Raw genomic sequence first — 57,155 nt, forward strand, 5'->3', positions numbered from 1 at the left:
TTCAGTGCCACTGACTTGCTGTTGAGTCTTGGAGTGACTGTTATGGCTGTGTGGGGCAAAGACTGTTACAAGTCCGCAAGGAATGCGTGGCCCAGGCATTGCAGGAACATGCTTATGAAATGAAGGCACCCAGTTCCACTGCACTACTGGAACTTTCTCTAGAATGGCCTGATAGGGTGTCCCAGTGTGAAGAAAAGACTGGGACTGCAAAATTTCACTTGTAAGGGTGAGGCAAATTGGGCTTTACCTGAAGGGCTCGCAGCAGCTGGCTGCAGCGTTCGATACGGGCAATGTCAAAAAGGAGGTTGATGGCCCGGGAAGTGATTTCTGGCCGGTGTTCAGTGTAAGCCTCAATAGCGTTCAGGACTTGCTCTTCGTTCTTGTCTCCACTCACCTGGCATGGAGGAACAAAAAGAGTCAGGGAAGAAATGATGAAGGAGGAAAACCAACATGAGAAGGGAACTCTGAGGGTAGATCTGGAAGGTCAAAGGGTACAACTTCTTCCCTTTACCCTACTATTAGGTTTAGGCCCAGGATGTGAGAAAAGAGGTTGAGTCAGTTCTCACCCCAGAGGGACAAGAAATGACACCTTTGAGGCAGGAGGATGCTATTTACAAGTAAGACTCCTTTTCTTTCCTTAAATCCCTTTTCTTGTAGCCACAGACATCCTGATCCTTCAGCCAGGATGGTTTTTGCAGATCCTTCTCTAAGAGGCATGTTTTTTTAACACTTGTGGGGGAAAAAAAAAAAAAGTGGGGTACAGGTCTTGTTTTCTGGTAGTTTTCCTGCATTATCAAGTAGCTATTGAAAGGTCAGAGCTCAGTTGTCAGACCTGAGACTCTAAGAACTTCATTCTACTGGCAGCCTGTAATTTTCATGTTCTTTCAACTTCTACCAAGTACCTACTGACAATATTCTTGCAGCCTCATTACCTTGTAGGCTGGAATATGCATCAGGCGGCAGAGAGATGTTTCAAAAAGGCCCAAGAACTGGAGCGGTCGTTTCAGACTCCGGAAGGGAGCAATGCTGCTCTTTGCTGGCTCAATGCTGAGGGTGGGGAAAAAAAAAAAACACAAAACAAAAACCACAGAGATCACTCATGTTGGTACCGTGTTTCTTCAGGTATCTCCTGCCACAGAGACAGCTATCAGCTCTCCATTCACTCTGACTGTACTGCTCCATAACTAGAGAAACAGCTACACTTTAGTTGTACGCCAGTCAGCTTCTCCTAAACATTAACACTATGCGTCCCCAGAGATCCTGAGTGAAGAGCCAAATATGCTCAACAGAAAGAGCAGTAAGAATTCTCACAGACAGAATGCAGCTTTCCCAGGCAGAACTTGTTCACTAGCTAGGGTGAACATTTCCTCTTAGAAAAGGGCTGTGGATTTCACTGATGCAAAGTATTTGCAAACCGGACTGCATGTCATCTGGTAGACACACCAGTCTGCTTCTGTGATCATGCAAGAACACTGGTTTTGCTGCCATGTTCCTTATTAACCAAGAGACAGTATTTTTTCACCAGCTCTGGTGGAAAGGAACCACTACTGTCCCACTTATTTGCTTTTGTTCAGTAAGTTCTCAGTGAATAGGAGGGCAGAGTTCTTGGCTGATCTGGAAAAACGGACCTCTAGGTATGCCCCTACTGAGGTGCACCAGGATTTTCAAAGGTTGATCTGTCCAGTATCCAGATCAAATTGGAAAATATGTCTTTAGATTCCAAGTTCTTAAAACACTCAGCCCTCCTATGAACACTGATGTATTGTCTCAGTGTAGAAACGTTCTGTCTTGGAAGAGCCTGGATTTCAATGAGGGCAAGAATGTTTTGTGTAGAAAATGCATAAAGGGCTCTGGAATCCTTTCAGAAGGAATATAAACCACTGCAAGAGACCCTTGAAAGAATGTGTGTGGAAAAGAACAACTTAAATACTTCTTCAGATATATATGGGAGGCAGAGAGTATGAATTCTTTATTACTCTTTAAAGTCCTTACATGTGTCACATATAGGAATCACAGCTGATTCCCATACCAGTATTTAGGGTCAGGATAAACTAGCAACAGTTGTATCTTGCTTTTTAGTATTAATTAGACCTACAGAATTTTGAAACTTCGAAGAGGGAACTGTTCTTAATTCTTCTTTGACTGATCTATTCATCCAAGCAGACCTCAGTAATTGCTGTTTCCTTACCTTGTCTGGCCCATCTTCTCCTCCATGCTTGGGATAGTGCAGTTCTCCAGCATGGTGTGCCCTGAGATATCGAGCGAAGTGAGGTTTACCAAGTTTTCCACAAAGAGGCTTAGAACCCGTCGGGTGAGCTTGAATTTGTAATAACTGGAAAGATGGTCTCGGGAGATATCCAAGTGCCTGCAAATGACAGAGAGGAGCTCAAAGCCTGGAAAGCATTAGCTGGGGCTTCTGCCTCTCCCCCGAGGAAGACGACAAGCCAAGTGTGATTATTATTATTATTTATTTTTTATTATTTATTTATTATTATTATTATTTCCTTCACAAGATACAGGAATGTGGTTCTGTAGGAACTGGCACCAGGATCTGGCCCTGTGTCTAACTGAAGCACACAGATATCTGGTAGAGGTCTACTTAGAATGGACTACAATGAATCATTTGGCCACAGATCACAAAGGGAATTGCTCCAGGCTCAGGAACTGCTTTTCCCAAGCTCCATCACAGCAGCCACCTGAGCATTTCTGGCTGGTGATTAAGATGCACTAGAGGATCTTTGTATCCCCAGAAACGTATGTTGCCTCATCCCACAAATTAAGTTACACAAATTTTTGTCTGCTTCCCCAATCTTCTATTTCCCCCTGCCCAGGCTATTACGCTGCCCTGATTTCATTTATCTTCAGGTATTTAAATACTTAAGCTGTGGGGAAACCCTGATGCTAAGGGAGTGGTGGGACAAACTGAGCAGCCATCATGTGCAGGTGGGGTCCTTTACAGGAGAGGGGCTGCTCTTGCATGCCAAGCAGTAGCTAAGACCCTTGGGAGACTCTTTTCTAAACTGCCTAAGACAGAAGCCAACATCCCCTTCACAAAAGTGTCCTCTCCTTGTTTCAGACCAAGTTTTGCTGTAAATAACTGGGAGTTAAAGCACTTCAATTTAGAAAATGTTATGCAGGATGTCCCCTGAGACTCCTAGGTCTTGTGTTAACATGGTATCCCCTAGTGTCTGCATCAGTAGAGACGGTACTAAAGCCACTGCAAAGTATCCTTCGTGTCAATAGTAAGGCCCCTTGCTTTGGCTTGGAAAGTCCTGGATCCCTTTCCTGATACCACTGTGCAGTTTGAATAGCAATTGTCTCAACTCTGTTTCAGGAAGTCATTTCACTGTCAACACTGTTAGGTCAGGAGTGCCTATTTATTTACACTGCTTTTTGCCTTGGCTGCACCATCCGTGCACGGTGTTCTTCCACAGAGCACAGTGAGCTGTCTGAGCTCACAGATTTTTCCTAGTTTTATCTCAGAGCCAGGCTTAAGCTCTGGATGTTCCTGTTTGACAAGTGGTTTGGAGGACTGAGTTTTACAGTGTGATTTTCACTGTATTAGTTTATGTACATATCTGTAGTATTTTTTTTTTTTTGCCATCTCTCAGGTATTCAGCTGTTCTTTTTTGTTTGTCTGGGGGTGGTGGTTGTTGGTTTGGGTTGTTTTTTGCTTTTTCTGGTGTATGCAGGTTTTTTGAGGAGGTGTGTGTTGTTTTTTGTTTTTCCAAGAGGGAATTTCTGCTAAGTGGTGTCCTTTTGCAAGCAAAATGCAGGCCAGCTTTAGACATGTCAGACTGTATAGTGAGTCAGGGATGAGCCTGTTCATGGGAAAGTTTGTAACTTGAAGCCAGCAGTGGGTGGCTCTGCATTAGCAGGCAAGAGGACCATCCCTAAAAGACCTTTCCCTCTCAGTGGGAAAAGGATAAACAAGGAAGAACAGATTTGCTGACCTGAGCTTGCGAAGCTGTGCAATCACTTGAATGTGCTCCTCAGAAAGGTCCATGTTGTAAAGCACTAAGGAAACCAGACTGTCCTTCCACTGGGTCAGAAATCCCACATCGTTCAGCTGGATCCCAGAAAGATCAAGAGCTGCAAGGGAGGCCAAAGGCCGAAGCAACGTCTCCACATTTACTCCTTCGATCAAGCGACCCAGGTTCAGGAAGCGCAAGCGGCTAAAGCCTTCAAAAGTAAAGTCCTTGACCAAGACTTGGCGAGTGGGGTTCACCAAACAGTCATCTTCACAGCCTCCAGGGTTCTCCTCCTCATAGAAGATATTACAGCAGCCAAAGAGGCTAAGGGAGATAAGTGTGTGGCTGAAGCTCACCAAGGTTTGCAGACTCTTGGCTGTCAGCTTCTCACAGTTAGTCAAGTAGAGCTCAACAAGATCCTGGAAGATGGGAAATCAAAGTTAGAAGTATTTCACAGGTAGAGTGCCCACCCTGTTTGCTGCAACACCTCCCACTCGGAGAGCCCAAGACCACATATCACTGACCAGTGTCCCCATCCCATTCCCTACAGTGGCTCTGGGAGCTGAGAAGGGAGAAGCTGAGGTTCTCCCAAAGAAAATTAGGATAGTAAAGGATGGAGTCTTGGGAATCTCTGGGTGCCTGGGATTCTAGCTGGTGCCCATGCAGCAGTGCTGCTATGCGAAGTGGCAGCTGGAGGCTGTCAGTGAAATACCACCTGCTTCCTGATGGCCTCCAGGTCCTGGTCCTGCACAATCTGTTCCCGCAAGTGGATCCGAGCTAGCCTGGTGCTCCGGGGATCTGAGAAGAGGGTGAAGAAGCTTTCATGGGGTTCAAAGATGCTGTCTGTCTTCACCAACTCCACGTACCTGTATTGTGGCAATAGCATTAGCGCAGCACGACACAAAGACTCAGCTAGAGCTCTAGCATCTTCACTGGTTACGAGACAATGTGACTGAGTGTGTAAGCACACACAGACTCCCTCCCAATCATCCAGAACACCCTTTGAGGTATTGGGGTATGAGCTGGCGTATTACTACTTCTTGCACAGAACTAACAATCTTTACGAAAAGCTGGGGCAAAGATTTGTGCAAGGTCATGTGCGTGTGTAAGCAAACTGGATTCTGGCAAGCACAGACTCCAGGATTTTTTTTCCCCTAGATGTTTAAAGCTAGTAATTTGATTTTTCATTTTCAGAAAATTCAATTTCAGAAAATTCTCTGCTAAGACTTTGTGGGCAGGAGTTCAGCCAAAAGAGACCGTGATAGCCAAATTATAAATCCCTAGGAACAGGTTGCTTTGTAAAGCTATAGGAGCAATAGCCTTAAAATTTAACATCTGTTAGCACTTTGCACTCTTACTTCTCCGGTTTGAGGGAGTTGTAATGCTTCAGCAGTGGGAAATGGGAAGGCGCTTTTGTTGCTTATTGATGTTCTTGGAAAAATCGGTGACTGTTTCACTCTGGGTTTACCTATGTGGAAATGGTGATTTCCACAGAAACCAGAATGATATATAGCAGTACAATAATCCCTGGAGACACTTCCTTCCGAAGTTAATGCAAATCCTTATTTCTAATATGAGCATCAGTTGGCAAAAACCAGCCCTATGAATTCTTCCCCATTTTTTTCCCCTTTTATCCTTTCCTATCATGCTTTCTAGAGAACTATACTCCCGCTTCCCTGAGCTCCCAGCTCCTTCCCAAACCAGACAACAGCTTCTCCACAGGCCTGAAACATACTCATTGACAAGTTTGTCACAAATCTCGCTTGGCAAGAAGATGTCAGGATGGAGCCGGAGAGTTTCATTGTCCAGCAGGTAGCAGAGAGTCCCTTCCAAGTTGCGAAGGCAGTAATCTGTGCACAAGGTCATTAGTGACTCGGGGCTATCGGATGCCATCTTGAGGGAAGTTATGGGAAGGGGAAGAGCAGAAGGAAGCTTTTGATTCAGTAGATCCTTTCCTCAAATGAAGTTCCAGGATGAATTTACAGTGACATCAGGACAGCTATAAGCAGAGGGGAAAAAAGGATGCATTGAGAGAGGCACATTGGCAAGTGTCCTGCAAAGCTGTTGTACCAGCAGATGTCGATAGTTGTATTTACAGCTCATCACTTGCTGACCTCAAAAGAACCTGCAGCATTTTGGCCTCTCTGGTAGTATGCCCTTAATTCCTTGGTATCCCCACCCCCAGGGGACACTGTGGGAATGAGTTAACATGAAACATGTTTGGAAATGAGGCTACACAGCAAGAAAATGCTTCCTCGTTGCAGGGGTTATCTGGCTGACAAAGGCCCTCTGAAAGGGAAGCGGCAGAAACCACACTGCTTGGTTTCCTTCAGAGTGGGTTGGATAAACCACTAGAAAATTTACTGTCAGGACGATCCTTTGTATGGCCCTAGTGAGATCTGGTGGCCCCATATCTCATGCCTGTTTGCCACCATTCCAAGTGAAGTTTCATGTTCAAGCTGAACGTTTCTCTGTAGTGCCAAGCCAGAAGCTTCATACAAGTCCTTGAACTAGACTGCGAAGTCGATCAGAAGCCAGAGGGAAACATACAGACTGGTTTGGCTTCCCTTTGAGTGCAGTGTAAAGCAAGGTTTATGCACATGCTGGACATCTGTACATCCAGCTCCCTTGGACATGCTCACCCAAACCATTCCAAACCTGTTACAAAAAAGTATGAGTGACTAACCTGGAAAAAGGCAAGATACTTTTGCCCTTCTTTGTTTCTACTACAGGATAAAGAGGATGGGTGAGGCAGACCATTGGGGGAAGCTATTCCTGTCTATTTTCTTATTTGAAAAAATCTCATGGCTCTAGTATTGAGACTCACTGTCACTGAAAGAGGGCTGGCTGGAGCCTTGGAGGTGTTTAGCAGAAGTGGCTGAAGACCAACAATGCCATTTCAATTTCAAAATGTCCAATCACATTAAAAGCAACCCTAATGTGAACTCTTCTATGTATTTCCATGGACACACAAAAAAAAATCAGGTTGAAATGTTTATTTTCGATGTAAAACCTGTGTCTTATCAATAAGTATGTCCCTGCTGGCAGTGAGAACACCAGTGTTGTGGAGTCAGTTATTCTCTGCACCACAACAGAGCAGCCATTGCTGGGCAACTTGCTGCAAAATGTCCTTAACTATATTCTGTTTCTGCTCTTTATCCTGCAGCTGCATCAGGACACTTGTCTGTGTCTCCAGCTCTCTGCTTCTCTGAAGCCTCCAGCACTCCCTCTTTCATTCCTGCAGCATCAGTACAAGACGGAAGAGTTTAACTCCCTTTCCTCACACTATCCCCAAAGGCACCCAGGGTGGATCAGGCACCTTCCCTCCTCCCCTTTCACATGCTCTGTTCAGCCACTGCTTGGGTGATGAAAAGGATCAATTAAGGCTGTGGATGAGGTAACCTTTCAAATTCAGGCACCAAATGGTCTCTAGGGGTGACAGAAGTGCAGCTGTGACTGAGCCTGCCTGGCAGCCCAAGCTCCTGGCCTTCTGATCACTCCCTGTGCTGCAGAATAGACTTCCATGCAAACATGAAGGCAGCACAGGTTGGAAATCAAAGCTCTTTTCTTCATTCCTTCTATGTTTTATTAATTCTTTTTCTGAGGGTGTGCTTCAGCGCCCGGGACAGAGTTGGCCAAGGAATTAACTCAGCACAGAAAGGAGCCTCTCAAAAAGCAGGTAGAGATAAGCAGAACTGCTCCTTGCTCAGCGATGGAGGAATGGCCATGATGGATCACTCCTGCAGTATGCTCAGCCCAGGCCTCATCTCCCCGGGCCAAACCTTGTTCTCGTGTAAGTGGACCAAACCTTACTGGCAAAAGCTGTCACAGGTGATAAACTTGACTTGGGTTTTGGCTTTACTTGAATTTGATTGATAGTTTCTCCTTCCTATAAGCATCTTTGGGAACTATATCTGCAGGTAGTTGGCAGGATCATGTTCCAATCCCAAACTCCTTCTGACCCACTGTATTCTGACCTACAACTTTCAACAGCCTTTCCAGTGGGGATCTCAGACAGGTTCTCTGCTGGCTTTGGCTCAAGAGGCAAAAGGTCTCCAAGCAAAAGCAGATGCTGAGGAAAAGAAAAAAAACAAACCTAAAACTCCTCAATCACAAAAAATTGTACTTAACATCCTGATCAGAGACAGTTTAAAGGGTTTAACCTGCTCTTCTGGGTCACTGAGTCCTGAGCTGGGGTCATAATAACACAAAACTATGACCCCTCAAGGGTGCCACAATAGTTCAGAGATTTCTGAGATACATGTCATACAAACAACAAAACTTAGTAAAATGGTGGGTCTTCAATTTTGAAAAAGAAGGAAATCCACAATCTAGCCCTCTCCTTTGCAGTTAAGTCAGGAGAGAAGTCGAGGATGAAACGGGCCACCAAGCAGAGTATTGTCTCACTGGCTGTGAGGTCCCGGCTAAAGGGAACACAGGTGGGAGGAAGTTGTCCTCTGCGCTGCACTGTGTCTGCTTTGGAGACCAATCCGCTTCACCTCCAGAACGAGTCCCTCTCACAGACCTTGCCTGAAGCTTGCTTGAGAAAATCTTTCCAGAAAGGCAAGATCAACAGGAAGACCTGAACCAGTTGGGAAACGTGTTCTGCTATCCCTACCAGTTCCCCTGTGCCAGCAGACAGGAGGTCCCAGCAGCCAGTGTTCTTCCACTGTTTACTACCAATGGCCAGAGAACTCGAAAACAAATTCCCATTGATGATCTATTATCATGTGCAGCTGGAAACGGCCATTGCTTGGGACTTGTCCAAGCAGCTTACAGCACTGAAGGGCAAGGACTGCCTTCCTGTAGCTCTGACAATCCTCTATTCCCCCTCTGCTGAGACCAGCACAATGTACCTGGTTGGCCCTACCCCTGGAGAAATCAGCTGCCCTTTAACTTCTGAGCTCCTCATGATCCACCAACAAAATCCCATACAGAAGGTTAACACAGAAGAGTGTCGTTAAACCATCCTAGTAAAATAACACCAAAGAAAAGCATTCATCCTCATGATTTATTATGGATATCTGAGTGGCACCCAGAGCTGCTGCTGTGACCTTTTGTACAGGGCACGATACAAGCTAGCCTCTGCCTCCTCAGTTAGGTTCAAGACATGGCATGTGGGCAGGGGGAGATGGAAGTAAGAGTATCAATAGCTGCACTGATCAATATTGATTCTATTTATAAGCTCAGTGTGTTGATAAAAATAAATGAACTAGAGATGCTGACAAATCATTAACATTTGCCAAATCATTATCCTCAGGCACCTTTCCACAGGCAACAGATCAGCAAGTTGCCTGCCTAGCAGACTGTCACCAGTGCTTTCCAATGCTGGGCAACGAGCTGTCTAGTGCATGTGTGTTTTTGAAGGGTCAAAGACAGATATGTGAAACATGTTGAAAATTCAAGTGCAGGAATTGAAAAGTGACTAGAACTATAGCTGCCAATATTTTTTTCCCGATTTATTTCTCTAATAGATTTGCCTCCATCTTAATGCATAAAGGAATCTAGTCCCTTGGAGACACGGAAGCAGGCATATCAAAGCCTGTACACCCAACTACCTCCAGAAGCAGCCCTCTCTGTGGAGTAAAACCACCCTCCCGCCATCCACAGACCCAAAGGAAGCCACAGGACATACAGCTTCTCTCTCCCCCATCACCAGCCTTCCAGGTCCAGCCAGCCACTTTGGCAAATGCTGCTTATTTGTAGGCTACATCCATATTGTTATGGCTCAGGCTGCACTGGCACACAAGGCTTGGGACTGCTTTTGGCACTCCTGGGGCCTCCTGTGCCAATATTCTCTACCTTGGACTTCAGACCAATCCTCTCTCCCAGTCTCTCTCTCCAGGCAGCTGCCCAAAGCCAAGCCTGACTCACGGTGGCTTCAGGCCAACAACATAACGTTTACGCTGTTGCTACAAAAATGATTGGCAAAGCTGACTTTTCCAGCATTAGGGACTTGTCCAAGAAGAGGACAAACAATACGCACTGACATGAACTGATTACAATGGCTTTAGAATAACAAATTTAATGTAAATGCAGTTTGGCACAGGTTACATTTTGAAGTAAAACTGCACTGTCATTTTAGCTGGCATCTTGCAGCTGCAAAGCACTGTGTTTTTATTAATCGATGGGTCACTACAGCTCGTGCGGGGAAACACCATCCCTGCTTTACATCAGGGAAACTGAAGTAGGAGCAACTGAACTATTCTGCGGCCCAGCAAAGTCTGCAATTTCCAAACTTGTCGGCCTGCCGAGACCGACATTGCGAATGAAATTACTTGTGCTAGCCAGGAAACATGTTGATCTTTGTACCTGCCCGCGGTATAGAAGTTCCTTTGGATCACTGAATTATATCACGGCTTTTCTTTCCAAGAGGACATCCCCCGGAGCTCCCTGCGCACCGGGGATCTGCCACCGCCAGACTGCGATGGTCTCTGATAGCTCTGTGAGCCATTTCACCAGCCTGCAGGCAGGTCTTGTCACAAACCCAAACCCTCCCTCGCTCCCCCAACACGGGGCGCCGGCCCCGCTCCGTCAGGCGACTTTCCGTCCCCGAGGCGCTCAGAGGTCACCTCGCCCGGCAGCGCCCGGACGGGCTGCCGCGGCCCAGGGCCCTGTCTGGTGGGGCCTGGCTCCTCCCGGTAGTCCCGGGGAGGGGATGTGGGCTCCGCCGGGGCGCAGCAGTCGGCGCTGCCGGGGGAGGCAGTTCCGCGTGGGGCAGCGCTGCCTCCCCATCGCTCGGCGGGCAGGCCCGGTGCCCCCGGGCAGGGCGAGCCCCGCGGGTCGGATTGAGGAGGGGGACGCCGGCACTCACCTAGCGCCAGGCCCCCGTCCGGCGCAGCGGATGGGGGGCGGCGGGAGTCCCGGCTCGTTCCGCCGCCGCTCCCCGGGGCGGGCAGGGGGTCCGCGTCCTCCTCGCGCCCGCTCCCCCCGCCGCGGCCTCCGCTGTCAACAAACCCCGTCGTCACTTCCGCCAGCCGGGCTGCCTGCACCGGAAGCGCGCCACTTTCCCCCTCCGGAAACACCGGCCAGCCCGGAACGCTCGGGCCGCGCCCACCGATCCCCACTCCCGGGCACCCGCCGGAGCCGGAAGGTAGCGCGGGGCTCTGGGGGCCCTGCCGGCCCCGGGCCTCCCTCACACACCGTGACCTCACCATCTCCCACAGCAGTGACGTGACGTCACGGTCGCTGCGATAACATCGCTGTGCTGCTGCATGATGTCACGGCGCGGGGCTGAGTGCGAGGGTTTGTCCGGCGGCAGCGTCCTGGCTTCTCACGTCGCCCGGCCGGGCTCGGCCCCGCCGTACCCCCGTCCCTGCGTCTCCCCCCTCCGAGGGCCGCGGCCGCCGCCGCCACCACCCGGAGGTTCTGCGAGCGCCAACCCCGGGCCCCACATCTCCACACCCCTCACTGACGGACGCCATTCCCACAGGCCTCGCTCACGGCTGCCATTTGTACAGGCGGTGGGCACCAGACCTCACCTGGGAAATTGTGACCGCCTCACGGGGTTCCACTGGTGCTGTGAGTGCTAGTGCCGGGCGACCAGCGGAGCCCCCGCGCGGGGCTGGCTCCTGCCTGCGGGGTCTTTTCTGAAGTGGGCACCATTGGGAGCTGCAAGCACAGCTTGGGTGCCCAGAGAGGGGAGACCCTGGCGCGGTGCTCCAGCCCTGGCCGACCAGGCCCCGGGAGGGAGTTCTGTGCCGTGACAGGGCACAACCGGCCGCAGAACCACGGCCTGGCGGTGGAGCCAAGCCCGAACCCCCAAGCAGCTCTGCGCACCGGCAGCGCGGTGAGGCGACCGGCGGGCAGGAACGCGCCGGCGTCCTCAGGCGGCCGCGGGGGCGGAGCTCACCGCCGCAGGGTGGGCGGAGCCGGAGGCGTGGTCTAGACATCCCCGCCCTCCCGCCCACCCCCGGCGGGCAGGGTTTCCAGCCGGAGCGTTTATGCGGCGCGCGGGGAAGGGGCGCGGGGGCCGCCATGTCGCGGTTGCACCAGAGCAGGTTGGTGTTGGGCCCTTCCCCTCCCCTGATGGGACTGTGGGGATTGGGCTTTGTGGGGTCGGGGGGTGACGGTAACAAACGTTATAACGGCCGCGGCTCCGCTCCCCTCAGGATCGCGGACTTCCAGGAGGTGCTCGGCGAACCTACCGTGGCTCTGACCAAGCTCCGCGACCTCTGCTTCAGCGGTGAGTGGCCCGGGGAGGTGTGCGGACCGGCCCCGGCCTGGGGAGGAGGGCGCTGGGCACGGCCCCAGCCCCGAGGGAGCTCTCGCCAGTGGTCGCCCAGGGCTGGTGCTGTCCCTGTGGGGCTTGGGACTCCTGAAGGTGCAGGGACGGGGTGTCAGGCCCCAGGGTGTCCGACGGCTGAAGCCACCTCAGCTACCGCGAAGTAATCCCCTCCTGGAGCTGTTGTGACGCGGTGGGTGCTGGAAACCCGAGGCTGGCGGGTGCGTTTTCAAGCCCAAGCTCCATTAGGCCTCAGCAGTCCTCCCTTGCCCTTTGAGCACAGCCTCAAACTTCCAGGCAAACCCTTCCTTCCCTCTCTCTGAAACGCTTCTGCGATTCCTTGTTTCTGCTGTGCCTTGTCCATCACCTGCACGGTCCCCAACTTTCTGCTTCCAAAGCCTGCCGCAGGCACCCTCACCTGTGGGAGGCACCGGCTGGTTTGGCACCGTGTATAACCCCTGTAGCAACCCTATGAAAACTTCTTGCCCCCCGGGGAGGAAAAGTGCTACCTTGCTTGTTTGTTTGGTGACGTTGGCAAACCACGGTGAGGAGGCTGGGGCTAACGTAGTTATTTCTCTGCCTGATGTTCCACAGGAATTCCCTTTGATGGTGGGCTGCGCTGCCTGTGCTGGAAGGTGGGTTTTGCTTGTAGTGCTTTTGTTTCTTGTGACTGATGCTTTGAGTTGCTTAAGTGCATACTATTTTGGGGCACCTAAAACTGTAACAAAAAAAAAAATCCAGAGCTCAAAAGCCACTCAAAATTGAGAGTAATTTGTGGAGATCAGCACTGGCACAATTGCAATAGCATTTACTGACACAGGACAGCTATCACTTTGGATGATAAAAAGTGTCTGTCTGCTCATTGCATGAGAACAGCCCTCAGTATTAAGCTAGGAGTGTGTTTCAGTCGGGTTTGCTATTGATCAGTCCTACAAATAGGTCTGTGTTGAAAACCAGTCCTGGAAATATTCCTTACTCTCACTTAGCAAAGTAATAGGCTTTCTGGAGAAAGCTCCCAGTATTTTCACAGCACCAGTTCTAGCTGCTGCATTTGGTTGGCTCATCTTACAGCTATAATAGCTCATTGTCCAAATACTAGTTTGTGTGCATCTGTCTTCTGTACAGATACTTCTGAACTACCTCCCTTTAGAGAAAGCCTTATGGAACTCTTTGCTGAAGAAACAGAGGTGAGGACATTGGTACTTGTGCCTTTATTTCTAACGATATCTGCACAGAAAGAGCATAGTTCCTTAAATAATTAAGTACCTTCATAAAATGAATTGTTCTTATGTGGAATGCACTATTCTGTAGGCTGTCTCCTGGGTCTGGTGGATTGGCCTCTTCAGCTGAACACAACTGAAGAGAAAATCAAATGCCTTCTGGCTGAGCGGGGTGGTACAGAGAGATCTGTTTGAACTCGGTTGGGGTGCTTATGTTGACTTACCTTCTGCTTCATTGCCAATTCCTCTTTTCTTCCTCAAGGGATCTGTATTCCCAGTTCCTGAAAGAAATGATTATCCAGCCTGGGATTGCCAAAGCCAACCTGGGTGTTTCAAGGGAAGATGTGACCTTAGAAGATCATGTAAGTGCTTAGGCCTTTGTGTTCCGGAAAATTCCTGAGAGCTATGAACTGTTTTTCTGGAGTCTGGAGCCCTGGGCTGTTCTTCGACTGAGAGAACTTTTCCCTGCTAGCAAGAGGGCTGGTTCCTAGGTATCAGCCTGGTGCTTGTGTCTTGGTAGCCTTCAGTGTGAATTATTGACAAAGCACCAATAGTTCTGGAGAGAGCTGTGTTCATATCCCTTCCCTCCTCCTTTGGGGCTAGTTGCCCAGGCTACAGGTCTCCTAGGGAAAGGGAGAGGCTCACAAGAGGTACCTCTAGCAAGGAGACGCTCTCCTAGGAAGTCATGTCCACAGATGGAGTCAGAGCAGGCTATTCTGAACACAGGATATAAAAAGAGGCAGGAGAGTCAAGTTGGACTATGGCATGGAAGGCAGGACATTCACTAATTTCTAGTCTGCTGCTGACTTTTTTTTGACTATTTTCTGCATCCCTTGCTATTTCCTTCTCTGAAAATGCTGTGAAGAGTGTATGCGTTGGAGGAAGGAATGAAGTAACTGATCAAAAAGGGCTGTAAAATGATACAACTGCTTCCCTGACTTGTCTTGAACATTAACTTCACTGCTAGCACACGGGTCACCACCATGATCTCTGGAGGCCTTGGTGCTATAAAACTAGCATGTTTGTAACACTCCACGCATTGGCGGGTTACAGTGATCTTTGAACATCTTGGAACATTGCTTCTTGTGTTTGTGGGGTTTTTTTTCCTTTTCTTCTTTTGATTAGTTGTTAGCTTTGCATGGATCTTGATATGGAGAGAGGAAAGTGTGTGTGTGGAGAGGGAGTTCAGTTTGTCGTATTGGAAAACTTGTCAGATATAGAATGGTTTGTTCATAGTAATATGTATTTCCTTCTTCGTGGGCACAATGGCAGTATTTAATCTGCCTTCTCAGAGCTGAGATAGAGGGGGATATTTGTAACTAATAACCACAATGCCGAAGTACTGTATGAGTGGGTAACTCTCACCTAAGTACAAAGGCTGTCTCTGTTGTACAGGTTGGAGCTGCAATCAGGAATCTTGTTGACACAGGACAGGATACCTGATTTGGGAACAAAGTCATTAAGAGGCAGGTGAAAAGGGATTGGAAATGTTGGGTTCTTGCCTCTCTAAGTGAACCTGCGTGCTCACTTGTTTCACAAGCTCTGATCCGCTTCCTGCATACTGAAGAAACAACACTAAAAGTAGCTAGTGAGAGAAAAAAATTAATTTGATGTGCTAGGAGTGTGCTGCTACCAGATGAGAGGGACAACAGAAATGTTAAATCAGTGTATATTTACTGAGGATTTTGATACATGTGAAACATGCTTGTTCTGTTTCTGTTGTTTATTTCTTTAGCCTCTCAATCCAAATCCAGACAGTCGATGGAATACTTACTTCAAGGATAATGAAGTGCTTCTCCAGATAGACAAAGATGTCAGGTGTGTGAGGCATAATGACTCAGGTTTCTGAACCCAAGTGGTTTGGTTAACACTTTGTACTTTGTAAAGGAAGTTTAATATTAAACAGAGCCTCCCATTCAACATGGGGCATGTACTTCCTTCTTCTTATGCCTGATTTCCTTCTGTATCCATCCTAGGAGGCTGTACCCTGACATGGCATTCTTCCAGCGCCCAACGGACTACCCCTGCCTTTTAATCCTGGACCCCCAAAATGAGTTTGAGACGCTGCGCAAGCGGGTGGAGCAGACCACACTCAAGTCACAGACGGTGGCACGAAACCGCAGTGGGGTTACAAATGTGAGATTTAGGTGGGGACTGTCCATGGGGCATGAGCTGATTAGCATTATCATTAGCTGATCAAGGGGAAGGTGTATTTTAGGCTTTTTTTCTCTTTCTGCTTGTATGGTGGAATTGGGGAAATACTCCAGCAGATACTGTGCATTCTGGTGGCTAGACAGCTTTGTAGAACCAGGTGATGTGCCTGATGGTTGCTAGGGAATTACAAGTGTATTTAATTCTACGGGTTATTTTTTCCTGACTTCTGGTGAAAGTTGGAGTTGCAGGAAGATGTGAGTATTTTATGCTTGATGTATGCCTTTCTGTGAACAAAACACTGAAGGGTTAATTTGATGTTGAATTTACATAGTCTTCCAGAACGGGATCTCATAAGCCTGCAATTAGGAAAAGACCTGGGTATCTGCTGAAATGTGTGTTGTCTCTTTTCATGAGCATTATAGTACGAGTGCCACATGCTGTTGGGGAAGGTGACTTGCTACCACAACAGATCTATACTTTTCCTCATACTGTTAGTATAACAAAGACGTGGAACTGCTGTGGTTTTGTACTGCATGAGATCAGGTGATGCAATGAATGAAAGTTATTGTCTGATGCTGCACAGACTGCTTTGTTCTTCAGAGATAGCAAGCAATAGGACTTTAGTGCCTTTGTGCTTCCTGAGTTACTTGTCTTGATTTATGTGAACACCTGCCTGCTTGGTATAAGCTGCCCAAATCTTTTGGGGGACTATGTGTATTAAAAGCCAAGCTTGTCATGTGTACAGAATTGTCTGTGCCAGTTGGTTATCCTGAATCAGCCGTAGTCTTGCCTTGCTCTTCAGGTGAGCTCCCCTCTTAAAACAACACCTAATTCCCTGAGCGAGTATGAAGTTCTGCCCAATGGCTGTGAAGCTCACTGGGAAGTGGTGGAGCGAATCCTGTTCATCTACGCCAAGCTGAACCCCGGGATAGCGTACGTTCAGGGGATGAATGAAATCGTGGGGCCTCTTTACTACACCTTTGCTACAGATCCTAACAGTGAGTGGAAAGGTGAGAGACTTTTGGCTGCTCGGTAATGGCTGTTGTACTGCACGCTGTCTGCATAAAGAACTGTTTTGAGAATGAGACTCTCTTTAAACAACTCTGTTTTGACTGATCAGAGCCAAAAAGCAAATGCAGCAAGAGATGAGGAGTTTTGGGGACCACAGCAAATTGATAGAAACTGAATGGACTGTGAGTGGTGAGGACATAGGAAGTGAGGATTTTTGAGGGGTTTTTGATTGTTTTGCACAGATCTAAGTTGCACTTTGTGAAACTTAAAACCCCTTTAAGAAGCTCTTGTTTGCTTATACTATATATACCTGGTAAGAAAAGAATGGAATGGGAGTACTTTGCCTGTTGCTTCTACTTCATGGGAGCTCTGAGGGTGTGTGCTGATGGCAGGGAGAGAAGATGGTGTTGTTGGGCTTAGATAACTGGTTTGTGACCCCATGTCATGAAGACCTTGTGTTGCACACAGCGTCTGTATCTGCAGTGGCTCTGTAGACATTTCTAGTGTTAAAGAAAAAAAAAGTCTTGTCTTGTCCTGGACCAAGCAAGCCAAGATCTTGCAGGATCTCGTATTTGAATCCAGCAGAGCAATAATGGAGTAAGAACAGTTCTAAGTCTCTGTGCTTCTGTCAGTGATGCTTCCTCTATTCCCCCATCATCTCTTTTTGTTTCAGAACATGCTGAGGCTGACACGTTTTTCTGCTTTACCAATCTAATGGCTGAAATTCGGGACAACTTCATTAAGAGCCTGGATGATTCTCAGTGTGGTATTACCTACAAAATGGAGAAGGTCTACTCCACCCTGAAGGAAAAAGATGTGGAGCTGTATTTGAAACTGGTGAGGAGCTAGGTGTTTCTCTGAGTCTCAATTGGAACACAAGGAGTGGAGCTTAATAGTGTGTTTAAATGTCAACCAATTTTGTTAAACTGTTACTGTGCTTGAACAGAGATATTGAGAGCGTGTACGAAGGGCTTTGCCTATAGGGCATAGAGTCTTTCTTATCTGTGAGCTGAAACAACCTCTCCTTGGAGTAAGCTTAGAGCAAGCTGACACAGCAAGGCTTTCCTCCCCTGCCTCACTGAAAGCAAACAATAGTTGTTGCAAAGCTGCCAACTGTGAGTCCGAAGTGACTTGGCCATGATCCCTGGTCACCTGGGTTGAGGCCTATTTGTAGCTGGAGTGTTTACTCTCTTCTAGTCATCAGGCAAAACATGAATTTTGTTGTAGAGTTCCTTGGCATTTGAGGTTACAGGAATTGTGTCTCTGTCTTTTAAGAACAAAACAAAAAACAGCCTCCCCTCCATGCGCACACTTCTATTGTCATTGGCTGCCCCGATAGCACTAACTTAAACTGCATGGAGATCATTCCAGAAGTAAACTGAAATCCAGCAAGCTGGACCATCCCACCCACCTAATTCTATCATTCCCCTTCATCCAAAGGTCTCAGAGTGCCTTGGGTTGGTGTAAGTTTTGTAGAACATGTAGAAGATGGCTTTTGTTGAAAACATCTTCAGGTCTTATAGTCCATTTGGTGTGAAAGTCCAAGGACAATTTGGAATGGAAAGCTGTTGTTGTTACTCCAACCTTCACCAAATCACACTGAGATTTTTTTTGGCATTTGGAAAAACCGGGATATATTTCTTTTATAATATAAAAGATGGTTTGTCAGCACAGTGACACAACCCACAGTGTTGGCTGGTGGCTGATTCAGTGGGGAGAAAATAAACTGCTTACTGTTTGGCTGGCAGGAAATGGTCCTGGCCATGCAGCAGCTGGTCCTTAAGGATATCAGCAGGATCCTGAACTCACTTGACCTTGGTTAAACTTATGGTCCCTTGGATTTAACAGCACAAAACAAGAAAGCTTCAGGATAGAAGTGCTTGGAGTATGTTTTACTGACCATCAGTGTGAGCTCTGTTCCATCTTTGTTTCTTTTTGTGAATAATAAACCTTTTGATAAATACAGGGCTTCTGGAAGGGAGAGGAAATCCTGACAAAACAGTGCCTCTGCTAGAGGGGGAGGGCTGCAGCTTTGCAGATAATTTTAATGTTCCCATTTGAACAGCATTTTACTTGGCAAGTTTAACGGAACTAACGCAAATAGTGCCTTTAGGAAGAAAAGCTTGCTTTACTCCATGTTGTGGACAGAAGAGCGTTTTCTGGCTTTTCTGTAGCTGTGGAGCATGGCTGCACTAAAAATCTCTTTAGGTCTAGTTTGAATGTGACAGTCTTTAAAGGAGACAGTGGGTTTGCTGCTTTTGTGGTATGAGTTGGCAGCTTGGAGCTATATCAGGGTGGAGATAGGGATGGAAACATGGGGTGCATCTCTTGCTTGTAGGGAATTGGCCAAGAGCACGTATTCATTCTTTGCCTGGTGCATGTCTGACAGCAAGAACAGAACATCAAACCCCAGTTCTTTGCCTTCCGCTGGCTGACACTGCTCTTGTCCCAAGAGTTCCTGCTGCCAGATGTGATCCGTATCTGGGACTCCCTCTTTGCTGATGATAAGCGCTTTGATTTTCTTCTGCTCGTCTGTTGTGCCATGTTGACGTAAGTACAGAGGTAGCCTTCCTGCTCTTCTCTTTCCCTCCTTTGCCTAAATCCATGGATCCAGATGTCTTCTGTAGGCATGCATTAAGGCATCTGGTGAATACGTTATAGTCACTTGTTACGATCATAGCAAAAGTGTTTTCTAAAGCCTCTGTAAGGGCACAGTGTAGTCGGTTTTTGAAATTCCTCTATAAAGAGTCAAAAGTAGCTGGAATAATTTCCATCTTTCAGACTAATCCGGGATCAGTTGCTGGAAGGAGACTTCACTCTGAACATGAGGCTGCTACAGGTAAGGATTAAATATAGTGGGCATAGGGAGCAATTTGAAAAGTCTTAAGAGTACTGTGAGAGAGGGTGATTGTATGAGAGAGAGTACATGTGTCTGAAGAGAAGTACTAGATTTCTAATGTTTGCATGCAGAAAAACCTTAAGGGATCTTACAGCATGCTCATTACTGGAAGTGTGAATCTCTTGCTTGTGCGCACATTCTAGCCTGCAGAGAAATTGTCATAGACTAGAGGTGTTTTAACGTCTTTTGGTTTGCAAAAAATCTGGTATTTTCCAGCAAAGGTGTAAAACCTTATGTAACAGTGTGAAATTATATTGGCCAGAGGCTTTTGTTTAGTTCTGAGATCTGTGAGAGCCCAAGGCTGAAAATGCCTGCACTGAACAGTAGGATATCTCTGATTCTGCCAGTTCCTGTTTTGGGCTGTGCAAGATACTGGCTTTGATAAGGCTTTCTGGCATGAAGATAGCCCTTGTAGCAGGCCAGTTTACTGTACCCTTGGAGGACGAATTAAAAAAAAAAAACACCAACTTCTTGAAGGGTATTGAGGCTTGATCAGTTACAAAACAGGAAACTGTTAGCTGTTAAGGGAGTAACTGAATATGGCAGCATGCTATTATAGGCTAAGAATGCTGTTGTCAAAGTTTGCCCTGCTTAGGTAGAACAATGTGGGCAAGAAATGTTAGATGGTCACTTATGTTGCTTTGTTTCATTGACACAGGATTATCCTATCTCTGATGTTCACCTGATTTTGAAGAAGGCAAAGGAACTTCAAGATTCCAAATAATCTGAGCCTAACAAAAGGTGTCGGAGAAACTGTATGGCAGCAGATCCCAGGAGATGCCCCCATGCAGTGTGGTGCATTAAAGCTCCTAGTGGTCTCTGCAGGACTTCAGGTTTTGTGTTTGGGCTACTGGCCACTTTGAAGACTTCCTTCTACTCTATTTATTAGGTCAAGGACTGATTACTTCCCCATCTACTTGGGTCCTGCACTCCAGATTTTTTCAAATCTCAAATGCCTCTGTGCTGCCAAAAGCAGTTCTTTGTATCTTTTTTAATGACTTTAAGTTTGGGGAGAAAGAAATGATCTGTCTGGATATCCCTGAAAGGATGGACTCGTGCATCACGGAAGTAGCTCACGTGGAGTAACTCCTGATGGGGAAGGGATGGGCTGAGTCCAGTGGGTTTTGGTGGGTGAATATAGAAGGATCTTCCTCCTCTGAATGGAATGTATCCCAATGAAGTCATGCATCCTGCCATTCAAGTAGCTTCTGGATTCTTCTCCCTTGTGTCTGCACTTGGCCATCCCTGGGGTGTGCAAAGATGACGACTGCATCAGTTTCTGGCGATTGACCAACTGACATCTGGCAGTTTGGACCCCTTTGGGAAAGAGACCTTGAGAAGCTGAGATGGGAGGACATGATTACAGCTGGTGGCTTTGTGCACTGAAACTGCCTGAATCCAGAATCGCCTTACCAACAAGGTCTCCTTGAAAGCAAGACTCTGGTGGTTTTAATCAAGTGAAGTGTAGTTTGAAGTCAAGCCTTATTATGCACAGCCTTAGAGGAGGAGCTTTTTGCTGCAGGGAGGCCTCACGCTGTCTCTAAAGTGGAGCATATCCAGCTACAATCAGGATTCTGAAATACAAGAAACAGGCATCTAGTCATATGCAATTAAGACAGCTGTATTGAGGGGCTTATACAGGCATGGCACCGGGGTTTTCTGCCTCAGTGGCTTGCATAATATTACCCTGCATAAGCTCTGGTCACAGTAACCTTGATATTGTCTCATAGTACTTCTTGCCAGGAAGATACATGGTACAGGTCTGACTTACAAGTAAGAGTCTTTCTGGTGTAATCCAGTGGGCATACGAGCATTTGTCATGAGCTGACTGCTGGGGCTGATCCACTTTTCTGTATACCAGTCCTGTTGGAGTCACAGCCCTGAGTTGGACACTTCTCCCTCCTGAGAGGGAAACTGCGGCATTTCAAATACAGTGGGGCAGGCTCAGGTGAACATCGACTAAATCACGCTACGGAGAGAACTGCTAACCTGCCGGCAGCGTCAAGCTTATCCGAAACCATAATCCTCAGAGGGAGAAAGTGCCAGCACTCGGGTGCTTGGGTTGTGCAGAAGATCTTGAGTGAACACTAATGCAACATGCTTTTTCCTTTTCTTTCTGTGCTGTGCTGGCTCACCTCTGCATAGCTGTTTGACACTGCAGTTTTTGGTATTTATGGGTACTGATTTGTTAAAGATCAGTCATCTTTGTAAGATCTGCTTAAGCTGCTGATGGCCTAGAGTCACCCTAGCAGGAGGGATGTTGTCAGCCTTCAGCTTTTTTACTAACGTTATTTCCTTCACTGAAGGCCAGTTCTTTACAGGCTACTGAATTCTCAAAAGGGTGGGTGGGGAGACCAGAGGACAGGTTGATGCATGCACCTATGTTCTTATTGGCAATCCCAAGCAATCTCTGCCTCTTCAGAAGATGCTTGAGTGATACTGGTGCAGCCAGGTGTTGCTGCTGTAGTGGAGTAAGAGCAACTGAAGACTTAAAGCAATCTGTAATTAATACCTGTGGCTAACAGTATCCTTCTCAGCTGCAGTCCTTTCTAGAAGGTAGAGTTTTTCCTCCAGGAAACACTTAACCAATAGACCAGGACAGCTGTATGATGGAGCATCCTGTCTGCTCTAACCCCTAGGTGGATGTTCTTCCTGCCTTCTGTCACTGAGCTATTTATTCCAGGTGGTCTCATGATCTCAGTTCTTAGGTACCCTGCACTAGAGAGTAGTCAGACCTTGTGTGGCCAAACAGCTAGGTGGTAGGCACAAATGTAGAACTGGAGGGTCAAACTCTTAGGCAGAATTGGACCTCCTCTGAACACTTGTGCCTCAGAAGTGCTCTAAATACTGCTGTAGTGCTCTTGCATTCTATGTATAAACTCTACTCTTACCTCCCCAAATACCCGTGCTGTCCATTTCTGGTCCTCCTGGCAAGTGCAGGGTTGCTTTATGCTGTATTTTCTTCCTGGTAACAGGAGCATCCATGAGGGTTCCTGCTCTGGATAGTTAGAAGTCTCCTTAAAATAACATGAGAAGGCAGCAGGCAAGTCAGGATTAAAGCATTACTTTGTACTTCTGCTTGTTTTCAGAGTAGCGTTTGGGCCCTGAGGTTGACCTCCTACAGTGGCGTTGCCCAGCTCTGAGCCAGGTGCTGGTCTGTAGCATTACAAACACTTGAGGGGAGGTGGCTACCCAAGTAGCAGTGCAGGTGGCTGGCTGGGTACGGGTGTCACGCTGTCTCCCTTCCTAGGTGCCGAAGGCCTTATATTGTGCTGTCTTACTTCTCTTTAGGGAGTGACGGTGAATGCTTTTAAAAGAAGTCTGCAGTGGTTTAATGGGATGTCATGAGAGCTTTGGCTGATGGAAAGGGTCTCTGGGATAAATTCTGTAGCTTTACCCAGACGATGGCTGCTAAACTGATTGGGTTCTGCTTTGGGAAGAACTTGTGACAACTTTGATACACCCAAACAGGTTGGTTCCTACATGAAAAGCTGTTTTATGTTCCTCCTTATCCATTCCCATGTGGTAGAACTTCTGTGCTGCTTTTGAAAAGGGCTGTTGAAAGGAGTTGTTGTACTTCTCAATGACTTGGGACATCCATGTCTTTATTCCAAGACTTTAAGAGCAAAACCAGATTTTCTGGGGGAGAGGGGGAAGTCTTAACTTGTAACCAGCTTTTGAATCTCTTCATGAGTTTTCTTGGCTTAATTCCTCAAAGGCTTTTGGTGGGTTTTTTTATGTTGTTGTTGCTGAGGTCAGGTGGTATTTAACTAGGGGTTCCTTGCTTGTGTGGCCAAGTAACAACTGCTCCACCCTTGAGACATTTCCATCTCTGATTTCTTTTGATCCTAATCTCCTGCAGAAGCAGTGAGGTTGGCTGAAGCAGCAGTTCTTTGGGTTGGGAGGTGTTAGTCTGGGGTGCCTTGAGGAACCCTTGCTTTATAGGGGCCTAAACAGAGGATGTTTAAATAGCTCTTACAACACATTCCTCAACAGGCAGGCCTACTGCCAGGCAGGGCAAGGGGGACTCATCTTCAGCTGGGAGGAAAAACAGGACACTGTGCTGGATGCGGGGAGAGATGATTCTTCCTTGGGAGGAAGAGGTCTGCTCTACCTGTGCCTCGCTGTAATTCAGGCTTCGTGAAACTTTGTGGCTTTGCCAGTGAGGTAGAAGCAACAGGATACTAGAGGTCAAGTCGTTGATTATGGTCACTCAAAACACTGAGTTTGAATTTTGTGACCTAACCTAGAATCATTCACACTTTGGCAATGATCAGAATAAAAGCCAGAAGTTGCTTTAGGGGAGTCTGGGGTGTTTGAGAAAGCAGAGGCTGTTTGACACTCATTATGGGAAGTGACTTTTGTTTTAGCCATTTGCAGTGCTAATGCCCTTTCCCCAAAAGAGAGGAACAAATAACACTTTTTTTTTTTTTAACCTTGTCTGGAAAGACTTTCCAGAACAGGGTATAGAGAACACTTCATCACTCTAAAACTCCTTTTATGCTTCTTTTTAAACACTATTTTTATAATGCTTCCTTTAACTAAACGGGTGGCTTTGGTGCAAACATCTCCATGTTGAGCTTGGGGTTAATGCTGCTATGGCTGATGGCTGCAGTTATTTCTAAATCCCGTCTCTGAGAGCGGCTGGGGGGAACCAAGCGACCGAGCGGTAGCAGTCAGCCATGGCGCACTGGGGGTTTGTGTCTATAAGCCAGCCGGTCTCCGTCACCTTCTCCTCTTTGGCGGAGGAAAGCACCTCTTTGGCAAGGTGCTTTCCTCGAGAAAAACGCATCGCAAAGGTAACGCTGCAACTGCGGATGGGTGGGAGAGCGGCACCCGCGAGTGGGCCGGCGGGGGAGCTCCGCTCTCTATTTTTGTACCTTCTCCTTCGAGCCCCTCTCGTGGCCTCTGGGCCTCTCGGTGAATGCTGTTCTCTCATTTGTCCTAATAAAATGGTTTCTTTGCACACTGGTGCCGCAGCCGCTTCCTTCGCCGCCGGCGGGTCCCGGGGGATGGCGGCGGCGCCGCCGCAGCCGGCCCGGGGATCGCTGCGCGCCTCCGCGCCCTCTGGCCCTTAAAGGGGCGATGCTCCCGCGGTGGCTCCCCAAGCAGGGAGAGGCCTTGCTCCGGTGAGGCCGCGGCCCCTTTAAGCGGCGGCCGCTCCTGAGGCGCAGCGCACGGCCATGCTGCGGGGCCGGTGGCTGCTGCCCGGCGCCTCGCTGGCGCTGGGCGTGGGGCTGGGGGCGGCCCTCACCGCGCGCCGCCGGGCCCAGGGCGATGCGGCGGAGGGGCTGCTGGGCCGCCTGCCCGTGGTGCCCGCCGTGGCGGCGGCCGGTCCGCCGGCGCTGCCGGGTTCGGGACGGACCGAACTGACCAAGTACGGGCTGCCCGGGCTGGCGCAGCTGCGGACCCGCGAGTCCTACGTGCTGTGCTATGACCCGCGGAGCCGCAGCGCGCTTTGGGTCATCGAGCAGCTCAACCGGGAGACGCTGAGCGGCACCTCCGACCGCTCCGCCTGCGACTTCCAGGAGGACGACTCGGTGCACGAATACCACCGCGCCACCAACGCCGACTACCGCGGCAGCGGCTTCGACCGCGGGCACCTGGCCGCCGCCGCCAACCACAGGTGGAGCCAGAAAGCCATGCGGGACACCTTTTACCTCAGCAACGTCGCCCCTCAGGTACGACCCGCCGCGGGCCCCGGCTCCACGCAGCCCCGGGCACCCATGGGGAGACTCGCCCCGCGGGGGGCGGGGAGGCCGGAGCTGTCTCTGTTCAAGGGCAGACGCTGTTCCCCGCTGGAAACGACCTCGGAGCGTCTCTGGCTCTTCCGTGTGTTTGTCCCTGTTCAGGCAGAGAGGGTCCAAAGTGGCCAAAGTCCCTCGAGGGTGCTGTGTTTCCTGCTGAACTGAACAGCCCCGATCCTGCCCACGCGCCTGCCTGCACGCTCTTCTCGAGCGTGGGAGACGGCCATTCCGCGCAGCTCATTGCGGGAGCGAAGTAAAACAGGCGGGCAGATGCTTGCCAAAACGATGGCCTGAGGCGAGCGGGTTCTGCTCCTGGGTGTGCAAACCAGGACCTTGCCATACGCAGCGTCCGGAGCGGGGATGATAGTGGCAGTCTCTTCTGGAAAGTGCTGGTGCTGTTGTGAGATGTGTTACAGAAAAGGTGTCGTTACTCTGAAGAGTGAGGAAATTCCCCACTGACTGACTTTGCTGCCTGTGTTGCCCTGGTTATGTTTTTAGGTTCCTCATTTAAACCAGAATGCCTGGAATAACCTTGAGAAGTACAGCAGAAGCTTGGCAAGGAACAACAAGAACGTCTACGTCTGCACAGGACCCCTTTACCTGCCCAGGTAAACACGAGGGCCAAGCTGAGACCGTGCTCAAAAGGCTCATCATGCTGGGAAAGGAAAGCAGGCTGAGGGGCTGCAGCCTCCCAGCTGCTCCCAAACAGGAGTGATCTGCTAAGGCCCAGCTGTGCGCAGAGGTTCTGTGGAAAGGTACTTTCTTAAGGGTTAGTTTGGGTATGTCCCATTCAGTTGATTTTGTGAATAAGGGTGGGTTTCTTGAGCAGTAATATAACCGAGTCGCTTTTGTTTGCAGTCCTTGACAATCTAGTAATAGTAGATTACTAGATTATTTAGATTAACAGATTAGGTTGCAGACCCTTTCCCTGCAGAATAAAGCTTCTCAGTTTTATTTCATGGACTGTTTCTCCATTTAAGAGCACGACTTTATTTGCAAAGATCTTCACATAGCACTGAAGAGCAGCTGTCTCATGTTGAGATCTCTTCAGCAGCAGGGAATAGCTTGGAAAGGCTGTTAAAGAAACACAGCAGGAAAGGGATGTGGGGGGAGCAGACCCAATACACAGCTTAGCCTCACCATGTCACGTAGCCTCAGTTTCAGCAGTGTTTTTTGCACCCCTACTGCAGAAGTAGGGCTGCTCCCTGCCACGCTGTGGGGTGGGGGCTCACTTAGGGGTGGTGGTGGAGGGCTGAGGGGGCAGATGTGGCACCAGACTAGGGGATAACATGGGATGTTGCTGTTGGTGCAGGATGGAGGCTGACGGGAAGATGTATGTCAAGTACCAGGTGATTGGGAAGAACAATGTGGCCGTCCCCACCCATTTCTTCAAGGTGCTCATCTTGGAAAAGGAGAGCGGGGAGATCGAGTTGCGCTCGTATGTGATGCCCAACAGCCCCGTGGATGAGAAAATCCCCCTTGAACGGTTCCTGGTTCCCATCGAGAGCATTGAGCGAGCCTCGGGGCTCCTCTTTGTCCCAAACATCTTGAAGAGAACAAGTACTTTGAAAGCCATCACAGCTGGAAACAAGCTTTGAACCCTTGACTAAAGAAATCCAGGTATCCCCTGGGAAAGCACTGACAGCAGTTATCCTCAGAATAATAGTTCCTTGTGCAGTTTTGGGAAGTAAGAATCCAACCACTGCTTCTCTTTACCCTTCCCCTCCTTTGGCGTTAACAGTGAAACAGGCACGTGCAGCCTGTCCAAAGGGCAGGTCCTGCAGAAGGCTCCCAGGCACTTGACATTGTAGCAGATCTCTAGAATTTGCCCTTCATCTGCTGTACAGAGAGGTACTCCTGTAATTGCTCCCCTTGAGCTGTGTGTGGCTCATTAAAACGCAAAAGGAAGTTACTTAATTTCTGCTATTTAGCAGCGAAGGATGGGAGCAAGATGGGTGTAGGGGGGAAGAGGTTCCTGCCTTTCTGTGGCCAAAGGATTGTACAATTGTTTGCTTTCAGAAGATGGTTTTAGCAGTAAAGCTTTGAACACCTACAGTATTGGTTGCTTCTTACCTGCTCTTAGCAAAGCTCTGAATATCTCAGCAGGAGGGGGGAGGATAGTGCCAGCTTTCCCAGCTGCTTTCCTGTTTGAGCTCACTGTACGCAGAGTTTATGGCATCACAGATGGAGCCAAACTGTAACAAGCTATGCTGATGTGCCTTAGCAGAGGCCCAGGCAAAGCTCTAGCCTTTCCTGCTGTTGGGAAGGATGAAGCCTTGGAGTTGAAGGAGGGGCTGGGGAAATCAGGCTAACTGAGGCAGGAACAAATTCTTGGTATAAGGATTATGTTTTGACTTCCTTTAAGGCCGCATGGCTCCAGAGGCACCAAGCGAGCATGCAGGATCTCTGGACATTTGAGTGCCCCTCCTCTACACCAAGACGTTTGCACACGGACTTCAAGGCAGCTGAGGTTCCATTCTGCTTTATTCCCCAAACATCTGAATTTGAGACCCGGTCTGCTGCCAGGCTTGTCCCAGCTGCTGAGAGGCAGCAACCAGCCCTTGGCTGGACCATGCAGGCAGGAGGGTGCAGACTTGCTGGTTCCAACAGCAGCCAGGCACTTGGTCAGGCAGCACCGCCAGCTTTAGTCATGCTGTGTCTTGGCCCTGCCAGGCTCGGAGTGATTTGCCCAGCACCCCACGTTTGAACAGCTGCTTCCCCAAGGCAGTCCTCTGCTGCTGGAAAGGTCAGGGGTTTTCCTTCCTTCAGCTGTCACTGGGTGTCTTCACAGCCTCGTCGATGTGGGGTCTCAGTGCAGACAGGGAGATCAGCAGTGCCTCCTGGAACAGACCCGGTGGCAGTCAGAACCACTGCTCTCTGAGGAGCACCAGCCGAGCCAGCCACTTTGCTGAGGTGTCACCATGGGGAATGACATGTGGGCCATGTGTCACTGCCAGAGGCAGAAGCGCAGCACTGCTCTGTGTGCACAGGCATCACGCCCCACCGCACCATTAGCCACCTGCCCTACCTCTGTCCGGATGGTTCTGCTGCCTTGGCTGGGACAAGTGTTCAGGTAGAAGTCAAACAAGACACTTGGGTCGGTGACCTCCAAGTTTGGGTCCACGTCAACCCCAGCTTCCAAGCCCTCAAGACCTCCAAACACGACGAGGGCATGCCTAGAGGAGAGCACAGGGACTGGGTGAGAAGGGGGCACTGGCTCTGACCCCTGTACCAAGGTAGATGCTACAAGCTTCACAGAGGAGAGCTGCTCATGTGCCTTGAGCCTTCAAGTGGATTAGGTATTGGCTTCACATAAGTAGTTCTCTTGAATCTGCTTCTTGCAGATAAAGTTACTTCTTTTGTTCAGGTATCTGGGTCTGTGTTCAAGCTCCTCTGTGCCACTGAAGCAGGGAACTCTGTCCCTTGCTGACAATGCCCAGTGCAGCTGCGTCCCTAGCAAAGCCCCACAGCACTTGGCCAATGCAACAGTCTCTGCTACCAACTCCAGAGAAACAGGACAGGATTTAGCCTTGTCCTGAGCTACTTCCCCCAGCTTGTGTCATGCGGAGGAATGTGCACTGGTGCAAAAGGGAGCAGCAGAGCACAGAAGGGAGCCTGCAGGCAAGTTTTGCACTTGTATCTAGGAGTGTTCCTGCCTGGGAGAACACCAAGGCCCCAGTGCAGCCCTGCTGCCCGCACGAGGCCTCCCTGAGGGCTCTGAGTGAGGCCAAGCAGGCAGGACACAAACCTGAAGGAGGGGAGAGTGGCCTGGTCCACAGAGCTGCCTCGCTCTGAGGTTCCAATGGAGAGATCATAGCCTTCCTTGAATGGGCACTCTGAAAACACAGCACCTGGGAAACAAACACAATAGGGGGTTATTCATGAGGTGCCCTTGCCCATACTGTGTGCCTTCTGGACAGGCTGAAACACTCCACAGGTGAGTGGTAGCAGCAGAAGGAATCGCTTTTCAGTGCCACTAGTGCATCAGGAGTCAGAAGAATGATTCCTCTTTCCTACCTAATTTCCTTGCTGCAGGAGTCTCTGGCACCCTTCTCAACCGCAGCACCTTTTCCTTAAAGCTCAAACAGGTGCCAGGAGCCATTCCTTTAGTAATGGCTTACGATTTTCCTAGAAGGCCAAATCAATCAGAAGACAGGAGAAGGATTTTGCAGGGCTTGAGCTCAAGTGTCACTGCTGGCTTGGATGTGAATGAGCAGGAAATAGTTATGGAAATGGAGATGTACTGGCTGGAGATGGAGAGCACCAGCATCCTACTACGACGTGGATATTTGGCACAACAGTGAACGGAAGTACAGGGCAGAGTACTGGTGGGTGACTGGGGTGACTCGCAGCCCTAGCTTTAGCCCTTAAGTTTGATTGCCACATGGCTGTTAGCTGCACGTGTAAGCTGCCTTTGAGAAAAAAGAGATTTCTAAGAAAGAGATGTTAATGTGCGCTGCAGATGTGCAGGCAGTAGGCCTGAAATTGATGTGGAAGCCCAGGTAGAGACATGGCAGAGAGCAGAGAACCCCTGCAAATACTTACTCAGGCAGGAGGCAAGGCGGACGCTGTAACCCCAGTACAAGCCTGAGACGGTCCGAGGATGGTGTGAGGACACCACGGTGCCTTTCCGCACTTTAGCTTCTGAAAGGGAAGCAAAGAGATTAACAACCCCTGTGATCTTGTACTGAGTGCTGGATTTGACCAGCCACATACAGCAGCTTCTTCTGGCATTTCCACTGACTTGGTGTACAACCAAGAACTGCCCTTTCGAGTATGTTCTGGATAGTGTGCAAGTATGTTTGGGCTGTTTTTTGTTGGTCAAAGAGCTGATAGTTCTCTCCAGATAACTAGGGATGTATGGCAAGAGTGTTATTAAAATTGTGTGCAGAGTGAAGGGAATGTGAGAGCTGTTGGGTACCTTCAAATATTAGCAATCTAGAGGCTGTCATATGGAAGGACGAACTCCTGCAGGACTGAAGTTTACAGATGCTAAGGGAGGGCTTACCTGGCTTCTGGGGTTCCTCCAGGCGCACGGTGACTCGCAGACCAGGGTTCAGCTGTCTGTCGATCTGCACCTCCTGCAGTGATAGTCACCATCAGCATCAGACATTTGTGAAGTACTGGGGAAGGAAGGGAACCCCCTGAGGAAGTGGGGGTCTGTTCTGGCCTGAAGCTAGAGTGAGGGTCAGCAGTCTGAGACTTATTTTGCTGCTCAAAGGTTCAACTCCAGCAGTGAAGCAGTGATACGCTGGAATAGGCAGGCCTGCCAGGACTCATGAAGCTACAACCATTAACAAGCCAGAAGGGACAAGATAGCAATAGCATTAAACCCCCTGCCAGCCCGCTACAGCCTTCACAAATGCAGCAGTACCCACCCAGCCTGCTTCAAATCTGCCAGAGAGACAGGAAATTGTTTTGAGGCCTGTAGGTAACAGACGTACCTTCCTCAATCCACAGTTAACAAAAGAGCCTCTGCCTGGTTTAACTGGCCGGTCCAACACTACACCTTCCCGGTACTCTGAATCCTCATCCACCCGCATATGGTGGGGACTATCCAGGGGGTTGAGGAGCCCTAGAATAGATGAAAGCAACTGCTAAGGAGAGGACACAAACTGTGGAAACGCCAGTACAACTGCTCTGCTGCCCCCTCCCTCTCTGATCCAGCATACCACAGCACAGCACCTCACCTACACTCTGAACTGGGGAAAAGTTTATTCAATTCTTGCAAATTCAATCCATGCAAAACAAGAGCCAGAGCTCAGGAAGGGGGAGCCAACAGCCTGGGACAGAGACAACTGAATCATTACCTGCAAACTGCAGATCCTCATGTTTTGGAAAAAAGGATTTCCTCAAGTACCTGTTATCAGATACGGTTGAAATGTAAAAACAATTGTTTCTATGGAATCCAAGCCTTAATTCTAGCCCTCTATTGACTCAAGTGAGCTCTTCTAAGTCCCTGATCTACCTCTAATGTAGCATGTAGGTTGTATCCTACATTCAGTGCTGTTCTTTCAGTTAAACTCCTGAACCAGACATGAAACAACCAGATCCTGCATAACTGTGCAACATAAACAGAGTTTGGCTCCTGCTCCCATAGCCTCTGGCATGCAATACCCTTGGTAGTCAGTTCTGATGCACAGTCTGACCATGGTGGACTTACTGAGGGCACTCCAAGTACTGCAGGATCCGAGCCAGCTGCACGCAAGCCTTGCCTCTCCTCCCAATTCCTTCAAAGTCCCCCTCCACACTCCTGAAAGAGAAACAAGCAGCTTGTAAACTCAGCATGAGACTTCACAGCCCCAAAGGCTCAAGTCTCCAGAAGACCAAGCCTCGCTCCTTAATCTGAAAATAGCAGCATGCCCTTCCTCCACCTCCAAGAAATAAATGGGCCACCTTGTAAAAGGGCTACTCTAAAGGTAGAGACTTAAAAAATCGTATTTGGAACTCTCTGGAAGCCAAACACCTTTTTCAGTTTTGTTTTTGGTGGGTTTTTTTTAATCTTTGTGTATCTGTGTATTGACACAGCCTGGCAGCTGGATGTTGCTGAGCTGGATGCTACAGGACTGCATGGCTTGGCCAGTTAACTCGGATGCAGGTCCAGGTGAAAAGCTGAAGGAACAGGAATTCATCTTCCGTAAGGATATAGGCATGTCCTGTCCCTCCCCAGCAACATTAAGAGTATAAGAGGACATGACTTCCTGCCGCTTCATCATCCCCATGCTGGGATAAATGATCCTAGTTGCCAGGGCAGTTAAGCCAACATGTTTGGCTAGTGGCAGAGAGGTTCCTGTAATCCTGGCATTTGAGAGAGGTTCAAGCATTTGCTTGAGAACACATAATTCTTTCCTGATCTCAGCATAATAAAAGACTTAAGAAACAGAAAGCAGAGAGGAAACGCTTTCTGCAGAAGGTGACTCCTCCTTACTTTACATCTTCTCCGTGCTCGTCAAACACTATGATCTCGTCCACACAGAAGATGGCACAGGCCCGAGCAATCTGTCCAGCAAGGTAGGTCCGCAGCTCCAGCGACTGGGCATTGTTCAAGATAGAGCCTGGCAAGGCTACGCTCAGCGTGTAGTGACGCCCTGGGGAAGAGAGTGTGATCAGAAGAGGGCCACAGCATGACAGCTGTGCGAAAGTATTTTATTTACTACTGCAACTGCAGTTTTGGTGGGGGGAAAAAAAAACAACCTCTATTTCTTAGATTTTAACCACAGCTTTTCTCTTAATACAAGGTCTCTTGTGCAGTGCTTGCTGCATCGTGTTCATGTCAGTTTACACGTGTGGACTTACCTATATCAAATTTTTGAAGCTGAGCATCACCCTTCCTATTGATGTGTAAAACTGACTGACTTTTAACGACCAAGTTCTCCCAGCTCTTTCAACCCAGGCCTCCCCATCGGGACACAGCGGCATCACCTTTGTCTTCCTTCTGCTCCTCCTGCTTCTCGGCTTGTTTTTCTGCCAGCTCCCGCATCCGCTGCTTCTCCAGTTTCTTCAGTAGCTTCATTTCCTTCCATTTTTTCTTCTCTGCTTTCCCTGGAACGCAGAACAGCATCTCGCCTTAAACCACGAGCCGTGACCGCTCAGAGCAGGGCAGGACGGCACGGTGAGGGCCGCGCCGGGGCACGGAGGGCTCGCGGACGGCTGCGCCACGCTTTGCCTGCCCGCCCCCAGCCCCCGCGGGGGCCCGGCCTTACTCTCCTGCTTCCAGCGCCGCCAGTCCACCCTCCTCTCCTCAACCTGCGGGAGACAGCGCCTGTTACTGCCGGGCTCCCCTCAGGGGCCGCCCGCGGCAACCGCCGAGCGCCCCGCGCCACCCACCTGCACCCCTTTAGGCCGCTTCGCCGCGCCGCCGTCCGCCATCTTCTTCCCCCGCCCCGCCGCGGTGGTGATTGGCTGGAGGAGGCCGGCGTCACGTGAGCCGACAGCCAGGCAGGGGGCGGGGGCAGTGTTTGAGTTGCCTGCGCGGGCTGTTAAGCTAAGCAGGGGCTCTCTCGGTCTGCAGGGGAATGGGTGACCCAAGGGAAACCGGGGTCCGGCCTCTCCAGGGAGGCTGGGGGCGGCCGGGGATGTGTGGGGGTGTGTTACATCTGGACACCCGCGTCCGGGTGTCCTTGCGCAAGCACTGCATGCATGGGGGACTATGGGGAGATGCACCCTGCCCCTTGTGGGGTGTGTCATGTCTTGCCTAGGGCAAGAGCCCACACATGTGGCCATGTTGCAATTAATCTTTATGTTAATAATTTAATCTCACGGTTGTTTATCTGTTTCAGTGATTGCAGCGCGCTCAGCATTTGGCACGTGTGTGAGTGCAAAAGGGCCTTCTGCAGCACCCTCGCCCACCCAGGCTGGGCAGGCAGGTGGGACCGGACGCATGTCCGGTGGGCAAAGGCAGGAGGTGGGTGTTTGCCTCCCTCCCTCGCGCCCGTGGGTCAGTGCAGCTCTGGCTCCATGGGTATCGGCTCCGCCAGCTGCAGCCTGACGCAGAAAACCTGCAGAACTGCTCCCCGCCGGCCTGGGTGGGACAAGCAGCCACCACCGCAGGACATGATGCAGATGTTGGACAGGTGACGGCAGCTCTTTAGGAGAGCTGCGTCAGCCTTGTAATCATTACAGAGACATTTACTCTTCAATAATTGCAGTAATTCATCTTTAATAATTTAACCGCTGCAAATGCTTATCGCACAGCCTGTTGCACATAACTCCTGTGTGATTGATGATGCTGATTTACATTCTTATCTAGGCTGAAATCGAGACTGACGCAAGGATTACCTTTCAAAATGCCGCTCCTGTTGCCCTACCACCCGCCAGCCCAGCGGGTGGGAGGCTGTGGGGGCCAGCAGCAGCAGGAGCAGCCCGAGGCCGCTGTGCCCTTCCTCCCCGGCCACTCTGTGCGTTTGTCAAAGCCCTGAAGGTTTTGCTTTGCAGCCTGTGCAATGCTGCCAAGCCCTGACAAGGTGCCAGGGGTGGTCTGGGGGCTGCCTAGGGAAGGTTTGACAATAACTGGGCTATTTATGAAAGCCGATTTCCTTGGGGGAGCCAGTTACCAATTCTACAGTTGCTTTCCCCAGAGATGCACAGGAAAGAAAAAAAAAAGAAAACTTTTAGTTACAGGAAACAGAATTTCACTGGGTTTATAATTTTCAGGTTCATCGGAATCAATCTACTGATGGGTGGTGATACTACACAGTCCTGTGGGGAACGTGGGTGCTGGTGGAAATGCTGTCCTGTGCCATAGGGTACATGAGTGGCTATGTGGAGCAAGACAAGCAGCAGTAACCCCCCAGCACAGCCTTAAAGGTAGGTTCTGAAACACCTTTTCAGAATTTGGTGGTGGAAAAGACCCCAGGAGCCATCCTTACCTTGTGTCTTGCTGGATGCATCCCAGAAGTGATTAGCAAAGTCTTTAAACATAACAAGAAGAAATGTTGAATACTGGCAGCGTATGCGAAGACTCACTTTTTGCAAGTAACAGCGCAATCATTTCACAGTGACAGAAAGTGTCCCCCAGACACCGGGCCTGGCAAACCTCTTAATCATTTGTCTGACAGAAAATGTGGTTGAAAGCACAAAAATAAGGACGTATCGAAGTTTGTAGCCAAGCAAAGGAAGAGGAGGAGGAGTGGTTGTGGCAGATGAGGACCAGGGAGAGCCTGGTTTTCTCTCCAGTGTGCTCAGGGACTGGTTCTCTCCAATTTCCATTTTTGCAATATGTCGTTTGCTGCCTTCAGTGTGACTTCCTCCTAAACAAATACCGCAGGTTGGGTCAGTGGCTTCCAGCCAAATCCCCTTTTCCCTCACTGTGGTCATCATTTATATAAAAATCCCATTCTTATTCTGGAACATCGCAAGTACTCGTGTTCAGTGTGAGACAGGCACAGCATCTCTGCGGAAGGCATAGCCACTGGGCAGTTAAATGTGCACCCAGAAGACTCCCTGCCTTCACCAAGAAATGTGGGATGCTGATGGGGCAAAGCTTAGGTTGGCACCGGCACACGTCCTGCCCACAGCTCCGCTCACATGCCTGCAGGAGGGGGTTGAACCATTTGGGATGCCGCGCTCAGGCTCTAATGCCCAAGGTGCTCTGCATTTCTTCTTGGCATTTATCTCTTTAAACCAGTCCTGATTATTATTCCCAACCTTGCTTTCCTTTGTGCTGTCATGTATCTCACCTTTGCGAAGCAGAACCGGATGAAATGGTTGTAGTTGTTCTTGTGAGCCCCACAGTAGAAAGCAGACAGCGGGATGGTGGCAAGTCCCTGAGAAGGGGAAACGTGGAGCTGAGGTTACTCCTTCTGGGCTGGGGTGAAGCCATCTACTTATCGCTCGGAGGTCTCGGATGGGCTTGTAGGTGCCCTGTCTGCTCACTCTGCTTGAGCTCAGGCTGCCAGAGTTGAGGCCAGCAGCTGACAGACACCCCAGGCACCGCCCTGGATGAACTGCCAGACCTGGCAGCCGTGGTGTGCTGCTGGCTCCCATGAGCGCAGCCAGCATGGAGGGCACAAACCCACCCGGGGCAAATGCATTTACCTTGTTCTTGACCATCCACTTTGCAAATCTGGAGTCATAGGGCTCATCAGAGTCAGGGACATCAGGGACGTCGGATTCTGCAAAAGCACAAATAGCACAGAGGTAGGGGCTGGTGCTGTGTGCCTCAGCCCAAACCCGTGACCTCTGGGAGCTTGGATGGGAAACACACTATTGTCCATCCCTGCTTTGGTGGTGGTTTATGCAGGTTCCTGTCCCTGCTAGTGGTACCACTCTGAGCTGGCACCCCATACTCAGCCCTGCTTGAGCAAAACCGCAGCTGCATGACTTACTGAACTCGGAGATGTCTGCCACCAAGAAGTAGGTACCCTCAGGGATGATGGGTTTCATCCCCACAGCATTCAGGCTCTGGACCAGCCAGTCTCTCTTCTGCTGCAGCTCCTTGGGCAGTTGGACAAAGTAGCTTTCTGGTTTCCCGTAGAGCTCGAGCTCTCTCTGGAAACCCTGAGCCACAGCCTCCTGCAAGGAGAGAGGAGGCCGGTGGGAAGATGGTCAAGGCTTGCTTGAGAACCGGAGTCTTTGCTCTGATGCAGTTCACAGGTGATTAGGGAGCAGGGGGTGAATTCCCATTGCACCAAGCCAAGCTCTCTGCCTCCAGGCCCTCCAAATGGCCCCTTGGATTTGTCAGTGCAAAATAAGGAATATACCCTGGGCAGGCTGGACTCTCCCTTTCCTCCCAGGCATGGGGCGACTGCAGGGAGAGAGGAAGGAACCTCTCCAGGGCACCATGCATCACCCTGTCTGTGCCTTTCAGGTCAGCCATGGGCAGAAGGACCTGCTTCAGGGGTTTGGGAATTGCAGGGCGAGTTGCAGAGAGCTACCTTACCTGGGCAACTGTGGCACAGTGGTACACTGAGTTTTGGTGCACAGTACGGAGGTGCTGCAGCAGCCGGTTGGGTCCCACAGTCCAGCCCACCTGTGGTCAGGAGAGGAGGAAAAAGGTGGTAAGTTTCTGGGTACCTGCTTGGGCTCCCCTTTATTTGCCTGTGCTGGCTTCATTGTACTTTCCAGACAGAGCTATTGTAAAGGAGCTTTGATACGTTTAGACCCTGAGCTTCAAAGCCAAGTGTGCAGCAGCAGTGTCCCCAGCACCGTGCAATGGGACCCATGCCCTGGAGCAAAGGAATGGGGCTGGGGAGAACACAAGATGCCACACAGGGGAATTCACCTTCCATCCAGTAGCACTGAAGGTTTTCCCAGCACTCCCGATGATCACCGTGCGGTCCCACATCCCTTGCAAACTGGCTGGGAACAAAACAGGAGAAACACCGATGGCAGAGCTCAGTGTGCTCGCTTCTGGGCTGCATTAATAACATGATGGGAGCTCTTTCCCCACTATAAACTTTGGTGGCCTCTTGTGTTCACAACACATCTTTCATCTGGATGAGCCACAAAGCACATCCCAAGCAGGCAGCCAGGTTTCTCAAGAGCATCTCTTTGTAATTAAGTGTTTTCATATGCATGTACCCAGCCCCAGGGTTTCCCAGAGGTGCCAAGCACCATAAACCTGCAACAAGGTGATTGCATGTCACTGCAACAGGAAGAACAGGCCTCCCAAATCATGTTGAAATGGATGTTCCAAAACTAGAGACTCCAGAAAACTGTGGTTTTACAAAGTGTGGGAAAAAAATACAGGTTTCTCTGGAGCCAAAGGGCTCTTTGCTCTGGATCTCACACTGTGAAGCCAACTCTCTGTTTCCTCTGACTAGCTCTGGAAGTCAGGGCTCCAGTTTAATACTTGGTTTGAAGGCTGAGACTGAAGTGCAGCAAAATACCTCTAACGGGGATACATGCCTGGTACAGCTGTGCATGCAAGCAGCCTGTGTAATTTCCAGGGGACCCCAGTTAAATCATCGTTTCCTTCCCTGAAGGTGCTGTACCCAGAGAAGACACCCAAGCTCAGCCCAAGCCATTCTTCGTACCAATGCGGATATGCTCCTTCCCGTCGTAGACCAGCCACTCATACACTTCATCGCTGATGCACAGGGCGTCATGCTTCACACACAGGTTTGCAATGAGCTCCAGCTCTCCTCGGCTGAATACCTGCAGCGGGCAGGGAATGGAGCAGAGATGCAGCAGGAGCATTTCTGAGGCCCTGCCTGTCCCTGCCTCTCTGTAAAGGCTGCATGCCCTGCCCTCACTGTCTCCCAAGCCAGGGTGGGCAGGAGTTGGCTGCAATGGTCTAACAGGGCAAAGTCCTGCTGGCATGAAAGACCAGGCTTAAAAACACCAAAAGAGAGAGTGCAATGTGTGGTGCTGCCGCAATAACCATTTCCCTTGTGTGCAAGGAAGGTCAAGTCACTGCTACACTGCAAATGTGTCTGGGTGAGTTGTAGCACCCCAGCTGCTTTCAGGGACAGCCACAGCAAGACTAGAGGTGTTACCTTGCCCAGAGGGTTGTTAGGTGAGTTCAGGACGATGGCTTTTGTCCGTTCATTGAATTTAGAAACCAGTTCAGCTGGGTCCAGTTGCCAGTCTGCACTAGACATCAATTTTCCATCTTTTGGAGCTTTCTAGAGAGAACAAAAGAGAATCTCAGCTTGCTTTGCTACCTCTACACTTTGTTTACTGCTCACCTCTTTGCTCACTTTGCTATGACTCTTCCCTCCTCAATAGCTTTGCTCCGACCCACTCACCGGTCTCAGCGGGACAAACACAGGCATCCCACCAGCCATTTTCACCATTGGCTCATAGCAGTCGAAGAAGGGCTCAATGATTATCACCTGGAAGAAAGGGACATGTCAGTGCCCTCCTGGCCCTGCTCAGACCTTCCCTGACAGGTGCAGAGAGCAATGGGAGGGACAGAAAATTTTAATTCCTGAATTACTGTAATGGAGAATCTTCATTGCCCTGTGAGCAGTGACAGGGAAGATCACCACCACTCAGGGCAAAAGGGTTATTTTGCCTTATGCAGAAATGAGACAGCGCCCTGAAGCAGATAATTTTTTTCCTTTGGAACCTCAGATACTAAAGAATGGGGATAAAATGTTTCTGCTTTGGAAAAGGACAATGAAAGCCAGCCTGCAGCTGCTGGCAGACCCACAGCCAGGAAGGGCTCTCCTGGGGGAAGGCTGCCTGTGCAACAAGCCCAGGTCTTGGGTTACCTCATCACCTTCGTCAACGAAAGCCTGGAAGCAGCAGAAAAGAGCCTGGTATGCCCCCACAGTCACCATCACATTGGTCATAGGATCCAGGTCTCGTCCAAGCAGCTTCCCAAAGAACTGGGCTAGGATCTTCACCAAAGGTGGGTGGCCCTGTGGGATGAGAGGAGGGGTGGGAATTGAGTTGCAGAAGCCTCCAAAAACATGGATGAGCCCTTGGAAGGAACCTGGGCAGCCGAGCGCCCTGTGACTGAGCATGTGGGGCATCTTCCAGCCCGGTTGCTTCCAAAGCCCTGGTAAAGCAGGGTGGTGCAGCCCTGGGTGCAGGGGGGCCAGGCTGAGGCTGGATGCGTGTTTGCCTCGTGGTTTGCCCTGTTTATTGCTGCCTGATGAGCCCTGAAGCAGCCAAGGCTAACGAGGAGTGAGGGGGGTACTGCTGAGGAGGGGGAGTCTGTCCACGCACGAAGGCACGGGTGTACTGGTGCAGCATGTGGTTCTCCCCGCTGAGGGCTCTCACAAATGCCTCCTTCAGAAAGTCCGGTGGGGGGAAGTCAGGGAAGCCCTGGCCCAGGTTCACTTTGGAGTAGGTGGCAGCCAGTTTTACAAACTCCACCCTGGAGAGAAGAAAGGGAGAGAAAGACAAGCATTTACAGAGGGACAGGGCAGTGTGCTGGCACCGGCTCTGCTTGCCGGCATCTCTTTGGAAGTGAGAAAGGTTGGTGTCCCTCCTGCGAAGCCACCCCACCGCTCACAGATGGACAGGACCAAGCACAGGTCATTTCAGACCTGTTTCAGTTAAAACGAGGATGAGGCACTATTGCACTGGGGACTAGTTTTAATTTGTTCTCAGAGGAAACGGCCGTTGTGCTGTCTGGGTGTGCGGCCACAGCTGAAGCTGCGCGCTGCTGCTGCTCAGACCACACCGAGCAGGAGAGGTCTCGGAGGGTTTCAAACTCCTATCAGTTCTGCAAAATTTAGCATCTAGACACCATGAAGGCCTCTGCAGAGGGAAAGGCAGGCTGAACTCAGCGCTTGTCTCAAAAAAGTCATCGCATTGGCAGTTTGTAGCTTGAAACCAGGCACAGCAGGGCTTTGGGGAAAGCCCATTTAAAGCTCTTCTTCAAGCATGCAGTTTTCCCAATGCCTGTGCCGTGCAGGCTGGGAACGGCATTTGCAGCATCCCTTCTCCTGCTTCTCTGCTTGCAGTGCCCTAGGTTGGGCATGAAGCAGCTGCCGGGCTGAAACCAGTGTGCTGCAACAACTTGGCTCGGATTTGGGTGCTGCCAGATCACTCGGGCGGATGAGTTGGATGGAGCACAACGCACTACCCGGTGCTCCCGCCTGCCTTCCCACAAGGTGGTGCAGGACGCTTGGTACGGCATAAAGTGTGAGCAGCAGGTACTGAGCTGAGCCAGGGTAAAGCCTCCCGGCACAAACCTGCCCTGATGTGCTTCCTAAACACATGCAAAGTAGCCAAGGGAGACTATGCTGCTCTGTGCTGTGTGGCTGCAGTGGTTCCTGTCTGGTGTGAGGCCGCCAAAAACCATATCTACCATCACGGTAAACCAGATATTCTCTTAACTCACCAGATATTCTTATCTATTCCCTCCAGCCTCCGAGCTTGCACTGGCCTTGACATTTTTGCCTGCAAAGGGAGAGAGAAAGCGAGTTTGAAGCTTTCACTAATGGCAACGGGGCCATGCACAAAGGGAACGCAGCCTCCCCAGGTATGTTTTTCCCAATAGATGGTGTGCCCTTCAGTATTGCTTCATGGGTTGTTGCTGACTGACCTTAGAGCAGTAACACTGATGCAGTGGCTTCTGGAGGAGGTTTCACACACTTTTTATGAAAGATCAAACAGACAAGAGCTGGCGGAGGAGGATGTTTCATTTACAAGTTTCAACAGGAATCGAGAAAACAGATGAACAAAAGAAGTGTGTGTACACTCACTGGGGAGTTGGCAATGCCTTAAACCTCCTTTTTAGTTGAAATAAATCATGGGGTCATATAAGCTCAAACAAGCTGTTACAGCCAGGCCAATGACCACAGACCTCAGGCTTTTGCCTCTCTTGTCCTCCATCAGGAGGAGCTCCTTGTTCTCTACAGGCCACAAAATATCCCCTTTTCCTAGAAGAACAAACTTTTTAATTCCACACTGCTCTAAGGAGTAGCAGAAGTAGTATTTGCTCCTTTGCCCTGCTGGAGCCCTCGGTGAAGGGAGTTGTTCTAGATCCTAAACAAAATGCTGTTTTTTGCACCTAAAGTTAATGTCAAAACCAGGCGGCGATTGAATACAGGCAAGAGGGGAGCACAGCACACAGGTCAGTCTGATGTATGGAGACACCAAGGTACTGTTCTGACTGATATCTAATTTCCATGTGCATCATGGCAAGGGGGGCTGGGAAGAAGGACAGTAGGAAGCATTGAAAGCAAAATCCTCCTTCCAGTCAGAGAAGCACAGTGGGAGAGAGTCAGATGTGCTTGATGGGGAATTTATCACGAGGATGATGAAAAGCAGCAGAGGCAGAATTTAATAACTCAACAGCGCAGGGAAAAGGTAACCAGACAGCAAAGGGACTGGAAACCTGCCTCAAATGATGCTCAGTGCACCAAGAAAAGCCAGTGTGGGGATGTGAGAAGGGTGTCTCTGAAGCAATGAGCCAAGAAAACGATTGTCACTGTGGTAAAATATATTTGAACAGGGATGAGGAGGGCATGGGAAAGCAGCTGCGATGTGAGATGCAGAGCTGGGATGTGAGGGGGCAGGGTCTGTGCTCTGCCATGCTGGGATGGTGGGGGGGACACCAGGTCAGACCCTCTCTCCGGGCTCGGCTGCAGTGGTAACTCCCCACTTACCTGCTCACCTCTGCTGTTCCCAGAGAGCCGCACCAGAATTTGAAAAGTGCCCCAACAATATTTTACATTGAGAGCTTCGGATTTTTATACAGCTTCAGCCCTCGCTAGGATTCTTCACAAACAGGCTGCCGAGGAGCTCTGTGTTTCAGAGGGCAGTGGGTGGACTCTACTCTTCCCCCAGGCAGCCAAGGCTGAGCAGAAGTCACTGCTGCCCTGGGTCTAGAACTCCACTCCTCTACCCCAGCCACCTTCCTTGCTCTTTCTGCACAAGCTCATGGATATTATGGTCAGTAAGACCCAGTGCCTTAGCTGATTTTGGTGGGAGTAGAAAGATTTGTGGCTTGGGAAGTAAAAGATAGCTGGAGGTGAAGTATCAACAGCTCCAGCGCTGTTCTTTTGTGGTGAGGCTGCTGGACACAGTTCAGAGAACCTAACAGCATCGGCAAGTGTGATGGGGGTCAGTGGGAAGAAGGTGCTTTAAGCCTAGAAATTCCCAGTTCCAAGGAAAGGCCCTGTCTGCTCCAGCCCTTTAAGGAAAGGAAATGACAAATACTTCCTTCTTTTGCCATCCCCCCATCCCATTCCCATCCTGCATGTTGCTGCCATGGGTGGCTGCCCATCAGGCTGGAGAGCAACACAGGCTTGGGGCCACGTAGCCCCCAAATCTGTTTCAGCCTGTTCTGCTCCACAAACAGAACAAGGTGTTTCTCCAGTTCCAATTTGCTTGGCAGCCAGACAGGACAGTTGAGTACAAATGTAGAAGACTTAGCAGCATAACCTTCCACCACTGACGCCCTGCCGCACATGATTCCCTTGCTCTGCATGTTTACCTCCAAGAGGGATGCTGATATTTCCTAAGTACTTTGCAAGCCAAGAGGCTTTAGTAGAAGAGACCATCAGACACAGCAATCCCACAAACAATGAGCTTTCTTCTGTATGAAGGATATTCTCTTGCTTATGAGACGTTCCCTTTAAACAGGCTACCTAGAAATAAGTGGGTACAGAGGAGATTGCACTAGTGTGGCTTTTCCTGACGTGCCCTATCTGCCGTCGCTGCCGAGGCTAGCTCCTGGCCACTGAGCTCCTCTGGGCTCCACACTACTGCAGCCTGAGCCAGGGACCAGGCTGCTGGCCAGAAACAGTCACGCTGGGCATTCAATACCTCGCTAGAGTACGAGCTATATCCAGCGCTGCTCTTCCTCTCCAGCAAGAAGTGACGCAGAGACGGTCCCGCTCTCCTGAGCATGCCACTGCTGTCTCACTCCTGTGGGCACGGACCTGCATTTCCCCCGGACACAAAGCAGAGGGGTAAGACAATCGCTCCACGGCTGCAGGGGTAAAGCAACCGCTCCGTGTATCTGGGATGAGGCAGGTCCAGACCCAAAGTTGGGGTTATTCTGCCACAGAAAGTTAAAGGGGGAATGAGCTGCTTTGTGTGCTGTCGCTGCAATGTCAAAGAGCACTGCGACTGTACTTTGTGCCCATGACGCACACAAAGTCAGGATCACAAGGGCAACCATGGCTTCTGCCTCCTCTCTCCCCAGTTCCAGGCTCCCCCCACTTCCCCCTGCACTGCGGGAGCAGTATGGATGCCAGTGAGAGGGCATCCTCTGGGAATTGGGTATTCAACATCAGCTTCCCATCCAGTTTCCAGGTACCTCTTGCCTCCTCCGCAGCACCTCCACCGTTCTCGCTGATGGGGCCGTGCCTCGGCAGGGCTGTTCGGACACCCTGCCTCTTGGGGCTGGCAAGCGAAACAAGGGGCCTTCGGCATGTACACTGGGCAAACCTACTCCACACAAACCCACCCCTTCCTCTTCCTTCATGTTCTTAAGGTTACCAAAAAAAAAAAAAAAACACAAAGCAAGAGTGCTGCTATTTTTGAGAATCTCTGGCCTCTCAGCTGTTGCAACTCCAGGCTGTTTAGTCATGAGTTTTACTCTGATTAACAAGATGTCATCTTCCATCTCCAAATTGATTTTGGTGCTTACTGTTCCTTCAAGGCCCCAAACAAATCAATCTCTCTGCCTGATGCAGACAGTTTCTTCACCTCAGGTCCCCACAACTTATCCTACAGCATTGCTTAAACATGTGGTATTTGAACTAAAATAAGTTAAAGTTTTGTTAGGTACTTGAGATAAAAGCGGTGAGTCTGGAGGATGCATGCACCTTTATTTTGACCAGCCAACAGTTAATTTACCCAGCTGCGAAAAAATAAATTAAAACAGGTTTAAAGCTGGCCAGCCCACATGCAAGTTCTCAGTACTGCTAGGTGCACTTTCCATCCTTACATGCAGGATGTGAGTCCCTGCTGTTTGCATTTTGTGTTATTTCTTATAAAAGTGCAGAGCGGCTGCCAGCTGAGACCAGTGGGGTTTTACATCTTGTTGCTCAGGTGTAAAAAACCAGCACAATTTATGGGAAAAACAGGAAGCCACAGCATAATATTGCTTGGGACTGCAAAACGCCCACCTTGTCCCTGTGTGTGGGACAGCCGCACGTTGGGGACTGGTGCTGAGATGTGGGGAGACACTGCTTTGGGATGCAAAGTAAATGAGTAGTGGAATGAGGGGACTAATCCTGCAGGTGACAAAATGAAAGTGTGGCAGTAAAAAGGTCTTCAACAGATTAGAGAAAACTACAGAGCTGGTGTAAAAGCTGTGCACAAGGTTCCTGCAAAGAGCTGGAGGCAGCATCGGGGTCACGGTGCTGCTGCCAGTGGGAGCAGCCAAGCAGGGCCAGGGCAGAGGGCTCTGCCTCACCTCCCCGGACCTGGACAATGTTTTGGAGCTCGGTCAGCCACCAGAGAGTCAAAAAGCCCAGGAAAGGCTCAGGGAGCCTCTCACCTGGTTTAGCACCTCAGCCTGTGCTGTACGTAGTCTCCCTGCGAGGGAGCTGGGGCACCTCTCGCCCTGGTGGGGTGCACAGTTTGGAGCACAGTAAGGATTTCGGAAGGGACAGCCGAAAGGTCACTGCGGGGACCGGTCACTCACCACCTCCTGCCCTCCAGCCTGCGGGCACCAGCTGTCTCCTCCGTCCTGGTGCTCCCCAAGCCCCTCCATGGTGCTGGCCAACCTGGCTGCTCGCAGGTGCACCCAAAGGCCTTTGGGGACAAGGGTCTCTCTGAACCCGTCACCCCGTGGGGTGCAACCCCACAGCAGGAGCACAGGCGAGAGTAGCAGCAACAGCCAGCAAGCACACACACATGGGCGTAAGGCAGCTTCCAGAAGGGATGGTGGGGGGTAAAATCGACTTACATCAAGCTGGGCCACGCTGCCTTACGCTGCGAAAGTCTGGCACAACGGCCCAAGCTGCATTTGCACACATGCCGCCCTCTCCCTGTCTCCGAAATGCTTCATCTGCGGCTGGGACTTCCTGGGAGGAGTCGGAGAGGCTGCAGGAAGGCAGGAGTCGAGCTACAACGCTGATGAGGAAAATCGTACCGGGGAACAGAAGAGCTCGAGTCGCTCTCTAAAGCGCCGGGGTGAGGGAGGAGCGGGCTTTTGGGAGCAGGTCCCTTCCTCCTGGAGGCTTGAAGCCAGAGCTGCCAGAGGATTTTGGCTGCCTAGGAAAATATCCCAGCATATTGTTCAGATGGAGGCTCATACCGGCATAATTATAGTGGGATAATTTTTGTGGTATGGCTATAATTACTTGGGCATGGCAATGGCTGGGAATTTCCCTTTGAGTGAAGCCTTCAGTCATTTGAAAAATGAATTTTTAAGTCAGTCAGACACTCTCAAAAATTCCACCCTGCAGGCTTAATATTATGAGAGAAGAGAATGGATCACAGGTACAGAAGGTGAAGGCATCAGTGTTTGGTTCATCAGAGGATAATGACCTATTGTCACAATACAACCTAGAGCAGGATCCTGCAGCATCATCTGATCCCTGGGCTGTGGATGGGCAGGGAGACAGCTAGCAGCCTCAGAGCGAGACTTCAGTGCATGGATGCGGGAGCTGAACTCTCCATCAGCCGTTTGAGAGGTGACAATTGCTCAAGAGAGGAGGAGAGAGCAAATTGTCCTCTCTCATCTTCCCTCTTCCTTTTGTGACGAGGCTTTACACGCACGGATGAATCAGGTCATGTAGCTCTCCTGAGTAATTACTGTCTCCCTTTCACAGTAGGAAAAAGTGAGCCACAGGGAAAGGAAGCGGCTGACGTCCACTGTGCCAAAGGTTCCCAAATCCTAACCCAACGTCCGGCCGCTGGACTCACAGCATCCCTGCCATGAGTAAGCAGGAGGAAATGTCAGTGCAGGCAGATGCAAACTCTTTGTTTTCTAAACTTCTGTCTAACCCGAATACTGAAACAAACAGATGGAAAGAAAACTTGTGTTTGCTTCCGTAATAATGTACACAGCACATCCTGAGCCATCTAATAGCTCAATGCCATTTTCTCCTGCTGCCCTCACTATGCTTGCTTTGCTCCCTCCTCTGCTGCCAGCCTTGCACCATCCCTGGTTGTTGTTTGCCCCTGAGCTGAGCTCACTTGACTAGCTAAATTAGCAAAAAGCCAACCTGGCAGAAAAGTGGACAATTTTGTGTAAGGTCTGTGAGTTGAACTGGCTCAGGGCAGGGTGGGTGTGAGTGCTAAAGGCACTGCAAGGAAATACTGATCTCGGTAGGGACCAGAGCAGAGAGGAGCAGGGAGAAGGAGGGATGGACAAGAGCATGAGCCCCCTCCTTCTTTGGCAGGATTTGGCCTTTATATTGGTTCAACAGTAACATGTAACCTCATCTTAATGTCCTCTTGAAATTCAACAGAAATTGCTGGATAATATGCATGCAGCCGGCGAGGAAAAGGACACTATCTGACCTTCTTGGAGTTTGTACTGTAAAACTCAAGGAAAATTAGGACCCTCTCTTTCTTGAGGTCATTTTAATGTAACAAGTGCATCTAGACACTAACAAGTCTTGTTAATGATGTTTTTAAAAAAAAAAAAATCTAGCTATTTCACTGGGCTGGTGAGTGTCTACAACACTGTCCCCCGGCGGGTGGGATCATAGCTCCTCTGGTACAGGTCCTGTGCCTATGGCTACAGGAGGTTGCTGAGACCTACAATGTTCCTAGAAAGCCACAGATATGCTTATTTTACTATAGCAGTGATCACTGATGTATACAAGTTAAAATTGGCTGCACTTAACCACTCAGAACTGCCTCTTGTACACTAATGAAATTATAATGAATGCCTTTGAACCATCCTTTATGAATTTTTAAAAAAATGATGCTGCCCAGTGTCCTCCGATGAGTCAGCCAAATGAAAATAACCATTAGTGAATCAGCCTGCTTTTTTCAGGCACCACAAAATTACTGTTGGATATATCCTCATAACACACCAGTGTTACTATTCCTGCTGCAAGGAAACAAACGCTGTATTTTTCAGTGGCCTTAGTTATGTGAGCTGTTGTTAGAGAAATGGAATGAGGTTTTCAAAATATTCCACTTTAGAAATGTCACATAGGTAGGTTCTTAAGGAAAAAGTGGTAAAAAATGCAATTCACATGATTTTTCATTCTCTTATTGTTAACTAGCCTTAAATGTTGATACTAGTTGTATCCACTGTTTCTTATTTGAGGCATTTGGTGAGATGTTCACCAGATTTTCTCCACCGATCTGGACCATGTGCCCCCTGTCCCTAAATAGGGATGATGTCTGCAGCCTTGCTTATTGTTCCGTGATTTGAAGGATGGGAACTGGGCATGCAGCAGTTTTGTGCCAGCGTGGGTGTGTGAGAGGACAACCAGGTGGTCAAGGCCTGGGCTATGTACCATCCTTCCTCCTGGAAGGGCACAGCTACAGACTGAGGCAGACGAAGCTGATTTTAACTATTTAGGAGCTAATGAGAGGGTTTAATGCCACCTGAGAGGAGGTAGGGCTCCGACAAGGAAAGACACAGCGTCCTTTGTGAGCTTGGAGGTGGTGCACACCAGGTCCAGACAGCCGAGCGGACGCTCCTCTCAGGGCTCTGCATGGCTTGAAACATACTGAGGGGCTAAAACTGAAACAACATGATATTAGGGCATGACAGCTATCATTTTTTACCCTTCTGTGTTTTCACATCAGTGACACCAGCCTGAATCAGAGCCTGAAGCTGTCCTTGGCAGGCTTGGCTTTCCTCCCTGTTCTTCCTGAGGGACTGAGGCTGACGTCCCTCAGCACCACAGGCTGTGAGACCGAGTTGCTGTACATAGAATTACAATCATTGATCATGATTGGGTCATAAACCTTGATAAAGAGGTATTTTTTCTTTTTTTTTTTTCTTACAAAAAGAACAGTTCTGGATTCCAGTCCTACTGTCCTGGTACAGCAGGTGCAGGTTTTCTGCTCCCCACCTTCGCCTGCCCAGCGCTGACGCTAGAATTGTGGCGGACCCTTTAAAGCGCTCACCATTTTGAGCGCTGCCCTGCACCAAGATGGCGCCCCCGACCTCACTTTCTCCTCCTCGCCTCACCCTCTCCTCATTATCTCCTGCCACCATAAATGCCGCCCACCCACCCCACTCGACCGCGCCCTGCACAAGGATGGCGGCGCGTCCGTCTCGTCATGCCCGCTCCTAAGATGGCGGCGCGCTCCTTCGCTCCTCGTTAGTAGCGGCGGCAGGACGAGCTGAGCTGATGGCCGCCATGCCGGGCGGGTGAGGTCAGTTCCGGGGTGGGGCTGCCGCGGTGCGGTTAGGGGCGAACAAAAGGAGCCGGAGCCGGCGTGAGGGAGGGCGGGGGCCGAGGCGGCTAGGTGGGTGTTAGCGGCGGGGTGCTGCGGCCTGCCTCACGCCGCGCTCCCCTCAGCGGCCCGGGTGCGGGCAGGACTGTGGGGTACGCGTTCCCCGGGTGGGGCGGCCGTGAGGGGGACGAGACCGGACCCCGCGGTAGGCAGGGCGGGGGTCCGGCGGTGGCGGGGGGCGCCTGGGGGGGGCGCAGCCCTGAGGGGAGGGCAGCGGCCAGGTGGGGCCTGAGCGCCGAGCTGCTCCGCGCGCCTCGCCCGGGCGGGCGGGGAGGATTTGCTGACTAATTCGGCAATAATTCGTTTCCTCCGTGTCCCCGCCGTGCCTGCCCCGTCAGGTGGCGGGGCAGCCCGCGGCTGTCGGCGACCCGGTGCTGGGGGCAGGTGGATCCCCCACGTCTGTGGGGCGAGGTTGGGCCGTCCCGTGGACGTGCGCTGGGTGTCCCCTCCGGGGAACCCTGCTTCTCAGGAGAGAAGTCCTGTATTTGTTACCTGGCAGCGGTGCTGGGGACGGAAGCTGGTTGGTTTTTTTATTTATATCTTAGAGAGGATGTCTTTTTCTCTTTCGGGAAACCTGAGGTGGTGTGGCAGGCTTGTGGGCAGATGCACGGTGTGTGGGATTGCAGAGCCAGTACCGAGGTGTTCTGGCTTTGGGCTGGTGCTGAGGCCGTTGCCTGAGAGGTGGGGGGAGAAGGTCAGAGAGTCCTCTCCGTTAAATGTTTCCTTTGCGGCAGTCTGTCACAGCTAAAATAGAATAGCTTTGATGATGGGAGGCTCACTTCAAAATCTGTCAGCCCTAATGGGATCAGGAGGAGCATGTTCTTGATGTACTTCACTAGTACGGGGTAGTTGTTTTGTTGTTTTTTTTTTTCCCAGCGATGTCTCCACCTTTTCATTTTTCCCTATGACTGACAAAATGCTTTCTGAAATTCTGCAGGCCTCTTCTACTTAGCTAGGAGGTTGGACGCTTGAGAGATCCCTCAAAGCTGAGGTCTGCTCCCTTGTCTGCTTTCCCATGCCCCATGCTGACATGCAGGAAGCAAGGAAAAAAAACCTGTTGTAATCCTTTTTGATGGTGCTAAACTGCTGCCACATTAAAAACATTCATATTTGTAGATATGTGTTGAGAGGAAGGGAGACAGTTGCTTGAATCCAGAATGGAAAGGAAGATGATCACCATTTTCAGATATTCCTGATTGTAACATTTTTAAAAAGCTCAAGCTTTTCAGACTAGAAAGTAGGTAGTGAATCTATCTAATTATTTGTCCCATTCAAAAAAAACTTGCTCTTTCTTCTAGGACGTTAATCTGTCTCTACCAGTTTAGGCTTAGTTATAATATTAATATGCAGCATCTCCTTTGTCTGTGTCTGCAACACTTGGTTTTTGGTAACTTCTGTTGGAATAACAGATACTGGAGATTGCTTCCTCCTAAGAGTTTTACTGAGCTCTTGACATCTTTCTAGGTGTCAGAGTTTCTCTTCCTGGCTCCCAGTGACCCTCAGAGTTGCTCCTTGCTTCTTAGATAGCCTTTACCAAGCTTTTACATAACATGGTCTCTCTGTGAACGTGTTCCCCTCTTTGCTGATAATCTCCATTTAATTTCAGGGAAGCTGTTCCCATGGCGTGTGGGGAATGCAACGCTTCAGCACCCTCTCAGGATCCAGCACGCAGGAACATCATCCACTTCCAGCACAGAGAACTGAAGTGCAGATAGCAGAACCCAGCTGCAGGGTAAGGGCTACAGGCCAGCTCTTGAGTGGTAAAGTAAAGCCAAAAAAAATGACCAGCATACTACTAAAACACAATTGCAAAGCACAGGGCATTGATGAGATGACTGTTAAGGAGCAAGGAAGAAAGGTGGTTGATCAGAGGGTGATAGGGGGAGAGAGTGGTGGTATGCTAATTAAATTCTGTCAGCCCTTAGTCAGCTTGAGGATGGAAAAAAGAATAAAGGAACTGAGCATTGTCCCAAGTAGAATATAACTGTTACATATTCACCCATACATCTAACTCCTGGCCAGATAAACCCCAGCTTCTCATTGTGCTAAACAGTAAATATTTGAAGGCTGTCCAGTAAATGGTTTGGCGACAGCCACCTGAGAGGAATGCAGCTGAGAAGTATCGAGAACTGTTCACTTTGGTAGGTGCTCTTCCTTTTCCTGCAGGGTGATGTTTGTATTGCTTTATAGCCATCTCCTGGGCGATTTTTTCACAGTGAACTCAGGAGTGCACTGGGTAATCACCCATGTGGGTATCAATTAGGCAATGACAGAAACTAGTTGCAAGAAACTCCCTGCTTCCTTAGTTCTTCACTAGGATAGTGATGAAAGGTATTGCAGAATTCTGTGCTTATCTTCAAGATGAGAAATGCTGTCCAGATTGGCTGTGTTCTGAGCAGTGAGATGTGCAGTACATTGCTTGCAGAATACAAGTATCCCTAAGATTTGTCTGATGTTCTGGTTAGTGTTCTGGCAGTTCACTGATTTGTTTTTCATACTGATCCTCTCATGGTATTTGGAAACCTTAACTCCATTCATGTAGGTCAAAGACAGTGTGCATAAATATTTCCTTAAAGTATGCCAGAAGGCATGTGTTAAACTAATGTTTCCATGTTTGAAATGTGGAGTGCCTGAAGCCTTCCAGTGATGACTTACTGAATGCTTAGAGTTGACTATGTTCTAGTAAATGCTGCAGGCATTCAGAAAGATGGTCTGTGGTTTGGGGTTCTCCGATTAGTATTTTTTTAAAATAAGCAGTGGAAGTCAAATGTATAAGTTACTGTGTTATTACTGTGTGATTGGAGCAGGCTTATTTAGAGGCCTTCATGTAATTCTTCCACATTCTAAAGAAGGCTTTTTTTCAGTAGAGTGTGTAAAAAGGAAGTGAAACTCACTTCTGTTGTTAGATTGAGCCTAACTGGTGCCTAGGAAAATGGAGGTGCAATGTCAGGTGAGTGCTGATGGAGCACAGGAGGAAGGTTTAGTAGTCTTGTGTGGGGCTCCTTAATATGGGGGGGGATACATAGATATTATTTTGTTAATGGTTAAAAATTAACATATTCAGCTGCAGTGTGGTGAGCCTCCTTTGTGCTTTTTTCAAGTGTTTTCAAAAATAGCCTCAGTTTAGTATATGCACACTAATACTAAACAGGTGTTTTAACAGCCTACATCCTTTGAAGAGTGTGTCTTGAATGCTTCCAAGCAGCTTTCTCCTTAAACTGTTGATGTGGTGCATGTATTTTGTATTGCAACTTGAAATCCAGTTCATATAGCTGGATTGTACATGCCCCTCCTGCTGCTATGAAACAGCATTTGAAACTAAAAGCTATTCAGTCATGACCTCCCTGCTGAAATAATAGTGCTTCCTTCTCCTTGTGTACTAAGTGGTGATAACATTTGCTGTAAAATTACCTTGGCAATTCACAAAGCTCCTCTCTTGTGACGAATTTGCAAGCTGCTTCTCTAGCTATAGCCTACCTTTGTGCACAGTAAAGCTGTACTGGACTGGTTAACAGGCTCTCTTTGAGTCTTGGTTTTATCAGATCTTGGTGATCAAAGGTTGGATAGCCTGTCCCTTATGAATTGACTAATGCAGTCAGAAAATGTTCTGAGCTGGACGTCATAGTTGCTGTTTTGGAGCTCATGGTCCTGAAGGCAAGGCTTAGAGTACGGTGAATAGGTGAATATGTACTTATTCCTCCTCTTTCCTCAGACTGAGGCTAAATATTATTGTGCTGATAGCTGATGTCTTATTTATCTTGCTTTGCTCTCATCTGCATCATCTTTCATCTTAACTGGCTCATCTCTTTGAGCTTGAAAACAGCTGTGGCAACACCCATGGATTTGTGCATGTTGTGACAGTCTGTCAACAATCAATTAAGATTATCCTTGCTTAAAAGTTTTTACTCACTTTGAATCTAGTGTCTTGATTTCTTAATCTGTTGGTAGATACATCAAAGCTGTGCTCTGTCCACTGTTTCTGTCTTTAGCTGAAAACAAGTTGGTTACCTTTTCTTCTATGACTCTTCTCAATGCTGGAATTAAATGCTGAATAGCCTTCTCGTGCAGCTGATGAGGTGCTTGAAGCTGTTGCTGTTTGTCTTTAGTTACTAGCAGAATGAATTCAATCACTTGCATTAGTCAGTACAAGGGAGTGTTTCATAGTGACCTGTTGGAATAAGGCAGTCGTAGTTTTTCAAGACAAGCTCCAATGCTCTGTCCTTGAAGCATCTTTTTTATGACAAAGAGAAAATTAATTTTGGATAGGAAGCCTGTGACCATGTACATTCATAATTTCTAAGTGGACACAGACATTTTTCTCTTGTTTGCATTGCTGTTGCAAGTCATCTGGTAGCACTTAAATTTACATAGCTGTATGATACCGACATACATTCACTGCTCCAAGTATTAGTGATGCTGATAACTTTAAACTGTGTTCAGTTCTGTGCAACTGGGACAAAATACTGTCAGAAGATGTGGCAGGCCAAGCCAGGTCTCCAGCATGGATCATTCTGATAGCGCAAATGTTCTTCCCTGTACTTGTTAGGACAGGTTTGCTTGTGTGATGGTAAACAGGAGCTGTTACACTAGACCGTTAAGAAAAGAATGTCAGTCTTGCATCTGACAGGAGGAGTCAACTAAGAGGTGGCTGTAGAGATGATAGTGCTATCTATAGTGTAGGTGCATTATTTTCAGGAGTTTCAGTAAAGATGTTCTGACCCAGTCGGTTCACTTCATCCTGCTGTATCTTGTGGATTGGGTGGGGCTGAATGTTGCATACAGCTGCTGGATGGTTGTGTGAAAACCAGCTTGCATTGCTCTCAGTGTTGAGTCCACTGGCTGTTCTGCTAAGTGAAGAGTGTAGGTTCTGGCAGCTGCTGTTTCCACTACTCTATGTGCTAGTCTAAATGATAAATGACCCTTTAAACTTCACATGTTCACTTCTCTATCCCTCCTGTGGGACAAAATGTCTTCTGAGATTTATTTATGCAGAAAGGGCCTGATGCAGGGATAAGTTTGCTGGTCAGGGCTTTGGCATTTATCTTTGTTTATTTCTAAACAGCAAAGGACAAAATCACTTGAGTTGTTCCATCTCAAGTCTTGGACTTTTCCAGTTGATCACGTGGCTGTCCTTGTGCTTGGAAGGTTTTCTGAGGGGAGGCTGAAACAGAACTGCTTTCAGGCACCTTTTTTTTTCTTTTAATTCTGGGCCTAGTAAACATGGGGTAGGAGATGCATAAATTCCCAGTCCCATTTTTGACCTTACATTTCCTGGTTTTTGAACAAAGAGCTCTTTGTCATGTACCTCTTTAGGATTTCAGGTGGCAGCATGCTGGGGAGGGAAGCTCTGCTCTGTTGAAAACTTACTGTAACATGTTATAGCTCGTCAATAATCAGGGCTATAGTCTTAACAGCATCAAGGTTTTTCTTTTGCTTATCTACCTCTGATGCTGTTGGTCCATGAACAACTCCCTCTTTCTCTGGGCTTCTGAGAAGTAAGAGATTCTGTCAGCAGTGCTTGACTTCTCCTTTGCAGTCCACAGTCTTACAAGGAAATCCACTGAGAATTAAGAATGTGTGTGGAAATTAGAGAGTTGCAAGATCCAACATCTAATGCATCCACGTCTACTTATCTAAAACTGTGTTATGAGACTGCCTCACTTGGAAGCTGCATGCCAGTAGAGGTGAGGAGGACTTCCCTGATTTCAGGGAGGTCCTGGAAGTAAGGGGTGAAAACTTTAAATTCTTATGCATGTCATGACATCTTATGTGTAGTCCTATTTTGCCAGTAGCCCCACCAGTATCAAAATGGGCAACAGAGAGAAGGATGAAAGAGAATGCTGGATAAAGTATCCAGCAAATAACGAGTCAAGCTGACAAACTGGCCAGTGAAACAGAACAGTGATGTTGTTTCTGTTCACTTTGTCGCCAGCTCTAGCCAGCAATTGCAGGCAGGAATTTCAAGTGCTGTTCAGCCAGGTGTCTGTCAACAGTAAGTCAATCTTCACTTGTTTAGGTTGGATGGGTTTGGATAGAGGAATTGTCCAAATCAGACGATGTTTGCTGCTGCAGCCGTTGCTCTGTTAATACCCTGAACTTGTTAAATATCACAGGGGTCCTGGGGTTTCTGGGAAGCATTCATGCTCTCAGCTCTGTCAGCCTTTAAGGTACATGCTGCTCTATGATGTCTGTCAGTCAGATACATTTAATCTTGTTTCTGACTGGTTTTACTCTTTAGGTGTGGTGTTCTCAGAATGTCCCTGTTCTTCTAATGTGAGTGATTATCCTTCTCTTCCAGGTGTGTCTAGCAGAACATTGGATTAGTACTTGGTGCTACTTATGGTTGGCTGAAGTCTGGGTAGGTTTGGCAGGCTAGTTATGCAAGTCTGAAACTGCTGTTTCTTCTGTTGTATCAGCCTGTTCAGCATTAATGGTGATGCTGTGCTGCACATAGTAGGCAGGTGCCCAGCGGGCTGAGGCAGGGATGGATGGCTGGCAAAAGGAGCCTACGGTGAGATGCAAACTTGGACCCAGGTGAATCTGCAGGCACTGAAGATGTATATAGTATATAAATGTAGAATGTGCAGAGAGTTCAAGGAGCATGTTTATTTAGGTTGGATTGATCCTGCTGTATGATAATGAGGCTTTAGCATACAGATCTTTCCCTCCACAGTGTCAGGTGTTGCTGCTATAAACTGTCCTGGGGTGGTTCTATATTGGATATGAAGTAGTGCTGCTTTGGTGTAGCTGAAACTCAAAGGTAGAGTAATTTCTTGAGGTGTGGGGGGTGAGGGAGTGCTCAGGGACCGTGTGGTAGCTAGGAAAACATGGTGGAATGCAAAAGCTGAAGCACCTCTGAGGCAGACACAAGATTTTTTTTTTCCCCTCAGTGTGCAGTACCTAAAACCTGCCTATTTAATTATACCCTTAGAAAACTTACTTCCTTATGCTTCCGGTAAGTTTACAGGAGTTTAGGCAGAGGTGTTCCAACCTGTTAGCTTATGCAAGTTTAGTGAAATCAACTTGCCTTTAAACTTGATTAAAGCACTCTTTCAAAGTCTTGGTATCGATGCTTTCCATGCTGCAGAGTTAACTATACTGTAAGCAAATAGCCTATTTCTGAGCTCCAACTGGAAAGTTATGCAACTTGATGTATACATGAAGGAGCTTGGATCCTTCACCAAGACTGCTCTGATACAGTACTTCCTTTCCAGTTATGACTGTTCCTGTCTATAAACTCCTTCACTCAGTTCATGTGTTCTGTGCGCAGCCTTTGGTGAGGCTACATGACAGAACTGACTTAGCAAATGAAGCTTCTTCACAGCAAATGCTTTCCTGCTGACAAAGCATGCTGGAGCTCAACGCCTGAAAAGAGCAGAAGCTTGAAATCTCTGCGGTCTGCTGGTCCTGTAGAGCTTGGTTTGGTCTTGGTCACAAGGGCTGTAACTTTGTTTTTGGCCAGGTCTCTTCATGCAAGGATTGTTCCTAGTCTTATGCCAGAAAAATATCCTCCATCTAAATAACTTTCTTCTGCAGCCTGTGTACTTGTTGGGAGAGTCTGTGTTCCAGCTACCTGCTTGGTTTCTATATGGCGGTTGGAATCACAGTCCCTCTGGGAAAAGCCCTACTGTGCAGGGGAGCGTCAGGTGACAGAGATGGCCCCTGAGAATGACTTCTCAGAGTTAGTCTGCTGTTGTCATCAACCACAGCAGCAAAACTGCTTGCTCTAATCCAGAAGGAAGTGTTGCAACAAGAATCGCATTCTAAAATGATTACAAAATGGAGTCCACAAAAATAAAGATGACATTTGCATCTTGATGCAGAACTGTTGTCAGCCTTTCAGGAACTAGAAATAGATTGCATGCATGGGAAATCTGGGTGAGGAGGGATGCAACTTTCTCACCTACTTACTTTCTCAAGGTTTTGTTGGGCAATTTTCCCTTTTACTGCAGATGCTGGGAGTAAGATTAGATAAGACATGGCAAACTCCAGCTTCTGGAAAGGTGGCCCCTAGTTTTATTGTTCTTCTGGGACTTGAACAGGGTCTCCACTGCTGCCAGGAGGAGTGGGGACTTGCTATGAAAGTCCTTTTCTTCTTCCAGTGACCCTGTGATTGTTACTGGAAGGCAGGAGATTTCCTGTTCCACCCTACCGGGGTTTAATTGCCGACACTGAGCTGTAATGGACTATCATGGGACACTCAGATTTTTTTTTTTTGCTGTGTTGTAGGTGTACAAAATAAATGGAGATTTCCTACCCCAGGTAACTGGTAAATAGCATTAGGGAGCCTGCTGCAGTAATTTCTTGTTGGTTTCCTTCCTAGCTATCATGAGATACAAATCAAAGTGAGCACAAGGTTAACTTCTGAGAAGAAATCAGGCATTTCCTGGATTGGGCAAAACTAGCAACCCAGCACTACAACTCAAGTCTGAAAATGCCTTAGCCATGAGACCCCAATTCCTCAAAAGAAAACCCTATTTCATAAGCCTACTTGAGGTAACTATGAAGGGCCTGACAATTCCTACAAAAGTTTCCCTACCAAGAGTGGTGAAGCAGTGGAGGGAGGAGGAAGGATCCTTGGGGAGAAGTGGCATCTAGGCAAGAGAAAGAAAGAGATAAATATATTTTTCTTTGGTGTGGAGTAGGAAGAGTAAGGAGTTATTTAAATAAGGAACAGTTCTGTTATGAATAATA

General features: G+C 49.1%; 5 protein-coding genes across 7 annotated transcripts in view; 2 read left to right on the top strand and 3 right to left on the bottom strand.

Annotated features, from left to right (window-relative positions):
* The window catches only part of ZER1 (zyg-11 related cell cycle regulator), a gene marked incomplete at both ends in the record, with an annotated part of 11,760 nt that extends 5,896 nt beyond the window's left edge, over window positions 1–5,864 (bottom strand). For all 3 annotated transcript variants that reach the window (XM_082008977.1, XM_082008978.1, XM_082008976.1), the window contains 6 exons: window positions 248–394; window positions 933–1,047; window positions 2,189–2,365; window positions 3,954–4,390; window positions 4,687–4,837; window positions 5,707–5,864. In XM_082008977.1, the coding sequence (XP_081865103.1) occupies window positions 248–394; window positions 933–1,047; window positions 2,189–2,365; window positions 3,954–4,390; window positions 4,687–4,837; window positions 5,707–5,864 (1,185 nt within the window). The remainder of the gene's footprint in view (window positions 1–247; window positions 395–932; window positions 1,048–2,188; window positions 2,366–3,953; window positions 4,391–4,686; window positions 4,838–5,706) is intronic.
* A 5,920-nt stretch (window positions 5,865–11,784) lies between these two features.
* On the top strand, window positions 11,785–20,203 carry TBC1D13 (TBC1 domain family member 13; the record flags this gene model as incomplete). Its single annotated transcript, XM_082009162.1, has 12 exons — window positions 11,785–11,971; window positions 12,083–12,156; window positions 12,790–12,830; window positions 13,321–13,382; window positions 13,678–13,777; window positions 15,151–15,233; window positions 15,392–15,551; window positions 16,372–16,579; window positions 17,254–17,417; window positions 18,970–19,130; window positions 19,362–19,419; window positions 20,138–20,203. The coding sequence occupies exons 1-12, from the start codon at window positions 11,949–11,951 to the stop codon at window positions 20,201–20,203; spliced, it is 1,200 nt and encodes a 399-aa protein (XP_081865288.1). The 5' UTR covers window positions 11,785–11,948.
* A 4,459-nt stretch (window positions 20,204–24,662) lies between these two features.
* ENDOG (endonuclease G) lies at window positions 24,663–26,824 on the top strand (the record flags this gene model as incomplete). The annotated part of the gene is made up of 3 exons (XM_082009137.1): window positions 24,663–25,160; window positions 25,725–25,834; window positions 26,539–26,824. The coding sequence occupies 3 exons, from the start codon at window positions 24,663–24,665 to the stop codon at window positions 26,822–26,824; spliced, it is 894 nt and encodes a 297-aa protein (XP_081865263.1).
* A 918-nt stretch (window positions 26,825–27,742) lies between these two features.
* Window positions 27,743–33,095, bottom strand: LOC309412138 (putative methyltransferase C9orf114 homolog; the record flags this gene model as incomplete). The annotated part of the gene is made up of 12 exons (XM_082008959.1): window positions 27,743–28,066; window positions 28,255–28,402; window positions 28,975–29,077; window positions 29,772–29,870; window positions 30,235–30,307; window positions 30,671–30,801; window positions 31,037–31,086; window positions 31,390–31,479; window positions 32,155–32,314; window positions 32,649–32,768; window positions 32,930–32,972; window positions 33,054–33,095. 12 exons carry the CDS (start codon window positions 33,093–33,095, stop codon window positions 27,992–27,994), a joined length of 1,134 nt encoding a protein of 377 aa, XP_081865085.1. The 3' UTR covers window positions 27,743–27,991.
* A 1,811-nt stretch (window positions 33,096–34,906) lies between these two features.
* Window positions 34,907–42,983, bottom strand: KYAT1 (kynurenine aminotransferase 1; the record flags this gene model as incomplete). The annotated part of the gene is made up of 13 exons (XM_082008958.1): window positions 34,907–34,975; window positions 35,405–35,491; window positions 35,763–35,839; window positions 36,053–36,239; window positions 36,607–36,696; window positions 36,949–37,025; window positions 37,703–37,823; window positions 38,165–38,293; window positions 38,417–38,503; window positions 38,885–39,034; window positions 39,345–39,495; window positions 40,468–40,526; window positions 42,900–42,983. 13 exons carry the CDS (start codon window positions 42,981–42,983, stop codon window positions 34,907–34,909), a joined length of 1,368 nt encoding a protein of 455 aa, XP_081865084.1.
* Window positions 42,984–57,155: the final 14,172 nt, after the last annotated feature.

This window comes from Phaethon aethereus (genome assembly GCF_964289735.1).
Source record: "Phaethon aethereus genome assembly, chromosome: 20".
Taxonomy (NCBI): Eukaryota; Metazoa; Chordata; class Aves; order Phaethontiformes; family Phaethontidae; genus Phaethon; species Phaethon aethereus.